Genomic DNA, 72,089 nt, shown 5'->3' on the forward strand with positions numbered 1-72,089 from the left:
TCAATGTTATGCTATACTAGTCAAACTTAAGGAAAATACTTCTGATGCTGTGATTATAGGTATCATCCCTCTTTATTTTAGACCTGCATATATATATATATTATTTGATTTTGGATCAAATTTTGCCTGTGTCTGTATATTTTGCTTTGGGTTTTGATTCTATTAGTGAGCCTTCTGCCATGCCTATTTGTGTATCTACCTCGGAAGGTGATTCTTGGTAGATCAGGCACACCGATCTTATATTGTGACTTTTGTCGAGCGTCAAACTTTGGTAGACTTGCTTATGTTAGATATGGTTAATTTTAATGTTATTTTAGGTATGAATTGGTTGGTTCCTTATATAGTTATCCTAGATTATTATGACTGCGATTTTAGCTTTGTCGGGTGTGTCAAGGATAGCTTAGAATAGTGCACTTCATTCGGTCCTAAGAGGATTATATCTTATGTTCAGGCTCATAAATTGGTTGAGAGGGGATATTTATCAAACTTGCCCCATATTTGTAACATCAGTGTTGTTTTGCCTCTTTCTTAGATTCTGTCTATGTTGTCCATGAGTATATTGATGTGTTCCCTTCAGACTTGCTTGGTATGCCTCCGAATTAAGATATTGATTTCGCTATTAATGTCGAGCTGGGCACCAAGCCCATTTCTATTCCTCCTTATAGGATGGCCCCAATAAAGTTAAAGGAATTGAAGGATTAGTTGCAGGAGTTATAGTACTTTGCCTTAGGGTGCGCCTATCTTGTTTGTGAAGAAAAATAATAGATCAATGTGGATGTGTATTGATTATTGATAGTTGAATAAGGTGACGGTTAGGAATAAGAGTCCTCTTCCTCATATTGAAGATTTATTTGATCAGCTTCAAGGTTTGCGATATTTTCAAAGATTGATTTGAGGTTTGATTATCACCCATTGAGGATTAGAGCTTCAGATATTTTGAAGATAGCTTTCCAAATTCGATATGGTCATTATGAGTTATTGGTTATATCCTTTGGATTGACCAATGCTTCTGTCGTGTTCATGAGTTGATGAACTAAGTGTTTCGACCGTATCTTGACTCTTTTGTTATTGTATTTATAGATGATATCTTGGTTTATTCCAAGGGTAAGGTTGAGTATGAGGAGCATTTGCGGATTGTGCTTCAAAGATTGAGAGATGATAAGTTGTATGTGAAGTTCTCTAAGTGTGAGTTTTGGTTGGAGTTTATTTTTTTCTTGGTCTCATGTAGTGACAAAGAAAGGTATTATGGTTGATCCAGCCAAGATTGTTGCGATTTATAATTGGGCTAGACCTACTTCGCCCATCGAGATTTAAAGTTTTATTGGATTGGCAAGTTATTATCAGTGTTTTGTTGAGGTTTTTTTTATCCATTGCAGTTCCATTGACCAAGTTGACCTAGAAGAATATTTCTTTTCAGTGGTCCGATGCTCGTGAGGCAAACTTTCAAAAGCTCAATGATTTATTAACTTAGCTCCTATCTTGACTTTGTGTAAGGTGGGCGTGGGTTTTATCGTATTTTGTGATACTTCAGGTGTTAGATTAGGTTTTGTGTTGATGCAGGAGGGCAAGGTGATTGCTTATGTATTTCGTCAGTTGAAGCCTCATGAGAGGAATTATCCTACGCATGATTTGGAGTTATGCGCAGTTGTGTTTGCCTTGAAGTTATGGAGGTACTACTTTAATGGAGTTAGTTGTGAGATCTTCTTAGATCATCATAGCCTTCAATACTTCTTTACCCAGCGAGATCTTAATATGAGGCATCGTCATTGGCTTGAGTTGCTTAAGGATTATAACTTAACTATTCTCTACCATTCGGGCAAGGCTAATGTGGTTGCAGATGCCTGGAGCCAAAAGTCGACTAGCATGGGTAGCTTGGCGCATCCTTTGACCCAGGAGAGGCCTTAGGTCTCAAAGGTTTAGTCTTTACCTAACTAGATGGTTAGACTTGATATTTTGATACCTAGCGGTATTTGGGCTTTTGTAGAGGTTAGATCTTCTTTGATGGAGCAGATTCGAGCTCATCAGTTTGATGATGTTGGATTAAGGTTGATTCGAGATAAGGTGTTGAGTGGGGAGGCTAAGAAAGCCTTATTGATTCAGAAGGAGTTTCGAGGATTAGAGGCCGAGTTATAGAAAATTGTATGGCTCATTGCCTATGTTATCAGTAGGTGGAGGCCGAGCATATAAGACATGGTGGATAGCTACAGAAGTTACCCATTCCTGAGTAGAAGTGGGAATAGATCACCATAGACTTTGTGACTGGTTTGCCTCGTACATCTAATGATTTTGACAGTGTTTGGGTCATCGTGGATCGATTAATCAAGTCAGCTTATTTTATTCTGGTTCGGGTCTTATTCAGTGCTGAAAGGTTAGCCCCTATCTTCATTCATGAGATTGTGCGTATACATGGTGCGTTGGTGTCCATTATTTCAGCTCGAGGTTCTGTGTTCACTTCTCATTTTTGGAAGACTTTTTAGGATGAGTTGGGTACTCAAGTTGATCTTAGCATAACGTTTCACCCCATACTGATTGTTAGTAAGAGCAGACTATCTAGGTTTTAGAGGATGCTCCGTGCATGCGTGATGGATTTTGGTGGCCAATGGGAACAGCTTTTGGCTTTAGCAAAGTTTACATATAATAATAGCTACTATTCCAGTATTGATATGTCTCCTTTTAAGGTACTGTACGGTAGGCGTTTTCGCTCACTAGTGGGTTTGTTTGATGTTTCAAAGGTGAGACATCAAGGTTCGAACTTGCTTCGTGAATCTTTAGATTGAGTCTGAGTCATTCAGAATAGACTTAGAGTGGCTCAGATTAGGCGAAAGTACTATGCTGATCGTAGACTTCGTTCCTTGAGATTTGGTGCTGGTGATCGTATTTTCCTTCTAGTTTCATCCATGAAGGGTGTGATGAGGTTTGGGAAGAGGGGCAAGCTTAGCCCCAAGTATATTGTTCTATTTGAGATTCTTTGTATTGTTGGTGATGTGGCATATGAGTTGGGTTTGCCCCCTGATCCATCAACTGTTCATTCAGTTTTTCATATTTCTATGCTTCACCGTTACATCTTGGATGAGTCTTATGTCATCCATTGAGAGTCAGTTTAGTTAGATGAACGGTTGTCCTTTATTTAAGAGTCGGTCTTCATTTTGGCTAGGGATGTTAGGCGGTGCGCGCTAGAGATCAGATCCCTGTGGTTAAGGTCTTGTGGCGACATCAACATGTGGATGAGGCTACTTGGGAGATTGAGTCTGTTATGAGTAATTCTTATCCTCAACTCTTCATTGATTTAGGTATTTCTTTGCCTTAGTTCGAGTACGAACTATATTTTTAGTGGTAGATGATGTAACGATCTAAAAATTTGATGAAATTTATGAAATTTATGATTTTGTGTGGTTTGATTATTTTACCCTCTCCATAGTTGCATCATGGTATTTTTGGGTTGTGGAAGTGATTGACATGATTTTTGATGCATTTTGGTATTATTTATGTGATATTATGGTTTTTGATGGCTTCGAGAGCCTTATTTTAGACTTACGGGGATATCTTTTAATCCGTGTGATGGATGGCTGAACTGACTATGCCAGCAACTTTGGAATATCGATTTTAGGCTAGGTAGACCTTTGGTTTGGGTCCCGGTGCACTTGAGCTCATTTTGACCTATTGATTAGAAAGTTGAGAAATTGAAAATATGGGTGTGGGACCCACATTTGATCGAAACAACTTCAGATGTAAAATCCAAATTCTCTACCAGATTTGAAATGTCAATTTTATTGTGGTAAGATGTTTGGTGTGATTTTAACGCTTTTAAATCTCATTTCGATCCTCGGTTTGGAAAATTATGATTTCGGATTTTGGGGGTCAACTTTTTGAAAATGATGATTTTTCGAAATCAACTTTGCCAACATATCCAGAACGTCTAATTTAGATGGTTGCATAGTTTATGTAAGACCCCGCAAAGTTTCCTCATAGTTTAAGCCTTAGAGTGTGTCTAATAAAGCGTAATTTTGGCTCTAAAAGATGTAGGAGTGACTCCTAAGTGAGTATCATGTTAACCATATAGAATTTCACTAATTTCGACTTTTTATCATGTGGGAAATTTGATAAGCTTTTCATCGATATAAGATTCGCCCAAATCCGATACCCGGGTAAGAAGTTATGACTAATTTAAGACCTAGTTGTAAAACTGTGTCATTTTAGTGCTTGGCGCATCGCGGAGAGGGTCGATTTGACATTGTCAAATTCTAGTGGAACTCCACGATATTGACGCATCATGCTGAGGTTGCAGGTCCCAACCAGTGGGAAAATGCGATGGCTTCGCATCGCGTTGACTCCCATATTGCCAATTGTCAATTTCCAGTGAGCCACCGCGATAAGTGGTGCGTCACGGTGACCCCTTAAATCGGGTTCCCAGTTCAATTTTTCCAGCTTCGTACAGATGTTAAAATGCTTTGGACTTTTTCCAAGCCTATAATACTGTGCAAACACCAAATCAAAGTCATTTGCAAGCATCCTATGAGGTTTTTCTCAAGTTTTCTCTCGGAAAAAACCCTAAGTATCCAAAACCTCTTCCAAGAATCTCAAGAATCCACCATGGATTTTCTAAATTGAGTCAAGATTCAAGGTTCCCAAGTAAAGGGACTCAAGAACCCTCATTCAAGAGTACAAATAGAGTTCCAAAAGTGAGAGTTCATCCAAAGCTTCTAATTCAAGGTATGTGGGGTTTTGAACAAGGGTAACCCTTTCACCCTTATGCCCAAAAAGCTTATTTACATCACGATTTTCCTAAAATCTATGAGGTTTTTACATGAATTTGAATTGAGGTTTTTCACCCATTATTATTGAATGCATTATCTTTATATTTCCCATGAATTAAGAGTCAAATGGCATGATTTCTACATGTTTTATTGAGAATTTACAGTTGGGTATAAACCCCATGATTTTACTCCTTGAGAAGCTAATATTTGCAATGCTGAGATACTGAAGCATATGGATATATTGAGATGTTGAGATAAATTGCTGAAATTCCCAGATTTCCACATGATTTATGAATTTATATGCTATATATTATGCTTTTGATGAGCTTTAACTTGAGATTGAATTATGGGTTAGTAAGCCCTATTTGATACTTGTGAAATTATGAACTCTTGTGCTATAAGCATCCATGATTTGAGTATTTTGAGATGATTGAGAAATTAATTGACCTAATGATCCGAAAGCTTTGAAATCCACTTCATCATATGAGATTATCGATTTGATTATTGGGTTCGTGGTGAACCATGAGATTATTCTAAAAGTGGATTTTTATAAGATGAGCGAAGATAATCTAAAGGGAGCAATACTTAGCACCGAGTTGGTAAATCACTACGGTTTCTTACCCCAAAACTATGTGCCACTGTAGGTTGGGCCTGAGGCCGAGTTTATGATGCTTATGATTGGGCTCGAGGCCGAGTTTTATTTAGTGGTCAGTAGACCTTGGTTATACTCCCTGGCAAGAGTATGACGCTCCTCCCCAATATGGGGTCTCCTCCTTAGGATGACAAAACGTTGGACTCCATGTAGCTCGCATGGTTTATGTCGGTTACGAGAACCTCCCTTGACCTTTTAAACTTTGAAATTTGATACTTATTTTCCCTTACTATGAGTTATTTTGCTAAATGGTAGAATTGGAAAGTTGTTCCCTAATTAAAGTGCTTCCTTGAGGTGGGTTATTTCCCTAAATGAATGTATCTTCCCTTGATATAGTTCTTTTCATAAAGCTTTGAGATAAGTTATTTCCTTGAGCTAGAATACTTTTCCATTTGAGATAGAATGATTTTCCTAAAGCTTGAAATGAGATATTTTCCTAAGGTGAATGAAATGCCTTCAAATATGTTTCCAAGTCATATGATTCTGAATTCCAAGTATATGAGCTCTAAATAATTATGAAATGTTGAGCATTTAAGAGGTTTTACTCTCCATGAGACATATGCATGAGTTGAAAATATTGTTCATTGTTCAAAGTCCCCTAGCCTTTGGGTATTGAGAATAAGAGAAGATTTCTAATTTTTTTTTTGGGTTAAAGAGCGATGACTCACGAGATTTGTGTTTCATGCCTCATTCTACATGATTTATGAGCTTTATATTTTATACTTGTTCAAGCCATGTGAGTCGTCTCATTTTGCATACATGTTTTGATTGAAGAAGATCGGTACTATTTTTATACATATGCATTCACCCCCGTATACTCAGTATATTCCAAAGTACTGATTCACATATATGTCTATGTGCTACATTGTCTTATAATGTAGGTTCAGGTGCTCAGTCCCAGCCTTATCCGTGATTCTTTGAGTACCTTGCCTATGTTTTCTGCAGTGGTGAGTCCTCATGATTCGAGGACCGATCTTCAGATATTTTCTGTATTTGAGAGACTATGTTTTATCTTCAGTTCATTTCGAGTAAGTTGGAGACCTGTCCCAGTGGCCCTCTAGTTTTTGATTCGTAGAGGTTTTGTCAGAATAGTATCATACTTGTGATGTATCAAGGGTTCGGTATTATGGTTTTGTTGAGGTTTCTCTGTATTGTGGTCATTTGGACCGAGTATCTTTCCCGTATTTCCTTTCACGTGATATGACTATGCGAGTGTTGAGTCTATTTCATCTTAAATTGAGTGTTATTGGTAAAACCAACTCTAAGGGTTAGCTTGGGGCTACTTGTAGACTTAAGCACAGTGTGACATCCCGGGAGACGATTTCGGTTCGTTATAGTTCATTTACATATATAGGACTCCAAACGATTTCTAGATACCCCGTCGAAGTCTGAGTTGGACTTTAAAAAAAAATTCATAGCTGGTGCAGTGTATAAAAATAGTTTTTTTAGCCCATTTTGTCCATTCTTTCACCTTGCCTCTTGAAAGTTAAACCCTAAAATAGTATAAAAACTTAAAAGTGAAGCTTGTGGGAGCTTGGGAAGCAAGATTAACACCTATTTCTTGATTTTATTATGGATTTAAGGTAAGAATTCACCATTTTCTGAGTAATTTCTTGATAAATTTTTCAAAACCCCAAAAATCTTAGGACTTGATTTTAAATCTCAATTTCACTTCTTTTTTGTTGGATAATATTTTTATCTTATTATTACTAGTTTTCATCAATTTAACCCTCAAAACAATCCCGATTCTTTATTTTAACTCAGATTTCAAAGATTTTACCCGATAAAGCTCAAAAATGATTTTCTCTTTGATTTGAACCTCGTTTTTTACTCGATTTAATTTGGATTTTCAGTTATAGGTTCCTAAACATATGGGGAATATGTTTTGGAAGTAAAGTTTTAATTTTGCTCTTCTTTTTCGGAAACCCATTCCGGGGGTCCGTTTTGACCCTAAACCAAAAGTAGTCAATATGGGTGTCATTGGTTGTATTTTTATGCTTAGATTTTATATTCGATATTTTTAGTGGAGTTTGAGACTTTTCTTGAAAAGTAAGGTCGTGTGTTCGAAGTGTAGCACATCGATTTTGACTTTTGAGGTAGGTTATGGCTTAACTCTTTCAGACTGGGTTAAGTAGTAAGTAATTTTACAAAATGCATATTAAGGGTGTGAACTAATCATGAAAAAAATGTCTATCTATGTGTTGTGCCTGTGTGAGGGCCTATATATGATGTAATTGTCAAAATTGAGATATTATATGATGTGTGTGACTGTGTGGTAACCTGTGTGATGTTGATAGCCCTGAATACATGTGAATAATTATATTGTATTGTTGAAATGCCTAATGTGTTACCATTGGTGTATTGTGAAATATTCATGCTTGTTGGTACATGAGACATGTGGAAATTCATGGATGAAATGAAAATAAAGAATAGATATTGGCTCACATGGTTGTGGAATTGTATCATTGTGATTGATTGTGGAAATATATCATGTGGTTGGTTGAGGAAATACTCATTGTGATTGTTAGTAAGTATTACATACTTATATCATACTCATTCATGACACATTGGTACCACTGTGGCAACATCTGAGAAACATTAGCAACACCTTTTATAAAACCCTCCCCGAGAGAAGTATCGGGGAGGAGATATTGTAACACCATATAAAATTCCTCCCGAGGGATATGCCGGGGAGGAGATATAAGATTTGTGGATTATATATGAGTTGATGAACCCCCCATGGGTCCTGCATTGGGAGGCTTCCCTCCGTAGGTATATACAGAGGTTGTGTGATGCCCTCCTGCATCATCATCATTATATACATTACACTTACTTTATCCTGTTGTATTGCCATATTGACTTGCCATCTATGTAATTGTCTTATTTGCTTTTAATTGTATTAGATGATCTTGTATATGCATGTTCCTCCTTGTTCTAGTTATATGTGATATAATGCATACTTGTGTTCTATCTTGGTGTGATGTTACATGACAATGCCTAAATGCACACACAAGTGTACGTGGTTTTATCAAGTAGTAAAGTGGCCTTCAAGAAGCCAAGTATCGATCCCACTGAGACTTGATTAAGCAACGATTCTATTTTAGTTCACAATTTAGATTAAGTTGGTGAAATATTAACCAAAAGAGAGTTTTGAAATTGTATGTAAAGTAAACAATTCGGAAAGTAAAGATCTTTAAACAATCAATGGGAGAAAAGCCTAGGTTAAAGCACTTTAACTATCATACTATTTCTTGAATTTCATTTATTAAATCGCTTATCTTGGTTGTAGATTTGTAGATTTAATTGAATGATTATGGTTTCCCAACCTCTAATCCTTTGCCTAAGTTGAACCTTACAACTACATCATTGAGCGGGGATGTAATGATCCAATTAGGTTACTTAAGCTATCATCCTACGTTTGAATCAAGTAAGGCTCCTAAGTACATCCCTGTCCTAGGTGCTAAGTTCAATTCTTTATTTTATAAAAGAATAAAACCCATACTTTGTTCATCTCCATGTTCTATCCCCTATTCCCTTTACCGAGATCAAAAGGTGGACAATTGATATATTCTAATGGTCGCAAATCCTTAAAATAGTTAAATCAAAGATGAACACACAACCAATAATGATAAGCAAATTAATGAACTTAATTCAAAACAAAAGTAATCATGTCTTTGGCTTTAACCCCGGAAAAGGGTGTTTATCCACGCATAGTCATAATCGTAATCACAAAATAGTAATTAACAACTAAAAACATGAATGAACTAAATAAAAATAATAAAAACCTAATGAAGAAGTTGTAGCAGCCCTTTGCTCTCCAAAATATGCTAAAAGATGTGTAAAAACGTGATACAACATGTATTTATAGTATAGGAGTAAGCCCATTCCGTGTTGGACAAGAAAACCTTCAGCTATTGAGCCTTGGACTGGGTAGGGCGTCGCCTCCAAATCGCCCTAAGCCTCTGGAATTTGTTGTTTAGAATTTTTCTAAAGCAAGGAAGCATCGAAATGAGCCCACGTCGCGGGATAATCTCGGTTAGGACTACCACAAGCTAGTTGGATACTATTTTGGCCCTCTTCTGAATCAGTGCTATTTTGAACGTGCCCATTGGCCACTCCTACAGTCTACACGTGCCCAATACATTCCAAGGACCCAAAAGTGCATCAATCTGCGTATTGTGCCTTCGTTGAGCAATTCTGAGCCTTTTTGAGTTGTTCCCACTTGATTTGAAGCTTGTATATCCTTCATATATAATCATAATCCATTCATAAAGCATCTTATATGATTAAACACAATAATTTAAAGCTCAAAACAACACAACATCCAACATGATGAACTAGAAACATGAGCTAAACATAGTCTAATTTCACTTGGATCTTTAACTCATTGTTTTGACCCTTGGCGTGATCCAATTGACCCTTGAGAATTATCAACAAGTTTTTTCATATATAATTAATTACACATAAAAATAATTTGAAACACTTTAAACACAATAGAATCCACCGGAATCAACTAGACAAGCACCTAGCTCAAGTTAGTAACACTAGTTTTTCGGGTTGAACTCTAAATGAATCTTTTAGGTACAAACTTGTTTGAAACTCACTTTAAACAGAATAAACACATGATTTAACCATTTTATACACATTTATCTAATTATAAACTCATATATCGCATGAATCATCCTCAAAACAAGGCTAAACGACTAGAATAGTGACGCTAGATTGCATAAATACACCCAACAAAAACACCCCACACTTAAAAACCTTGTTCTTCCTAGAATAAGTCTTCACTATAAGTAGCATGAGATGGATATTCTACACTTGTACTAAATTCAAGACACTTAAGCTAGCACTACAATGACTATACCGATTGCAAGTTTCTATACTAAGCATGTTACAAACACAATTGAAAGCTTATGAACAATACTCCAAAACATCCTAGCCTCAATAATTGACTCTCCTAGTTGGAAAAATCATGCTTATAATTCAATAAAGAACATCATACAAATTACCCACATTCATCAAACATGTGTCCCTCACAACAAGGAAGTTACCCATAATCACTCATAATTAAGCAATTTATAACATGATGGCTACAAGAATAAAATTATGCTCACTTTCACAAGGGATTCACAAGTTACAAACAATGATCCATAGGCTTGACCTTAGTGTAATGTTCCACTAGTAGTCGAATGTAAAGCTTAGGATCAATTAGGACTTTTCCGAGTTGTAATGTAGGCTAAGGGACGGGTAGGAACTATTTGTGAATAGTGGCTAACCTCTCTAAGCACTTTAATACACTACATTCTACATTTAGAACCGCTCTCCAACAACCAAAGTACAATTTTTGTCTACCCCATTCTTTTATTTTGCCCTATCTCTTTTAGGAATTTTCACAAACATATGGTGGGCATATTGTTTATTCCTTTAAGATTCAATTTTTTTCTTTTTGTAAAATCATGGGAATATTTCTAACACCATTTATATCACTCCCAACCATTACACATCAATTATACACCAATAACTATTACCTTTGGGCATCAATTTCACCTTTTTCTACTCCAATTTCTCAGACTCCTTACTATTTCAATTTTTTATTAAAGCCCTTAGGAGATTTATGGATCAAATTAAGGTCCATCAAAGAAGGGATTAGGCTGAATATGTGGCTACCAAATAAAGCTAAAGGCTCAATGGAGGTTAAATAGGATAATGCACAAAGGGTAGGAGAAATAGAATGTATAAAACAAGGCTATCAAAGAAATGCCTAAATCATCTCCTAAACCCACACTCTTTATTTCACTTTACTCACACACCGGGCAAGTTCTAGACATCACATGCAACAAGGAATATACCAAAATATCACACTCACATGACACATGCTCAACTCAATAGGATCATCATAGACTCCCAACCAAACAATAGCACAAATTAAAATTTAAGCCCAAAAAGTACAAGAGTCATAAACATGAGCCTAAGAGTTTCAAAAAATAGCAATTCATTCAATCAACATGCTTTTACAAACAAACCCACTTTCATCATGTAATTAAAAATATCACCAACAAGAATATCTCACTTATTTTTAACATAAATTTATTTTAAATTGAGCCAAAAATTAGGAATTTTCCTACCCCATACTTAAAAATCTACTTTGTCCCCAAAGTGAATTTTTAAAAGCAAGAGACAGAAATACTCCCTGAGGCCTCTAGGCTTAGCTAGTAGTATCTTTAAACATAAAGGAGATCCATGGGACCCCACACATAGTCTTTATCATGCTTCTTAGCTCAAGTTTATAGTACTCAGACTTCCCGTTAACCTGTGACTCAACCAAAAACAAAAACTACGTGAAATAAAAAAAACTAAAAACTAAAAAGAAAACATACCTAATAAACTTTGGTTGCCTCCCAATCAGCGCCTAATTTAGTGTCGCGGCACGACCCATATCAACTCAACCAAATTCCTTCACCCTTTTACTCCCTTTTGGGAGCTATTTTTTTATTCATTTCTGACCTCTTAAGTTTGCACTCTCAAGGTCAACATCTCTCTTCACTTTAACTTTCATCATGTTAGGGAACAGTGGATTCAACTTGGGCCACTTAATCAGGTAATCCGAAGAGGTCTGTGGTGGGTTAATCACCTCATGTTTTTCCCTTTCAATAACATTGATCAAACATAAATCTTTATATTAGAAATTTTCAATGGATGTTTTGTAAACATCAAATACCACCTCTTCATCATCTACCCTCATTTTGAGTGTGCCTTATCTAATATCAATTAAGGCCCCTTCAGTTACCAAGAATGGATGCCCCAAGATGATTGGTACCTATTTGTCTACAACAAAACCAAGAATGAAAAAATCAACATGAATCACAAATTTACCAACCTTTATGAGGACATTCTCAATTACTCCTTCCGGATATGTTATGGATCCGGCTGCGAGCTGCATAACCACAGGTGTAAATTTAGGCTCTCCCAAGCCCAATATTTTAAAAAATGATAGGGGCATCAAATTAATGCTCTCCCCTAAGTCACTCAGTTCTTGGACCTGTTTACTCTCAATTTGAATAGGGATAGAAAACTTCCACTGATATTTTAATTTCTTAGGGATTTTTTGTGTCATTACTACACTACACTCTTTAGTGAGTATTATTGCTCTAATATTTTGCAATTTCACCTTCTTTGCCACTATATCCCTCAAGTACTTTGCATGCTTAGGCATACTCTGCAAAACATCTAGCAAAGGTAAGTTAATATGAAGCTATTTAAATATATCAATGAACTTTTTGAACAGGGCATCCTCCTTCGCTTTTATGTGCTTCTGAGGGAAGGGTAATGGTAGTGTTTTATTCTCTTCTAATTCAACAATTTTTTATTTTAAGTACTCTGACTTTCTTGAATTATCAGCAACTCTTTTATTTACCTGTTGGGTCACCATATCAGCATCTACCTCCTTTGTTACCTTGGGAGGTTCTCCTTAAAGCTCCTTACTATTTCTTAAGGTAATTGCCATAACTTGCTTTGGATTTTCTGTATCTGTTGGCAACCCACCTTGTGGTCTAGTATTTATTATCTATGATAATTTCCTCACTTACAACTCTAAATTTCTTGCGGTCGATTGCTAATTCTGTAATTCTGCCTTTTGACTTTCAAATCCATAAATAATTATGCTTGACCAGCTAAGTGTTGTTTTATCATCTATTCTATGTTGCTCATTAACTGATTTGATTGGGCCTAAAGTTGTGGGCCGTTCCATGACTAATTTGGTGGCTGAGTTTGTCACTTTATGTTGTAGGCATTACCATAATTTATCTTTTAAGCATTACCTATATACATCATAGATTTCAGATCTGAAGTACACACGACCACTGCATGCCCACTATTTTTGCATACCTCACACCAACCTGCAGCTTGTTGGATAGCATTAAATATGGCTACAGGTTGTGTTGATTCCAATTTTATGCTGCTGAACTGAGTGTTAATCAAATTCTACAAAGCAGAAACCCGTGCTAATAATGTTGTGGATTGGCCACCTCCAACACACCCGTAATTCTTTTCATGAAACTTCTAGAATTTGAATGCCACTCTGGATTTCCTTGTGCTATGCGGTTCAGTAATGTGTACATCTCATCATAAGTTCACTCCAGTGCTTGACCACCTGTGGCTGAATCTAGAAAAATCTTTATATTATGATCAAGAGATTCTACAAAAGTATGAGAAGTACCTCATTAGACTTTTGGTGGTGTGGACACTCTTAAAAAAAGCCTTGAAGTGTTCCCAAGCATGATAGAGGTTTTCATCAGTCTTCTATTTGAAGCTCACTATTTTACTGCGAAGTATCACAGTCTTGTCTGATAGAAAGAATCTGATGAGGAACTTTCTAGCTAAGTCATCCCATAAAGTAGTTGAATTGGCTGGCTCCACATTCAATCACCTTTTAGCTTCCCTCAAAAGTGAATGGGGAAACATCGTCAACCTCACATAATCTGTAGTCACCCCATTCGGAGTGAATATATCAGTAAGCTTAATGAAGGTCTGCAAGTGAACTTGTGGATCCTCGTGTGAAAGCCCTGCAAACTATCCACTACTAATAAGAAGTTACACCATATTAGGTTTCAACTTGAAATTCCCTCCACCTGCCGATCTTTGAATTAGGGAAGTAAAGTTCATCGAAAATGGAACTGCCACTTCCCTAACTGTCCTTCAGACTACTTGTATTTTAGGTATTGGAGCAGTAGTCTCTTGGTCTTCTTGGATTTAAGGAATTCTGGGGAGAAGGATTGATTATCTCCTACGTTGGAGAAAGTCTTGCTCGGGTTCGAAGCTTGGTTCTACCAAATACCGATCCTTTGACAGCTTATTAACCTAAAAACTTATTTCCTACAATAACAAAACCAAGACCAAGCATAAAAACACCAAATAAATATAAAATTAAGACTCAAATAAACAATTACCAAAATACAAGTCCCCGGCAACGGCGCCAAAAACTTGACAGCGCCCAAGCGCACGCACAAGTGGACGTGGTCTTATCAAGTAGTAAAGTGACCTACAAGAAGCCAAGTATCGATCCCACCGAGACTTGATTAAGCAACGATTCTATTTGAGTTCGCAATTTAGATTAAGTTAGTACAATAGTAACCAAAAGAGAGTTTTGAAATTATAAGTAAAGTAAGCAATTTGGAAAGTAAAGATCTTTAAACAATCAATGGGAGAAAACCCAGGGTTAAAGCACTTTGAAAATCATACTATGTCTTGAATTTCATTCATTAACTCGCTTATCTTGGTTGTAGATTCGTAGGGTTAATTGCATGATTATGGTTTCTCAACCTCTAATCGTTTGCCTAAGCTGAACCTTACAAGTACATCATTGAGCATGGATGTAATGATCCAATTAGGTTATTTAAGCTACCATCCTATGTTTGAATTAAGTAAGACTCCTAAGTACATCCCTGTCCTAGGTGCTAAGTTCATTCTTTCTTTTATAAAAGAATAAAACCCATACTTTGTTCATCTCCATGTTCTATCCCCTATTCCCTTTCTTGAGATCAAAAGGTAGATAATTGATATATTCTAAAATTCGTAATGATTAAAATAGTTAAATTAAAGATGAACACACAACGAATAATGATAAGAAAAATTAATGAACTTAATTAAAACTAAAAGTAATCATGTCTTTAGATTTAACCCCGGAAAAGGGCGTTTAGCCACACATAATCATAATCGTAATCACAAAATAGTAATTAATGACTAAAAACATGAATGAACTAAATAAAAATAATAAAAACCTAATGAAGAAGTTGTAGCAGCCCTTTGCTCTACAAAATATGCTAAAAGATGTGTAAAAACGTGATACAACATGTATTTATAGTATAGGAGTAAGTCCATTCCGTGTTGGACAAGAAAACCTTCAACTATTGAGCCTCGTACTGGGTAGGACGTTGCCTACAAATCGCCCTAAGCCTTTAGAATTTGTTTTTCAGAATTTTTCTAAGGCAAGGGAGCACCGAAATGAGCCTGCGTCGCGGGCTAATCACAGTTAGGACCACCACGTACTAGTTGGGTACTATTTTGGGCCTTTTATGAATCCAGTGGTGTTTTGAATGCGTCCATTGACCACTCCTACAGTCCACAAACGCCCAATACATTCCAGGGGTCCAAAAGTGCGTCAATCTGTGTATTATGCCTTCGTTGAGCTATTCTGTGCCTTTTTGAGCTGTTCCCACTTAATTTGAATCTTTTATATCCTTCATATATTATCAAATACATTCACCAAGCATCCTATAGCATTAAATACTAAAAAATTAAATCTCAAAACAACACAACATCCAATACGACGAGCTAGAAACACGAGCTAAGCATAGGCTAATTTCACTTTGATCTTTAACTCATTGTTTTGACCCTTGGCGTGATCCAATTGATGATTGAGAATTATCAACAAGTTGTTTCACATATAATTACACATAAAAATCATTTGGAACACTTTAAATACAATAGAATCCACCGAAATCAACTTGACAAGCACCTAGCTCAAGCTAGTAACACTGGTTTTCCGGGTTGAACTATAAATGAATCTTTTCTGTACAAACTTGTTAGAAACTCACTTTGAACATAATAAACACATAATTTAACACTTTGATACACATTTATATCATTATCAACTCATATATCACATGAATCATCCTCAAAACAAGGCTAAAAGGCTAGAATATTGACACTAGAATGCATAAATACACCCAAAATCATTACAATATATGTGATATATTAGAACGTTAGTGAAAGCATTGTGGGCTACCACTGTGGGACATTTTTTGATTGCAAGTGACATGCCCTTAGTGCATATTTTGTATTCTTTATGTACTACTTTGCTTGGTCGGCCAATGATACCTACTGAGTACAAGTAGATTTCGGTGTTGGTCCGACCCCGAGTGTGCCTCCACTTGTTTGAATCGGGCAATTATTTGAGCTACTAAGGTAGCGGTTGGACATACATGCGTCCGGAGTTCACCTCTATCTTTCTGTATTAGTTATGTCTTTATTAGTATTCGGAGACAGATATTATTTCTTTGTAGTTATTTTTCGAATGTATTTAACTCCTGGATAGTATTAGTAGTTCTTACACCTTTGACATTAGGTTTTGGAATTTATGGTTGCATGTGTTGATTTTATTCTTCCTGTTTTAATTATATTTATTTGGTTCGACTTTATTTTAGAAGCCTTATCTTGGGGGTATTTTATCTTTTTCCCATGTGTATCAGTTTGGGTGAAAGGCTTACTTGTTAAGGTTCACCGCGACAAGTACCATCATGACCTATTGATTTTTGGGTCGTGACACCTCTGTTGCAATAGATTACTCCTCTGTTGCAATAGATAACTCATCTATTGTAACAGATAACTTGTCTGTTGCAACAATAACTCCTCTAATGCAAGAGATAACTAGTCTGTTGCAATAGATAACTCGTCTGTTGAAACAAATTACCCATCTATTATATTCATGTTATGGGTACTATAGAACCATAAACATGAATCCAACTATGAGTCTTCCGTTGCAACAAATGAGTGATCTGTTTAAACAGATGGCTCTTATGTTGGATTCATGAACAAGTTCTATCCATTGTTGAAAAAACATCAGTATTAGTGTACCCAGATGAGATATTCAACTAAAAATCATAATTTTACTTACCAAAGCCACATATGAAGTAATGCCAAAGTGATGTACGAAACAAAAACTGACCTAAAAATTGGTCAAGTAGCAGCAGTAGTGGTAAAAACAATGACAATGGTTGACAATAAGAAGATGAAGATGATAATGAAGTAGAAGATGATGATAATAAAACAGAAGATGATGAATAAAGTAGCAGCAACAATGAACAACAAAAATTGCAAAGAGAGAGAAAATAACAATGGATGAGAAGAGAGAGAAACACACATTTTTTCCTTAGTTTAACATTTGGATCAATGAGGAAATTTAAAAATTTGTGGGCGATTTTCAATCTTTCCCAACTTTCTTAATCCATAATAAAGCAATTGTCACTCCCACTCAATTATTTAAAGTTGAGTCACCTACACCTCATTTTCAAACTCTTTTGTCAGTTTTGACTAAATTGCTCGAGTAACTTAGTTGTCCTAGTGGGTTGTGGTTGTCAGGAGTGGGACTTAGAATTGACATTTAGGGGTCATTTGGTTAGGAAAGATTTATTTCAAAATAATTATTCTCGGGATTAGTTATCTCGGAATTAATTATCCCACCATGTATATGGGACAACTTATCCCATCACTATAGTGTAAATGATGGGATAAATAATCCCAAGACAAACTAATAATTCCAACCAAATATGGGATAAAATAATTTCACATTTTATCCCAAGATACCTCACACCAAACGACCACTTATAGATTTGAGATTCTTATTCAAGTCATTAAATTTAAAAGTAAATTATTCACTAGTGAGCTACACATTTTTTTAATTATATTATTTATTATTTATTGCATAGAAGAGTGAGTTGGAGGACGACCAAAGGTATATTTGTCATTTCATATTTAAATGGTACAATCATTAGTCAATAGTAATATCAACAAAGAACTCCATTAGCCATTTCTTTTCTTTTTCTAGCTTATGTATCTACATTTTCTAATTGGACCGATTATGTTGCTAACAACAGTTTTACTTCCAAGCCCTAACTTATTCAATCACATTATTTATGAAGTAGTATTTTAAATAAATTTAAATTTATAATCTGAATCTCCTTTCATGAAATATTAGATTATTTACATAGAACTAAAATTAATATTTTTGTGGTAAATGTTGAATTTTTTTCTTCATATATTTATTTTCTTATATTTTAAACTTTCTAAGTCCGTTAAAATTTTCACTACTCCAAGCTTGTAATATTGTAGTTTTTTGCTGAAAAAAATACTATCATGCATGAACATGGTGGGTTAAAATTGAAAGTTGTTATGATTTATGGGACGACCAAGGGCATTATAATCATTTCACAATACAAATTCATCATCCAAACTCATATTTTTTTGAGGAACCTATTTCCCATTCAATCTTTTTTCTCTTCTTTAAAATACACTACTTCTCCCTTCTCACTTTACTTATATAACCCAAAAGAAAATTCTCAAAATAGATATCTACAATTTAATGTTTATTATACTATTTCAAATTAATATCCTTTTAACAAATTTTGAATTTCAATTGTTGCATTTAGTTGGCAATTATTCAATCAAAAAAATTATAAAATTTTATTCCAATTTTTTTTTGGTAATAAAATGTTAAATTTTATTATTTTATTTATATTTATTATATATATATATATATATATATATATATATTATTTTATTATTATTATTTTTATTTTATTATATAGAATTGTGAGTTGGAGGGCAGCCAAGGGCAAAATTGTCCTTTTGCTTAGTCGTAAAAGCACTTCTCTTTCTTTTGCTCTTCTCCTCCAAAAAGAAAACATATTTCTAGGATTTTCCATTCTATGGTACTTCATTCAAAATTTTCATATATGTTTTTCTACAATATCTACCTAAATTTCATTCATTTCTCTTCATGACAATCAAGGGTAGAAAAGTCATTTCAGCAATTTTATAATTTAACAACATAATTCAACTTCAAGAAATTGTACAACATGCAAATATTATATTAAATTTTTGAAAAATCATTTAAGTTGTACTAAATTCTAATGGAAGAGTGGAAACCACACATTGGAACAACAAAACCATCTTGTATACGTGGAAAAATGTGGACTCAATTTTTATCTTCAAATGGTCATCAATGATCACTCTTCTCAGAGTATCTTTTTTAAAAAAGGTAATATTCAATACCATATACTTTTTCTTTCTTCTTTTAAATTAATCTGAGATTTAATCTAGTTACTTTTTGTAATTGCTTCACTTCAATTCATAACAAACACTTCTCTTTCTTGTGCTCTTCTCCTAAAAAAAAAATTCTAAAATCACCCATTCTATGGCACTTCCTTTAAAATTTTCATGTATGTTTTTCTTCAATATCTACACAAATTTCATCCAATTCTCTTCATGACAATCAAGGATAAAAATGTCGTTTCAACAATTTTATATTTTAGCAACATAATCCAACTCCAAGCAGTTGTACAACATGCAAAGATTATATTAAATTTTTAAATATCCATTCAAGTTGTACTAAATTCTAATGGACATGTGAGAACCACACACTTATTTAACAACAAAAACATCATGTGTACATGTAAAAATATGGACTCAATTTTTGTCTTCAAATGGTCATCAGTTATCACCCTTATCAGAGAAGCTTATTTTCAAAGGTAATATTCAATACCATACTTTTTTTTCTTTTAAATTAATCTGAGATTTAATCTAATTATTTTTTACAATTGCTTCACTTTAATTCATAACGTAACTAATGTGAGTATAAACTATTTATTATTTTAGAAATTAAATAAACTAATTATTTTCCAATTTTATTTTTTCTTTAATATAATAAAAATTGAATGAAATTGGTGTGGTAAAAACAAATAGTATATGTTAAATTGAAATTAAAATAATAAATATTTATTCACAGTATTCCGGCATAAATTTTCACTTTATTCAAAATATTTATTTGGCCATAAATATTTTGAAATACTTTTTCAATATTTTTGAATTTTGGAAAACACTTCTTTAACACCTCAAGAGGTGTTCCACTATTTTTTATTTCATTTTTTGTATTTTTTAATTTATCTTTTTGAAAAAATTTAAAATTTTTATTTTTATAAAATAACTCAATTTTCATAAAACTTTAATATTTTCAAATTTATTTTCATTTTTTATATTTTTTAACTTCAAAAATAGTCATTTCCAAAATACTATGGTCAAATGGGTCCTTAGAGTATTCCCTAAGTTTAAAATTCCTAGCTCTTCATCTAAATAGAGAATCAAGTATGTATTTTGTTTCATTTTAAACATTAGAAAATAATTTAAATGGTCGAATTAATGTAAGTTTGATTTAATTTTGAGTTACCGAATCAAATTTGATAAAAGAATAAAGTATCTTGAGTCCAATTAATATATATTGATAAGAAAATATCTTTAGATTATCAACGTGGATAGTGGTGCAATGTTGGAATTGTTCCACCCTTAATCAGAGGTCTCAGATTTGAGCCTTAGGAATGAAGAAAATTTTATTGGGAGTATCACCCTCTGCAGTGCGTGATCCAAATTAGTCGGAACTTCAATACGAGTACCAGAAATTGAGTGAAAAATCAAGAAAATATCTTTATATTTCTATATTGGTCAAATCAAAATTTAACTTACCATGATAAATTATTTTCTTTATTTTTTTATTTTAGGATATCAATAAATACTTAAAATTATGTCAGAAATAGTCTTTCTACCTCGGAGAGTGGAGGTAAGGTTATGCACATTCTACCATTCTCAAATCTATTTTGTGAAATTATGTATTGAATATGTTGTTGTATCAATTAAAACTTAACATTATTTTAATAATTGATAATATTGTGCAAGTAACAATTCATGTGCAAAGAATAATGAAGAGTACTAGAACTATGTTCTTAATAAACCTTCCAAAGGAAATAAAGGAGTTAGGAACACTGTAGGAAATTTATTAAATTTACGATGTGATTTTTGACTTCCTTGAATAAAATATATTTCACGTATAATTCAATTCAATCTAACAAATACAATTATATTTTAAATCATAATAAATTTAGTCATTATGCGATATTGAAATGCAAATTAAATTTTAATTCCTTAGTGCTTTAGAATAGTAAGAAATGAATGTTTTCATAATAGATACCAACAATATTTGAAAATATTTGTGAGTTAGGTAACTTTACATACAATATTTTACTTATGCTAAAATTTTAGTGGGTACTAGTAGAATATTGATCAAAATGCAATAGCAAATTTTTGTCAATAATTTTTAAATTTTTGTTTAATAGAGAGAATAATAGCGAAGACTTAGACTGTTTTGCATATAAAAAATAAATTCAAAGTTTGTAATCAGTTATATTGAGCCCGTTTACGGGCCTTAAAATTATATAGAACTATATATAGAGAGCTAGTTTGGTGGACAGCCAATGGCATTTCCGTAAATTTAGCTTCAACTAAGGGAAAAGTAGTAATTGTTAGTGGTTAAATAAATCTCTAGAAGTATCATTCTCCCTCAGTCTCTAATTCCTAACAAAAAAAAGATGCTTTCCTTCATCTATTTCTCATCATTTGGGTGTCACCACTCATACTAATTGGTTTTATATTATCTCAATTTTAGGTTTTTTTAACTCTCATATTTTCTGTAGTACCCTCCTTCTCTAAGAGTTTTATGTCCCTCATATGACTCATCCCTTGAGTTGTATACTTAGTATACGAGTCGTATGTTACACTCATACTCAAGACACTCTAAGATGAGTAGCATTTTGTTTAAAGTACGACTCAATCCCTAGAGTCGTAAGTTCATATACGAGTCGTAAGAAGCTAAGCCGTAAGTTAAGCACTGTATGCTCCCTAAGGTTTTGTCCGAGCTATGAGTGTTTCCAACTAATCGTATAGACAAGATATGAGTCGTACATAATGTAGTGTAAAATGGTTGATATTCTATAAAGGATATGACTCATTCCTTACGAGTCGTATGATAAAAATACGGGTCATAAGATTGGAATTGTACCCTAAATAGTGAAGGATACAAGAACCAAGTATCATGTTTTGATAGATTTATAAGTTACTTGGATATGTATTAAGTCCTCAAATAGCTCTTAGCTCATGAACAAGTCAAAACATCCCTTAGCGATTAAATTCTTGGAATTTACATAACTCTAGTCATCTTTAAATAATCATATATTTTGTTATACTAAGAATTTTTGAGCTCAAGACCCATCAAAAAATATATAATTAAATTATCTTTCCAATGATACTAATTTTGCCTTAATCAGACATCGGGGTGAAAATTTATGGCCAAATTACTGAAGCACTGCCAAGTTGTATCACACATTTCCAGCATACGGGTTGCCAAGTGTAACTCATACCCAAACCATACAATTCATATGGTTGACCCATAAAGACTATCAAAAATTATCTATAAAGTTTAGTTTAAGGGCTTTTTGTTCTTTTTCCTTCTTGTAACTCCCAATCCACAATATTTAACCCCCAAGGGGCATTACTTTGTCTCTATTTCCATTGATTAAACAACATAAATTCCTTATTCCGCTCTCAAGAATAAGATTAAGGTTTCTTCTCAAGATCATCTCCCAATTTTAAAGATACAAATTCAATAATATCAAGAATATCAAGATTACGGTTCCTTACCCAAAATTCAAGCCTCTCTTTCCAAGATCAAGAAACTCAAGCTTCCTTCCCCAAGAAATTTAAGTTTCAATTTTAAGATTTCTTCAAGAAGTCATTTTATTAAGTTATGTGGAGTTTTTGAACAAGGATATTATTTCATCCTTGTGCCCAAAACTTTTTTTAAAGTTAATATTACATGATTTGTAATTAGGGTTCATACCCAAATTATCCTGTTTTAAGTTTATGGATTTATAAAGTGATTGAAGTGTTGAAGTGCATATTTAATCTCATCTATCTATGCTTTGACTTGAAGATTTATATTATGAATTGAATTTCATTATCTTGACTTAATATTGTTGAAAGATTTCAAGATGATTATTGAGCATGAAGTTGTATTGTAAAATTCTAAGAATTTAAGTACATATATTTTAAGTCTCAAGTATGGGTATTGAGTTTGCAAGAAGATTATGCTCCTAAGCTCCATTGATAAGTTTCATATCATGATTTAAAGCTAATATTAATCTTTTGATCCTAAGATGAGATTGAAATCCACAATTGTTCATCTTGATTATGATTCAAAGAAAGAAAAACATAACTGATTTTCATTCTATAAACCCTTATGCTATTTTAAGGAGGATTTCTTAAAGTAAGAGCATATGCATATAGTGGGAGTAGTATTTAGCACCGAGATGGGACTGCGGATGACTTTATCCAAAATATCAAAAACTACGAGCCAACATAGGTTAAACTTATTCCCAGTATGGATGAAGTTAAGAAGTGATCACTAAGTTAAGGTTCTATTCCAATGGAAAGGATAGGACAACTCTCCTCAATATGGGTAAGGTGTTGGACTCCATGTTAGCTCTCATGGTTTATGTCGGTTAGAAGAATCTCCCACAAAAAGTAATAAAATTATAGATTTTCACAGGTTCCCATAAGTAAGAGTTAAAAGTAAAGCTTTTAGAACTAAGCGTTATGGCTCACAAAGTTAACTTTCATGCTTCATTACTCAAGTTTATGATTTTACATCCTTTGTTATATTCATGCTCAAGGTGAGTCATCTTTACTTAGCATACATTATTTTAAAACCAGTGTACATTCAGTTATTATTTTACTTATGCATTCACCCCCACATACTCAGTACATTCCAAAAATACTGACCCACATATATGTATGTGTGCTACATTGCCTCATAATGTAGGTATAAGTTGTAGCTTACACATCATAATTAGATAGTTTGCAGCTTCCAGTTAGCAGGTGAAGAGTTCTTGTTATTTGAGGACTTGAGTCAACTCTAGTTCTAGTGGAATTTATTTTTTATTTAGTCTTATTGATTAGGGATAGCTGGGGATCATGTCCCGGCTACCTAGAGTCAGTATTAGTAAAGGCTTCATAGACAGTCAGTAGAGTTGATGTATTTGAATTCAATTTTAAGTTGTATGACTAGAGTTGTAATCATTTTAATTAGTTTTTTTAGAACATATTCAGTAAAGTCATATCTTCCACTTATTTTTTTAAGATTTATGTATCTTATTCAGTTGCTCCCAAATCATGCCAGTACAAGGGTTAACTTAGGATAACTTGGGATCTTATGCACCGTGTGACATCCAAGGGGTAGTCTCAGAGCGTTACAAACATGGTATCAGATCCCAGAGTTCAAGTGTCCTAGGGTGTCTATGAAGCTGTGTGTAGTAAAGTCTTGTGAAATAGTACAGAAACATCTGTACTTTTCTTCGAGAGGCTGCAGGGAATTTAAGAAATATCTTTCTTCTTTATTCTCTTGATTGTGCTATAAAGTTGTTCTCTCAGAAACTTCTGTCGATTTATGTGTTACTCTAAAATTCTCCATCTATAACTTATTCTTGAGATATCATGATTAGTAAGATCTAATTCCTCCCAAGATGATACTCTCAGATTTATTATCAGTAACTTTAGAAGTCACACAAGGGGGCTTAAGAGGAGCTCGCTAGTGTGTTATAAGTTTCTTGAGTTGAAAGTTTATGTCCTCATCCATACGAGATGTTTAGTTGAGATAGAATGATATATGTATTTAGATTCCTCATTAACATTTCAATACAGATAGTGCTCATGAGAGGAGATAGTCTGAACCTAGGTTTTTAAATAGAGTTTGCATTCGAGGGATATTGCAACCTTCTTATAGTAGAAAGTATGGGTTATAAGCAGTAGAACCTTCTTATAGTAGAAAGTATAGGTTTGGAAGTGTAGTGACAAGAAAGGTGGGAATGGTGATGGATCAAAAGTATATAGATGAACTTATGCATGCTATCGAGTTTGTGTTAAGGTGATATGTCCTTGTGTGTCAACTTAGGGGTAGTAAATATAGTACTATTTTCCTTGTGGAAGATAGAGAAAGAGTTATTAGTTAAGGCGAATTGTGGTCTGCTTGAAGTAGGAAAGGAGATCTTATGAAAGTGGTCTAGAAGGCTTGAACAGTGTATGCAAGAGTTTAAGTTCATGTATTCGTAATTAAGTACGATGTTGTAAGGATGATGTAGAGGTGTGCCCAAGGTGATATGGAGTTGCATTATTTTTTTAAGGTTATTAAGTGTTGTGTGTGGTTAATAGTACCTTTGAGTTGCTAAGTAGAAGAAGGCTAGTTATGTAGTACATAGTGTTCTTAATAACTAAGTTAAGGAGTTATGGATGGATGGTGTGGTGTTGAGTCTTTTAGGCATGATTTTAATTCATATGTTTTACGAAAGATAAAAGTTTATAAATGTGATCTTGGTAGGCTATGATTATGTGTTTAGTGAGGCAGGTATGTTTGCGAAGGAGATTGTAAATCTATGACGATAATCATTGAAGCTAGAGAAAGTTAAGCATGGTATATATGAAAGGATTGTCCAAGAATGAAGTCAGTATGTTCAAATATAGTTTATTCGTATGATTTTAGCATTTATGTACATACTATTAGAATGAAGAAATTATGGCTCAGTCTTAAGGATAAGGGATAGACTCATAATCTTAAGGTGTTAGCTTTAATCAAAGGGGGAGATGATAGAGTGATGAACCAAAGTGATTTTGCAGAATTAGATTGCAATGCATGTCAATAGGAGTGAGAAGAGATAGTGACCCATTCTTATTCCAGCATATTTATTTCTTGAGATTTTAGTCATTAGGACCTTCTATCTATATGAGTTGGTTACCTAGAAGTTCATATGTGATTATTATGGTAGGTTTGAATATCATTTTGGTATATATGTGGATAAATATATTATGCTCTAGTAAATTCCTAGTAAGAGGTTGAGGTTAGTTGTTGAAGTGGTAAGGAGTATTATTCTTGAGATAAGAAACTATGAAAACCCATAGGATATGGAATATGTAGGTTAGATTAATATTATGGTGTTATCTATGCTACTTGGTGAGTTTGAGTAGGCTTGCACATGGTAAGAGTATGTAGTTCAACTTAAGCTTGAACTGGAGTGTTATATCAACCCATATAGGAATCATAAGTTGAATCAATGAGCATAGTATTTAATAGGATAAGTATAGTCGAAGGAATACTTGAGAAGTGTAGCTAAGTTACCAATTGTATTTTCAAAGGTAAATAGTTATGCTCAGACAAGACTCCCTCTCTTTAAGTTTGTTTAAGTATTCTTGAGTCGTATCTCATATGATGTGTGGGTGTAACCCTAATATAGATGTACGCTTGTATATAAGTTATTTGTTGATATGATTAATCTTTTTCCTAGTCCTAAGTGATGCCATATTCGAGGACAAATGTTTCCAAAGGGGAGATATTGTAGTATCCTCCATCTCTAAAAGTTCTTTGTCCCTCATACAACTCAAGGGATGAGTTGTATACTTAGTATATGAGTCATATATTGCACTAGTACTCAAGATAGTCTAAGATGAGTCGCATTTTGTTTAAGGTATGACTCAATCCCTAGTGTCGTAAGTTCAGATACGAGTCGTAAGAAGCTAAGTCGTAAGTTAAGCAATGTATACTCCCTAAGATTTTTTCCAAGCTATGAGTGGTTCCAACGAATTGTATGGATAATATATGAGTCAAACATAATTTAGTGTAAAATGGTTGATATTCTATTAAGAATACGACTCTTTCCTTATGAGTCATATAATGAATATACGAGTCATAAGATCAGACTTGTACCCTAACTAGTGAAGGATATAAGAATCAAGCCTCATGTTTTGATAGATTTATAAGTTACTTGGATGGGTATTAAGTCCTCAAATAGCTCCTAGCTCATGAAAAAGTCAAAACATCACTTAGCGATTAAATTCTTGGGATGTACATAACTTTAATCATATTAAAATGATCATAACTTTTGTTATACTAAAAATCTTTTACCTCAAGACCCATAAATAGATAGATAATTGAATTAGCTTTCTAATGATACCAATTTTGCCTTTAATCCGACATTGGGTTGAAAAGTTATGGCCAAATTACGGAAGCAATGCCAAGTTGCATCACACACTGTCCAGCATAGGGGTTGTCAAGTCTAACTCATACCCAAACCATATGAGTCATATGGTAGACCTGTAAAGACTACCAAGAATTGTCTATAGAGTTTAGTTTAAGGGCTTTGGGGTCTTTTCCCTTCTTGTAACTCCTAATCCATGATATTTAACCCCCAAGGGGCATTACTTTGCCTCTATTTACATCGATTAAACAACATAAATTCCTCATTACACTCTTAAGAAAAAGATTAGGGTTTCTTCCCAAGATCATCTCCCAATTTTCAAGATTCAATTTCAAGAATATCAATAATATCAAGATTAGGGTTCCTCACCCAAAATTCAAGCTTCTCTTTCCAAGATTAAGAAAGTCAAGCTTCCTTCCCCAAGAAATTCAAGTTCCAATTTCAAGATTTCTTCAAGAAGTCATCTAATTAAGGTATGTAGGGTTTATGAAAAAGGATATTATTTCATCCTTGTGCCCAAAACTTGTTTTAAAGTTAGATTACATGATTTGTAATTAGGGTTCATACCTAAATTATCTTGTTTTGAGTTTATGGATTTATAAAGTGATTGAAGTGTTAAAGTGTTGAAGTGCATATTTATTCTCATCTATCTATGATTTGACTTGAAGATTTATATTATGAATTGAATTTCATTATCTTGATTTGATATTGTTGAAAGATTTCAAGATGATTATTGGGCATGAAGTTGTATTGTGAAATTCTGTGAATTTAAGTACATATATTTTAAGTCCCAAGTATGAGTATTAAGTTTAAAAGAAGAGAATGCTCCTAAGCTTCATTGATAAGTTTTATATCATGATTTAAATAAAATATTGATCTTTTGATCCTAAGATAATATATGAAATCCATATTTGTTCATCCTGATTATGATTTAAAGAAAGAAAAGCATAACTGGTTTTTATTCTATTACCCTTATACTATTTTAAGGTGGTTTTTTTAAAGTAAGAGCATATGTATATAGTGGGAGTAGTATTTAGCACCGAGATGGGACTGCAGATGAGTGTATCCAAAATCATGAAAACTAGGAGCGAACATAGGTTAAACTTATTCCCAGTATGGATGAAGTTAAGAAGTGATCATTAAGTTAAGGTTCTATTTCGATGGAAATGATAGGACAGCTCTCCCCAACGTGGGTAAGATGTTGGACTCTATGTCAGCTCTTAATGTTTATGTCAGTTAGAAGAATCTCCCACAAGAAGTAATAAAAGGATAGATTTTCACAAGTTCCCATAAGTATGAGTTAAAAGTAAAGCCTTTAGAACTAAGTGTTATGGTTCAAAAAGTTTACTTTCATGCTTTATTACTCAAGTTTGTGGTTTTACATTCTTTGTTATATTCAAGCTTAAGGTGAGTCATCTTCACTAAGCGTACATTATTTTAGAATTTATGTGTACACTCAATTATTGTTTTACTTATGCATTCACCTCCATATAATCATTATATTTTAGAAGTACTGACCCACATATATGTATGTGTGCTACATTGTCTCATAATATAAGTACAAGTTGTAGCTTACAAATGATAATCAGACAGTTTGTAGCTTCCAGTTAGTAGGTGAAGAGTTCTTTTGATTTGAGGACTCGAGTCAACTCTAGTTCTAGTGGAAGTTCTTTTTTTATTCAGTCGTATTGATTAGGAATAGTTGGGGGTCATGTCCTCGCTACCTATAGTCAGTATTAGTATAGGCTTCATAGACAGTCAGTAGAGTTCATGTATTTAAATTTAGTTTTGAGTTGTATGACCAGAGTTATAATCATTTTAAATTGTTTTATTTAGAACATATTCAGTAAAGGCATATCTTCCACTTATTTCTTTTAGATTTATGTATCTTATTCAGTTGCTCCCGTGTTATGCCAGTACAAGGGTTCGCTTGGGTAACTTGGTCCTAAGAACCGTGTGACGTCCAGGGTAGTCTTGGGGCATTACATTTTCCCTAATCTTCTTCTAATACTTCAATTTAATGATTGATGGTTCCTTTCATCGTTCTTAATTTATTTCTGTTGTTATATTTTCTCACACCTTTAATTTTTGTCATCTCATCTATGTGTTTCATTTCAGGTATGTTCCCTAGAAACTTTCTTCTAATTCCTTTGTAATGATATTTTTCTGTCTTCTGTTACTAAAGTAAAATTTTGCATGGTTAGAGTTTGATTGTTTGAACTTGTGGACAGGATACTTGACTTGAAAATTGTACTTATAGGTTGTAACCCCATGGTTAACGTGAAAAATATTGGTGTTCGATTCTTATTACAAGGCTAGAGTACCGAAATACAATAACTTGATGTGGTTACTTTTAAGAAGGGTACTATCATTTTATAGCTTCTTCTTTAATGTTGTTCTTTAATATTATAAAAATATTAATATTCAAGTACAACAACTACAACTCAATCCCAAGCAGGGGATTTGGCTATATGAATCCTCACATTCCATGTCACTTGTATTGTAACATGTGGGAAAATTATCGCTTGCTAGAAATTTTTTTAACTAACTTTAGCAAAATGGTCGTCAAGACTCTTATATCTGACCTCTAACTTGCTTGGGTGGAGGCATAGTCATTGTTATAGCGGGTTAGAAAGCCATTTTTTATGTTGCTAGAATTTTTAAAATTCTTGTTGTTGCACCCATGTTAAACACGCAATCGGTGGCATTTTTGAAAAGTTTGAGCAATATAGCTTTCCCTAGGCCGAAAGTTCAACTTCCTTTTACCTATGTTAATGGTCTAATATCAAACAAGGTGCTTGGCAACAAGTTCAAAATTCAAATTATGCTCTTAATGTGTAACAATCGGGTATAATAAAGTGTGCACTAGATCATTTTATAGTTTGTTTTGACTCTTAAGATATAATTATCTTCATTGCTTTGTAGAATGGTATGTCCTAGATTTCCTTAAAAACTTAAACATCTTTAGTTTCCCATTTTGTATGTTAAAAAAAGTATTTTAGCGCCTTTTATCACAATTCTTAAATAAGTTGTCTGTTTGATATGTAAAATACATAGTTGCGGAAACTGAGATAACTTGCTTGATTAGTTCTGTTGTTTCATGTATCTAGATTTTCGTATTGCAATTTCTTTTATGTTACTATCTATTATTTTTTTCTATTACCGGATATTTTTCGTACTTCTGTTACTTCTTTTTCAAAATTGTTGTTCCTTGAGTCAAGGGTCAATCATAAATAACCTATCTACCTCTAAGATAGTGGCTGGATAAGGTCTGCATACACTCCATCATACTCAAACCCCTCTTTGAAGGATGACATTGGTTATGGTATTATTGTTTTGTTGTTGCAATTCCCTTTTTATTGTAGTTCTTAATTTATTGAGTTGGTATGGTATTATTGTTTTGTTGTTGAAATGAGTTTTACAAGTTGGTTCCCATTTAAAGCATATTCTTGTTGTTACAATTTGCAGAAGCAAATCGATGCGACGCAATATAGTTCAGATGAAGTAGTATTAAGCAGTCTTTAAAGAAATATTTCAGCAACTAACGTTAAAGGGTAAATTTCATTTTTCAGTATGAACTAAATTTTTTCTACATGATTTAATTTCTCTAAAAGTAGAGAGAAAATGAGAAAAACAATTGATGACTTATACTAGCAGTACTCTGTATGTACAAGTGCTTTGTTGTATAAAATTCATGAATGTATTTTGATGAGGTGAACCCCCTTGCTACCCTCTAGATCTGTCCTTGGTGTTCTATCACAATTTTGTAGTATATGATTGTAAGATAATCTAATTGCTTACTTGACTATTGAATTTTAATGAAATTGAGATTATGTTGGCAATGGAGTTGAATCAAGTGGCTTCTCAGTTATCATCACTTCCCTCTCACCTCTTCTGCTCCTTATATCTCTGTTACTTTGAGTTCTTCTTATGTTTTCCTTGATCTTTTGAAAAAAAATATATTATTGAATTGATACCGTATATGTATATGCTTTTGAAATTGGGGCCAAATTTCTTTAAAATCAGTGTGGTGGTGCTTTCACCTTATATATGAATCAATTATTCTGTGGATCATTTTTCCCCTTTTAAGGCTTCTTCTTTAGCCTTATTTTGTACATGAATAATTATTCTGTCGGACATAGATATACAAGTATAAAGATTTGATATTAAAATCTACAAGTTGAAATTTCAAGATCAAACATAAAGACATAACATCCTAATTTTGAATTGAAAACTAATATCCATGACAATGATATTTTGTATTGAAAAACTGAAATTTAGGATGTAGTGTTTTAACTTTTGAACTGAAAAATCCAAACTCATAATAGTAAAATGACAATGTTAAAGTTTTGATTAAAATTCTGATCTCAAATTACAATTAAAAGTTTTGAGGTGAAAAACAAAGCTTGGAGACACAAAATCTTGAAGTTTGAACTGAAAAACTGAACTTGTATGAAATTTTAAACTAAAAAAATGAACTTCAAGATATGGTATTATGAAATTTTCAGCATGAAAAACTGAACTTGAGAACAATATGACTTGAAGCTTGAAAAACAGAGAATAAACAAATGTAAATGTTGGGCCCGTGCTAGCACTGGCCATACCTATCTAGTATTATTGTATAGAAGAGTGAATTGGAGGACGACCAAGGGTATATTTGTCATTTCACATTTAAATGGCACAATCATTAGTCAATAGTCATATCAATAAAGAACTCCATTAGCCACTTTTTTCTAGATTATTTATTTATATTTTCTAAGTGGATCCTTTATGTGGCTAACAACATTTTTACTTACAAGTCACAACTTATTTAACAACATTATTTACGAAGTAATATTTTAAATAAATATAAATTTATAATCTGAATCTCCTTTCACGAAATATCAGACTATTTATATAGAACTAAAATTATTTTTTATTTTTTTGTGGTAAATGTTGAATTTTTTCTTCATATATTTATTTTGTTATATTTTAAACCTTCTAAGTGAAAATTCTAACACCATCAAATTTTTCAATACTTCAAGTTTTTAATATTCTAGTTTTTGTCCAGAAAATACTATCACGCATGAACTTGGTAATTTTACAAAAGATATTATTAAATTAGCCTATAAATATCTTACGAGAAACGAAAAAGAACTACATACATAATATTCATATAAGGCTTCGAATGCACATATTTTTTATTCACTTATGAATCATAGGTGTAATCACAATTAATAAAAAGAAAGAACATTAGGATATCTTGGGTTTCTTATTTCTATTTTTCTTATTTGATTGATTCTCTTACCGTTGTTAATGACATTTCTATTAACAAAACTTTGATAGTGTATTGGGCCTTTCTAATTTGATACATGAAATGTTTCTCTTGGCAGAAGTGCAAAGAATAAGTTGTCTTTGAACTTTGGTCTACAACTATTGTAGTCGTTTCTTTTATTCTGTAAAAGTGCAACATATCTTTGTGGACAAACCCGGATTTATGTTTCCTAAGGTTCTATGTACTTGTTATCCCAGACCTCACTTTGTGGGACTATGATGGGTATGTTGTTGTTGTTTCTTCCGTAAAAAAAATTATTCAAAATTCTTTGTATGTGCCAGATGATGGAACTTATGCCATGAAGAAAGTTCTTATACAGAACAACGAACAGTTGGAGTTGGTTTAAGAAGAGATTCATGTTTTATCTCTATTTACACATCCCAATTTGCTGCGTCTCCTTGATCATGTTATCATTACAGTCAAGGTAATTTCTGCAGGCACCAAGGGCTTCCCACCCCTACCCCATCAACTTTACATTCTGCTCTCTTTTGTCAGTAATACATTAATGAAATGTCCATGTCTGGGCTTTGTGTGAAGCAAAATAGAAGGCTTTGCACAATTACGTTGTGAAAAATGACATGAAAACTCCTGTATCATTCATGATAGGTTATCTATTTCTATTCCATAAACTCTTAGGTATACTCTAAGGAGATGAATCCTTTCTTTAAAAATATTGCAGATTGTTCAGTCTAAAAATGATGGCAGAATTCTAAACATAACACATCTTGAATAATCATGTTGGACGTCAGACAAAATTATAATACTTTTCTTCTTGAGATACCAAACTCTTCTTTTTCCTTCTTTTTTGTGGCTTTTTAGGGGGTAGGTGTATTTAAGGAGAGTGACTAACAATCACAGGAAGTGATGAGGTGTTGCACTTCCAACACCCTCTGCTTATTAAATATGGAGTTTGAGCATGTCTCAATTGCCATTTATGAGAAGGCCTGTTATAATTATGTTATGTTGTATTGCACACTATATGCCTGCAAATTTTTGTCTTTATTGTACCTTTTTCTTTGCCACATGTTCGATTTTTATTTCATTTTATCTAAATATCTTACTCTGTTGGATAAGTTGGTCCAGATCAGTCCTGGAAGCATAAAGCTTACTTGTTGTTTCCGCAACATTTGGATGAGACGTTACTAGATAACGCCACGGCTATGAATGCTAAGAAGGAGTTCTTTTCCACTTCGGACGTTCTTAAAATATTTTGGCAGGTGAATTAAGGATCAATATCTTTGTAAATGTGTATTTTAATCAATTTTTTAGAAAATACAAGGGGAGGACATAATTGACTCTAGAGCCTAGAGATGTATTTTAAGAATCAATGTCATGCAGCTTTATTTATCAATTTGAATTGTAATACGAATAATGGTGTATTTCTTCATTTTTATGATGGGAGTTTTCATTTTTGTAAACCTTTTATGAGTTCATAATAATATGGTGTGATGATTGTTTCAATCTTTGGATGATTGATGTTTCGTCTTTTGACGGAACATTTTAGGCCTTTTTCTTAGGATAATTATGTGTTTTCAAGTAGCCACTGTTGTATTTAACATGGTATTTTAGAGTTTTCAGGATAAGGACTGAGTGTGAAGGGTAACTTGGACAATCTGAGCAAAACTGAAGTAAAATTAGCAAAGACGACATGGACGATAGACCGTCGACCTTGCGACGATCCGTCAGATTAAACCATTGACCAAAAGTAGAAGGAATAGAATCTGGACATCATGTGACGGTCCAGACGATAGACCATCAGCCTTGCGATGAGCTGTTGGTCTAAACCGTCACCATGATACAAAACACATCATCACTGGAAGTCCTATAACGGTTCAGGCGACGGACCGTCGACCTTGCGATGGGTCGTCGCACTACCCGTCGCCCAGAAGCAGAACATGTAGTCACTGGACACCCAGCGTAGTACAGGCGATGGACCGTTGGACATGCGATGAACCGTCGCTTGAATCGTCAACCAAAATGCGGAGAATCTGAGTTTGAATTTTTAAACCCCCCAGTCTGGAATCATATTAATACCAAGTATTAGGATTTATTTCGTATCTTTTGTCTTCAGTTTCATACTTTCTCCTCTAGTGAGAGCTTTGTACTACTTTTTATTGGGATTTGAATCTAGAATTGAGAGTTGATTATTAGTTTTCATATTCTCCATCAAAGATTGAAAAGAACAATATTGTGATTTTTGTAAGTACTCTTCTGAAGTTATTTATGAACAATCAATATAACTTTGATTTCTTATATGGAGATGAGTAGCTAAACTCCCGTAACTAAGGTTATGGGAGCCTTGATATAGAGAACTATTTTGGGGTTATGAATGGGTTTGATTTCTAACATCTATCGAAATTGCATGAATCTTTATTCATCATAATGCCATATATTGATTTCAAACTTGAGAAGTGAGCCCATGAACTCCACTTGTCTGACAAGAAAGTGGATGTTGGGAAAAGAAGTAATTCACATGAACTCCATAGGTTTACCCTTTAGGTTAACGGGTTGATTCCTTAATAGGATCAACCCTCATGAGAGTGTTATTGAATAATTCATGAATCCTTTAAGTTCAAGAGAATTAAAGGGTGAAATACTCATTAGGTTGAGAAACGCATGGGAAATCCTTAGAATTCAATAATTCTTGCAATTGGAAACACAAACTCACAACCCTAATTGTTTGAACATCTTGGTGAGCATAACTCTAGTTAATTTATTCTCATCGAAATTACATCTACATTCATTCTCAGTAGCGGGACTTTTGTGTAAAAAAAATACAAAAGAACACCGTTAACATTTCCATACCCCTTTGTTTCAGAACCTTAGATCAACAGTCTAATAACAATCATAATACTTAGTGAACATTGTATTCCTTGTGGGATTCGACACCCAACCCAGTTGGGTTTTATATTTGACAGCGACCACTTACTCTCTCATAAGAGAGGTGTAATTTAGGCATATCAAATTTTGGCATCGTTGCTGGGGATTACGATTGTCGATTAAGTTTGTATTTGTTCATTGACCTTTGGTCAAGTTTCCTAAATTTTACTTTTGTTTATTTTTTTTGTTTATTGTTTTTGTTTGTGCAGGAGAGTTGTTGTGTATGCCAAGTACAAGGAGATTGGGTGAACCATTATTATCAATACATTTAGAACCGTAACTTATTGGCAGAATGACAGAACCCCAAGATGCTGAGAGACTAGCTGCGTTGGCTAGAGCTCAACTAAATTAGCAGAATGATGGTCAGCAGGCACGTCATTCTAATACTAATGATGATGATTTGGGAGATGATGAATTGTTATATCCTGCTAATCGAAGGTGTGCAGAGAATGTAGCTGCACCAGTGAACAGAAATATGAATAAAAACCGTCCTTTCAGGGTGAGACCTGATCGTCAAGCTATTCAATTTGATCTTAATGATGATGAAGATGGAATGGATGGATATGGTTCCACTGGAGCTATTATTCCTCTACCTCTAAAACTAGGAGCAAAGTTCAATACTACCAGTATAATAATTCAGCTGCTTTATTTAAAAGGGTTGTTTGGTGGACTCCCAGGAGATAATCCCAATAAGCATTTAGTGAATTTTGTTACTATTTACAAGTCCTTTGATAACACGGGAGTGGGACAGAATGCCATCCACATAGGTTTATTTCTATTGTATCTGTCTGGGGAGGCAACATTATGGCTTAATGAGCTGATGCCCAATTCTATAACCAACAGGAGGCAATTGAAAGAGGCTTTCCTAGAAAGGTTCTTTCCGCCTTCCAGAAGGGTACAGTTGAGGGATGAGATCAGTAACTTTAGGCATCTTCCAACCGAAGCCCATCATGAGACATGGGAAAGGTTCAAAAAAAAGCTGACGCAGTGTCTGAACCATAATATGACAAAGATTCATTTGATGGAGACTCTTTATCGGGCTTTGAACTCTATTACGAAGCTAGTTATTGATAATGCTGCAGGGGGGTCATTTATGGATCTCACTTTTCAGGAGGCCTCGGAGATGCTTGATCGGATGACCAAATAAAGCAGAGCTTGGCATACCAGGGATTATGTAGTAGCAATCCTTGTTATGTCTATTGGCATGACTGTGGAGCAACATAAGAAAAAAGAAGAACGTGATTAAGACAAGGCACACTTAAAGATGTCGATGGATCTGTTGACCAAGAATTTATTATCTGTAAAGACTCAAAAAGTGAACGTTGTTTCAGCCAAAGGTAAAGATGATTCTGATTCAGAAGAATAGGCTAACTATTTGAATAATCAGGGGGTTTCCGAGGTAATAGCCAAGGAAATCAAGGTCAGAACTACTACGACAAGGCTGGTTACAAGGATAGAAAGTAAGGAAATTAGAAAGGTAAGAATGATAGGAGTGGGCTATATGTACCGCCTGAAAGTAGAGATAGTGCAGATGTCCATGGAGGACATGATGGAGAAATTATTAAAGAGAGTTGAAGCAACCAACTCTGGAGTGACTACCATGAAGAGTGATTTATCTTTTATGAGTCAATTGGTAAACTCACACTCCACCTCTATAAAGCAATTGAAGTAATAAATGAGTCAGCTTTTAGCAGTATTGAATTAAAGGAAGAGTGGAACACTACTGAGTGATACAATACAGAACCCTCAGAATGATGGGTCGTGCATGGCTATTACCATACAGACTGGTAAGGTTTTATCAGGACCTTCTTTGGCCAAAGTTGTGAATGAAGATATTGATCTTGAAGAAGGTAATCCAATGGAGACTAAAAAGCTGGATGGTATTGATACCTCTTATAACCATCAGCAGGTTGATAAGTTAGAAAAAGAGAAAGAGAAGGGAAAAAAGTAGTGGTGAAGACTCTCCCAAAACCACCACCTCCCTTCCCTCAGAGATTGAAGAAGAAGGTTGATTACATAAAGTTTAGTAAATTCATGGCAATGTTGAAGCAGTTGACAGTAAATGTACCTTTGGTAGAGGCACTTGAGCAAATGCCAGGATATGCTAAATTTATGAAAGAACTTATGATGAAGAAAAGAGTGGTGAGCTATGAACCGATGGATAATCTCCATCATTGTAGTGTTATTTCTACAAGGTCCTTGGTGCAGAAGAAGGCAGACCCAGGAGCATTTACTATTCCTTGTACGATTGGGTCTCTGGAATTCGCTAAGGCCTTATGTGATCTGGGAGCGAGCATTAATCTGATGCCGCTAGTTGTTTATAAAAAGTTGGGTTTGGGAGATCCCATACCCACCAACGTGCAACTTGTGATGGTGGATAGGTCGGTAAAAGGACCTGTTGGTATTTTGTATGATGTGCTGGGGAAGGTGGATGGCTTTATATTTCCTACGAATTTCATAATTCTAGATTGCGAGGTGTACTTCGAGGTGCCCATAATCTTGAGTTGACTTTTTCTCGTAAACAAAAGTGTGTTGATTGATTTGCAAGCTAATGAGCTCTTATTAAAGATAAATGATGAAGTGGTGCACTTTGATGTGTGCCAATTAATGAAGCAGCATAAAGAAATAAGTGTGTTCTCAATTGTTGATGTATATTATGAGGATGAGCAAGAGGTGCCAATAGAGGAGAAGTTTCCTATCGAGCCTTTAGCTGTAGTGCGAAGAGATTGTTTGTGCTTTGACAGGAATGGGATCATAATCTTATGCTCCTAAGAAGCTAGATCTTGATCTTAAGAATCGACCAACACTACCGACGAAGCCATCCATTAAAGAGCCACCGGTGTTGGAATTGAAAGATCTGCCAGGGCATTTAAGGTACTTGTTTCTGGGAAATGGAAGCACGTTACCCATGATTATTGTAGATGATTTGGATGAGCAACAGGTGGAAGAACTTATTTCGGTGCTTCAGAGGTACAAAAGAGCAATAGGCTGGACTATTGTTAATATTATTGGCATTTCTCCTGGCATCTGCACTCATAAGATACAACTTGAGGAAAACTATACTCCAACCATCGAGCATCACCACCGACTTAATCCACCAATGTAATAGGTGGTTAAGAAGGAAATTATTAAGTGGCTGGACGCAGGAGTGGTTTATCCTAGTTTCAACAGTAAATGGGTAAGCCTAGTTCAATGTGTACCCCAAAAAGGGGGCATGACTGTTGTTTCAAATGAAAAGAACGCGTTGATTCTTCTCAGTCCTATGACTGGTTGGAGAGTTAGAATGGATTACCGCAAACTAAACTCATGGACTTTAAAGGACCACTTCCCAATGCCCTTTATGGATTAAATGTTTGATCGGTTGGCAGGAAAGGGGTGGTATTATTTCTTGGATGGATATTCTGTCTACAATCAGATCTGTATTGCTACTGAAGATCAAGAGAAGACAACATTCACATACCCGTATGACACTTTTTCATTGAAGCAGATGTCGTTTGGGTTATGTAATGCACCCGCTACTTTTCAAAGGTGTATATGTCTATTTTCTCAGATATGGTTGAGGACACCTTGGAGGTGTTCATGGATGATTTTTCTGTGGTTGGAGATTCATTTGAGCTGTGTTTGGCGAATTTGAGTAGGTCTTTACAGAGGTGTGTGGAATTCAATCTTGTGCTTAATTGGGAGAAATGCCACTTCATGGTGAAGGAGGGCATTGTTCTTGGGCACAAAATTTCCGCAAAATGGATAGAGGTTGATCGACCCAAAGTAGAAATTATTGAGAATCTACCACCTCCCATCTCGGTGAAAGGGGTGCGCAGTTCCTTGGACATGCTGGCTTTTACCGGAGGCTTATAAAAGACTTCTCTAAAATTGTAAATCCACTTTGCAAACTTTTGCAGAAGGAAACTACGTTCTTCTTTGATGCTGAATGTTGTAGACATTAAAATTTTGTGAACTCCACAAAAAGAGTTCAATTTTGGTCAGAGTTCTTGGGGGATACTTTACCCTAAATCTAGCTTGATGGCTACTCAACCTAAACCCTAAATTATTCCTATATAAAGGGGGAAAATATCCCTCTAAAAAGGCATCTCCAAGATCCCAAAGATCCTATAAATTCATGAGATATTCATAAATCTCGAATATCTCAGAGTGATCAAAACCTCTCTTCTTTATAATCAAATACGTCAAGAAGATCTACAAAACCTCCTTTCATGGAGATCAAATCCAAATACTCTTACGTTCGAGAAATACGTCACTAATGGCCCTCAAATTATGGAGAAATCCATATCAAATCCTATGTTTGAGAAATACGCCACTAATGGCCCTCGAATTACGGAGAAATCCATATCAAATTTTATGTTCAAGAAATACGCTCCCTTCCTCCCTCGAATTATGTAGAAAATCAAGAGAGAAGAATCAAGGGAGGAACAGATTTGTACTCACATCATTTATCAATAAAATTGTTGTTTCTTTATCTTTTTATTTGTGGCTGAAGTTTATTTTCATGAATAAAAATTTGTTGGAAACAAATATATTAAGGCATTTGAATGCCTTAAGAGGAAGCTGGTTGAGGCCCCTATCATTGTTGCACCGGACTGGTCAAACCATTTGAGATAATGTGTGATGCAAGCGGTGTTGCCCTTGGAGCTATACTGCGATAAAAGAAGGACAAATTATTTCTTCCAATTTATTATGCCAGCCAAACACTAAATGGAGCTTAGAAAAACTACACCGTTACAGAGTAGGAAATTTTAGCAATGGTGTATGCTTTTGAGAAGTTTCGAGCATATTTGATAGGTACCATGGTAGTGGTACACACTTACCACGCTGACTTGAGGTACCTTATAGAAAAGAAGGATTCTAAACCAAGATTGATTCGGTGGGTATTGGTACTTCAGGAATTTACTTCAAGGTCAAGGATCGTAAGGGATGTGAGAATCAGGTGGCTGACCATTTATCCTAACCCAAAGGTGAGAAAGCAATTAAAGATGAAATAGAGATCAATGATGCATTTCTGGATGAAGAGATCTTGGCTACTGTTATGGAGAAAATACCTTGGTACACTGATTTTGCAAACTATGTGGTGAGCGAGTTGATTTTGGAAAATCTTTCTTTTCATCAAAGAAAGAAATTTCTTATGATGTGACACATTACTTCTGGGATGATCCGTATCTGTTTCTATGTTGTACTGGTATTATTATATGGAGATGTATGCCAAAAATAGATGTATTGAGTATATTGGAAGCATGTCATGCTTCCCCATTTGGAGGTCACCATGCAGGTGATCGAACCGCTAGAAAGGTGTTGCAGAGTAGATATTATTGGCCAACTTTATTCAAGGATACTCATGAGTTCGTGCTAAGTTGTGACCAATATCAGAGGCAGGGTTCAATCTCCAAGCGGCATGAAATGTCTTTGACAAAGATGTTGGAAGTAGAATTGTTTAACGTCTGGGGCATCGATTTTATGGGCCCTTTTGTAAGCTCGTATGGGATGAAGTACATTCTAGTTGCTATTAATTATGTATCAAAATGGGTTGAAGCCGTAGCCTTGGCTAATAATGAAAGAAATAAAGTTGTTGCATTTCTCAAAAAGAACATCTTCTCTCGCTTTGGAGTACCACGCACTATTATAAGTGATGGAGGATCTCACTTTTGTAACAAAGTATTTCAAGCTGCCTTGGTGAAATATAGGGTGAAATAGTATAGAGTAGCAACTCCATATCACCCATAAACTAGTAGGAAAATAGAGGTTTTAAATTGGGAGATTAATGCCATCTTAGCCAAAACGGTGAATGCTAGTAGGCAAGATTGGTCTCAAAAACTCGATGACGCCTTGTGGGCATATCGAACTACTTTTAAGACACCCATCGGCATGTCACCATATCAGTTAGTCTATGGAAAAGCATGTCACTTACCGATAGAGCTGGAGCACAAGGCTTTATGGGCACTCAAAAGGTTAAATCTGAATTGGAAGTAGGCAGTGGAGCAAAGACTGGTGCAACTGAATGAGATAGATGAATTCCATATTGGACCTTATGAAAGGGCAGAACTATACAAGGAGAAGATAAAGAAGTATCATGATTAGAGGATTGAAAAATGAGATTTCCAGAAAGATGACTTGGTACTTCTATTCAACTCCAGACTGAAACTATTTCCAGGTAAACTTCAGTCTAAGTGGTCAGGCCTGTTTAAAGTTAGTCAAGTTTACTCATCTAGACTAGTTGAACTTGAAAATGAAGATGGAAGTGTTTTCAAAGTCAACGGGCAATGAGTTAAACTTTATATCGGTCCAAAAGACTCGATAAAAAGTATTGCTACTCTCTATCTTGATGAAGTCTGAGTAATCCAGATAACTAAGTCGTGCCGCAACGATAAATCAGGTGCTAGTGAGAGGCAACCCACATTGTATTGATGTGTATCATTAATTTAGGTTATTTTGCTGGTTGTTTTGTTGATTTGTGCAAGCTGAAGGGTGTGTGGAAGTGTGCAGGTTTAACAGAGAAGGGAAAACAGAAGCAGAAAAAGTTTTAGATGACCAACGGACCATCGCGGGCTAGACATACCATCGTGGTAATCGTCGTGACAATGTCCAGAAACTAGGAAACTAGAAAAGGAGTGACGATTTAACTGAGGAACCATCGCATATTAGATGAACCGTCGAACAAACTATTGCTGATGAGTCACAAGGTATGTTCACTTGATTAGGATGACGTCTCGACCAACGAACTGTCAAACGAACCATCGTATTTAACCCTATTTCATCAGTTCAGGTCAGATCGATTTAAATAGCAAAAATTTTCATTCTTATCTGACCCAAATGGTTTTAAATAGATAATTTGAAGCGATTGAGTAACCCCCATATTATTCAACGCACCTGAAACTTTTCGTTCTTTCTGAAAACCTTCCACTTCCCTTTTCCCTCTTCTATTTAAACTTTATTTCCTCATTGTTCTTTAACTCACCAACAACATAAGTTCTCTACTAAAGTAAATTGCCATACTATGTCCTGTGTTTTGAGTGCAAGTCAAGGATAGAATCAAGTACAACAACACTAAGGTATGAAATCTTCTTTACTCCTTATATTACTCAACTTTAAGAATCAAGAGCTCATGAGAAGGTTCTAATGGTAAAGAAGTTTTCTTTGATCTTGAAATTTTCATGTGTGGGGATGAACTGAGTTGAAATTTGACAAAGATCCTGGGTGAAGTCTGAGTAGCCCATGGATCAAGAAAAGCAAAATGAGTGGTAGATTAATGTTGAAAATGCCATAAAAACTTGTACTTAAACTGAAAGCGTGCAAGGTTTGAAATGAAGCCTGAAAGAGAAAAATGGCAGGCGACAATCAATGCAATGGTTCGTCAGATACTTGACGACCCATCGCCTGAACCATCGCCACTTTCTTAGAATCAGTGTAACTAGAATGACCCCGATAGTTTGGGTCGATGGACCGTCGTCCTAGCCGTTGCTGGTCCATAATTGTTCCTGCTTTCTGGTTTAAGTCTGTGAACTGATAACGTATCACTTGTAGGTATCATGGATCCTAAATTACCATAAGACAGAGGTTGGGATAGAGGCTAAGCATCCAGGTCTGACGCATCAGTCCATAACACTCGGCAAAGTCATCAAGTGGTTTGTTCATCCCCCTCATCTGAAGAGGAGGTTGAATACAGTAGCAGCAGTAGCTCCAGTTCAATTCTAATTGAGATAGGGGTTGAAACTTCTAACCCCATTCAAGAGGAGGCTTCCCAACAGGAGGACTCTAACTTAATCCAATGCAAGGATCCCCATGTACGGGAAACCATAAGATGGCAATTGATGGGTTCTTGAGATATCTTCCACAAAGATTTGGAACCAACGGATAGGTTTACAATCAAAAGATCAATTTTTGAGGAGTATCAGATCATAACTCAACCCTGTATGTGTATCCCAAACTCGAGTGGTGTTTCAATGAGTATGAGTTGGCTTGGGTGAGTAAGCCACTTGGATCCTACCAACCTAACTTGGTTCGTGAGTTTTTTGCCAACTATTTGGCATTACTGAAAAATGATTGTCCCATGGGTGCATCAGTTGCCGACATAAACAAGCTGGAGATAGTTCTTGTCCATGGAGTTGATATTGACATTTTAGAGCAGACTTTGAACAGTTTCTTATTTAGGACAGATTACCAGATACCAAGGGCAATTCCTTAGTTGGAGCATTGATTATTCACACGGGCTACATAAAGGCCCTGGTTTGATATGAGAGTCAGCAAACCTCCAGCTCAGCAAACTCAGTCAGCACCAGTTCCTGAACCGTTAGAGGGTCTTACAGGTATGCCATTGCCACTTACTACGTACGTGTCTCCTACTACGTCTGCAGGTTCAGATTCGATGTCTACAAGTGGGATTCCAGACCCTGTGTATATCCTACCCCAATATTCTAAGTACAGGCTGAACCATAAAATCTTTGCAAAAACTGTACGGGTTGTCAAAAAGGTTGAAAAGCAAATGGCTATATCGGGGAAATATTTCAAACCTTTTGTTGAGTGGATTTTAGAAGAAGCATTGCACCCTTTCAGAAATATCCAGTTGCAAATGGACAGCATGGAGGGGTGAATCAACAAGAATCTTGATACGATGTATATCCCAGATTTTGCTAAAGTGATAAAGAAGGTTAGACAGCTTCGGGCAGATGTAGACAAGATAAATCAGCAGCCACAGCAGACCATTTTTTATCCATTCTAGATTTCTAGTGATGAGAATGAGGGCCTGGTTGACTTATTTGGGCGCCTAATCAAGGATAAGGGTAACAAAGTAGCCAAACTAGATGAAAATGCTGAGAAAGCTGCAAAGGAAAATGCCAAGAGAAAGAGGCTAGAAGCCATGTCACCTGAGCAGAGACTTGAGTATAATATGAGAAAGGCAAGAAGGAGGTCAAGGAGAGATAAGAACAGAAGAAGAAAAAGAGTAGAAGATGAAGCAGCTTGAGTGTCTACCAGTTCTGCCCCAGCTAGAAGGCAACCTGTAGATCCAGCTGGAGATGTGGTACCTCCAATTCTGGAGGGAGAGATTGTAAGTACTCGCACCATCATGGGAGTCAACATAGCACTGGGTGAGAACACAACAGCCTCACCATACTTCACTGACACCTCAGATTGAATAAGAGGCACGACAAGTATTTTTCCCTCCTTTGTACTTAAAATTTTATGTATTTGAGGACAAAGCATTATTTTTTTGTGGAGGTGGGATATGCTTTTACCATAGGGCAGTTGTGCTGCCGATATTATCGGCATGTCTAAGTTGTTGCATTTTCATTTTTGCTATTTTCATTTTCATGTTCTATTGGTAATATGGTTGCATGAAATAAAAGTTCCATTCTCGTTAACACCTTATTGTATATATATGGATGATAACTGATGGTAAAAAAATTATGTTTTTCATTTTTCGTATGTTTAATTCATCGTGCCAAGTGGCAAAGTGTTGTGCAACCATGTGTGACTTTGTTAATGGAATTAGAATTTAGTAATAAAGCAAAACATAGCTATGTGATCTGGATCCTGAGAATTAGTAGGATAGAAATTAACTCAGTGCCTGTGTGGGTGAGTATTTGTGTAGTTTTGACATAAATGTTACACCTAGAACTTACCCGGTTCATCAGATGTTATCATATGTTTTGACTCAATAAGAGCGGATAGTAGGCCATCTTGTGTTTTTAGTCCACTTAGCCAAATGATTGACCCACCAAAAACATTGTATCCCCTTTGTCAACCCTTTTGAGTTGTGGTAGTGTTTTTCTATCCCAATAAGTTTGATTCACTCTCTAGAAGGTGTTAAGTATTTAGCTTTGGCCCTGGTTCAATTATGTACATTATGCACTTTAACTTAGGCAAATCGCCTAAGTTGAGGGTGGCTACTGCTGGATTGTTAGCAGCCTAGGAGGTTGAGTTGAAAGTAATTTGAGGGGTAGCATCCGACCCTGGTTTAGTTAGCAATCTAAATAGATATTGTGCACCTCAAACTACATTAGCATAAGTTGAGGGTGGTTGATGCTATGTTCTTATAAAAAAAAGTTATGACAAGAGCGTCGATGAATAACTGCAAATGAATGATCCTTGATTCTGGTAAGTAGCTACCAACAAGGGTAAAGAGAGTAAAATTCTTTTACTTCAAGTCACTTACCCAAATGAATAACCTTTATCGAGCCTAAAACCTCATTATAACCCATATCAAGACCTACTTGACCTTGGCGAGTCAATCATAAGAGAGCATTAGATGATAAGGGCAAGCTTATAGATGTGCACTGTGTTGGTAACTTTTTTTCTGAGAGTGAGAGCTTAGTTTTGTTTACGATTTAATTGTGTGATGTGAGGTGGACTTCTTTGGCTGTGAGGGTATGGTGAGTTATATCTTTTCTATTTATTTCTTTGGGGTATTATATCTGTAGCTGTGAATATGCTGGTTAACAGTTAGTGCCAGCAGCAGATCCATGTGTGTTGAAATAACATAACCAAATCGGTAGTGGAATGATTGTATGATTGTGTTGGTTTTACTGTGAAATGTCCATCATGATGTTGTTCATATATGTATCCTGGTGTTGAGTTGCTTAAGGACAAGCAATTTCCTTAAGTTGAGGGGGTTGATGTTTCGTCTTTTGACGGAACATTTTAGGCCTTTTTCTTAGGATAATTATGTGTTTTCAAGCAGTAACTGTTGTATTTAACATGGTATTTTAGAATTTTTAGGATAAGGATTGAGTGTGAAGGGTAACTTGGACAATCTGAGCAAAATAAAAGTAAAATGAGCAGTGGCGGCTTGGGCGATGGACCATCGACCTTGCGACGATCTGTCAGTTTAAACTGTCGACCAAAAGTAAAATGCATAGACTCTAGACATCATGTAACGGTCCAGGCGACGGATCGTCGGTCCTGCGATGGGTTGTCGATCTAAACTGTCGCCATGATATAGAACACATCATCATTGGAAGTCCTGCTATGGACTGTCGACATTGCGATGATCCATCGCACTACCCATCGCCCAGAAGCAGAACATGGAGTTAGTGGACACCCAGCGATGGTATAAGTGACGGTTCGTCGGACATGCGATGAACTGTCGTTTGAAATGTCGACCAAAATATGGAGAATCTAAGTTTGAATTTTTAAAAACCCCAGTCTGGAATCATATAAATACCAAGTATTAGGGTTTATTCTGTATCTTATGTCTTCAGTTTCATACTTTCTCCTCTAGTGAGAGCTTTGTACTACTTTTCATTGGGATTTGAATCTAGAGAGTGAGAGTTGATTATTAGTTTTCATATTCTCCTTCAAAGATTGAGAAGAACAATATTGCAACTTTTGTAAGTACTCTTCTGATGTTATTTATGAACAATCAATATAACTTTGATTTCTTATATGGAGATGAGTAGCTAAACTCCCGTAACTAGGGTTATGGGAGCCTTGATGTAGAGAACTATTTTGGGGCTGTGAATGGGTTTGATTTCTAACATCTATCGAAATTGCATGAATCTTTCTTCATCATAATGACATCTCTTGATTTCAAACTTGAGAAGTGAGCCCATGAACTCCACTTGTCTGACAAGAAAGTGGATGTTGGGAAAAGAAGTAATTCACATGAACTCCATAGGTTTACCCTTTAGGTTAACGGGTTGATTCCTTAACAGGATCAACCCTCATGAGAGTGTTATTGAATAATTCATGAATCCTTTAAGTTCAAGAGAATTAAAGGGTGAAATACTCATTAGGTTGAGAAACGCATGGGAAATCCTTAGAATTCAATAATTCTTGCAATTGGATACATAAGTTAGAATTCAAACACAAACTCACAACCCTAATTGTGTGAACATCTTGGTGAGCATTCATTCTCATCGAAATTACATCTACATTCACTCTCAGTAGCTGGATTTTTGTGTAACACAAATACAAAAGAACATCGTTAACATTTCCACACCCCTTTATTTCTAAAACTTAGATCAACAGTCTAATAACAATCACAATACTTAGTGAACACTGTATTCCCTGTGGGATTCAACACCCAACCCAGTTGGGTTCTATATTTGACAGCTACCGCTTACTCTCTCATAAGAGAGGTGTAATTTGGACATATCAATGATCCCCTTCCTTCTATGTAGATTTGAGAAATTGGCTAAGGAGCTTCAAAAAGCTTCTCCTCTTGGGATTATGGACAAAGCACTTGAGAAATTTGGGGATTACATTGCTATTGCTTTCAGGTATAATTTTTTTCTCCTCATAATTATTATTTAGTTTGTATTGTGTTGATGATGGCTTCTATGATGTACAAAAAAATATTTGAAAACATCCAGATGCTACTGGGAAGTGTAAGATATTTAGAACTATGATGTTGAATAACAAAATGAGAAGTTTCATGATTTGGGGGCAAAAATATATTTGGTCATCGTAACCATTAAATTCATATTCTTATATGTATAAATTGAGCAGTTCTCTATTGACATCACATTGAGTGTTTGGATGCTTATAAGCTATAATACTAATGAATTTAGTATTTGAAGAAGTAGGGAAGTACTTATGTTTTTTCGTACATGTAAATTACACGATAAAGAAAATCATGTTATGTATGTAAAAGTGGATTGTTGTGAACCTTGTTGATGTTGTTATGGACTTAACCATACATTGCTCCTTGATCCAATGCTAATGGAACTTGTTTCGCTTTGCGGCATTTGTTAGGTTTTGGTTTTTCATACATCCAAGATAGATTTTACCACTTACAAACAACAACATCAACATACCCAATATAATCCCACAAGGTGGAAGTGAAGGAGGTGCAAATGACAGTGGTGCGGCATAAAAATGTCAGTTCCCATTGGCGCGCAAACTATTAGATGTCCAAGGTGCCAATCTGTTATACAACTCCAACCTGCAAGAACCTATGGCTTTGCTAATTTCCCCCCTGCCAATAACAATATGAGCCTAGGATTTCCAGTAAGTCTGTATTTAAGTGATTAAAGATATATAGATGGAACCATTACTTCACGGAGAAGTCAATTAAATGGTGTATATGTTTTCATCAACATTGTGTCGATTCTTTTCCATTACCACATCAGTTTGTAGTAGTATTTTGCACAATCTGGCTTGGCAGTCTTATAACCAATATACGTGCCAAAAGTCTTTCTTTATTATATTTGTCGTCAATGAAACATCGTCATATTAATTAAAACAAAAGGATAGTTTTTCGAACATGAAATTAAGCCTTTTTAAACAACATCCAACTAAATTAAAGAATGTAACTTTCAGGAGTTTCAACGTATGATGGCCTCGAGAGCTGCATATTGAACAGTCATTCCTGTGACAATGAAAGTACCACTAGCAGAGGTGTTACAGATTCCTTATATGATGATGACTCAAGCAGCACATCCAGCAAAAATGCTTTTGCATCATTCTTTTTTAATGGAAATTTCTCTTCAAGCCCTCAACATTTTTATGTGAAAGAAAAAAATGTTATACAACACAACTTTCAGATGTCAAAACCATAAAAAAAAAGATTTGCAAAGTTATTGCTCGGGGAAGATGTGACCAGAAGAAGCAAGGGGATTTCTACTGCATTATCATTTCTAATGCCATTACAAATATTGCAGGTACTCAGTTGTTACTTCTTTATCAATAGGTTACATTGCACTAACTCAGCGTCTTCTTAATTCTTTTGTTATAGTTTTCACTTTAATGCATTCATGATCTAATTTTCGTTATGTCTAATACTACTACTCGATTTAAAGTATCTATATACGGAGAGTTATAGAAATTGGAGCCACTTACAGATGAAGAAAAAAGGAAATAGAGAACAGAAATGGATTGGTTTCTCTCACCTACCAATCATATGATTGAGTTTGTTCCTTCAAAAAAAAGTGGTTCTAATGGCCATAGATCGGAGGTAATAAGTCAATTTGATTTATTTGTGATATAATATGACAAATAAACATAAATAGAGCGACATGTTTTGTGAGAATTCATATAGCCGATTCCAACTTATATGGGGATCGAGGCATAGTTGTTGTTGTATGAAATGACATTGTAAGTTTCCACTTCTCATTAGAGTAGATAATAAAGCCAAAAGCTCGTGCATACATCCATATGAATCTTCCAGCACATCAAAAATTGGATTCCATGCTTTTTGTAGGTGGTCTCCCTTAAATCCTAATAATTTTGACTACTTAGTTTCTACATTGACTTAGTCCACTTTCTCATAATTTTATTTCTTAACTCAAAATAAAATGCTGGATTGAATGGTTAATACTGAGTTTTATTATACAGAAGTGAGTAGTCGAGCAGAAGGAACGAACACAAAGTGGAGTCTTCATTCACCCAAGGTACCAGTAGTCGGGCTATCTGACATAGAAAGAAAGAAATTGTTGAATCATAGAAAATTGGTGAATCAAATACTTAAGGCAACAAAAGCTATAAACAAAAATGTCTTGTCTAAAATGGTTGTGCCAACAGTTATCAAGGATGCACTTTCTAAGGCAAGAGAATTCTTACTAAAGTTATTTGCTTTTGATTTTAAGTTCTATGTACTTATATTGTATAACATATTCACAATCATGTTACTTATAATGTAAATTCCCATAAATCTCTTGATAAACATCTATCACCGAATATGGTAACTGACATAATATTACAAATTAAGCTAACTTTACACCATCGATGTACATAACTCATATCCTTTGTGTTATGGAGTATTTAATTTGTTGAAGTTGCTTGATTTAATCTATTCATTCCTACAGTCTGGTAGGACAAGCCTCAGGGATGACCTGTATAGAATCCTGACTGTAGAATCAACCTCCGCTGAGGAAATATTTAGTTCATTGAACTTGACATCTGAAAATAATGCACTTGAAGTTGTTAACAGGATATATGGCGCCATTCTTGCATGGAAAGAAATAATAAGTGATCAAAGTTTATTGATTTGATCCGTTCATTCTGCAGGACAAGCCTCGGGGATGACCTGTATAGAATCCTCACAGCAGAATCAACTTCGCTGAGGAAATGTTCAGTTCGTTGTATTTGATATCTAAAAACAACGCTTTTGAAGTTGTTAACAGGTTAGATGGTGTCATTGTTACATGGAAAGTGTAACACCCTAATTTTATGAATCGGAATTCTACACCGTGCTCATGATCTCGAAGGACCTCAAGCTAACCCATGACTGATATCTATACATGTACAATACATAATATAATATAAAAATACAAAAACATGTACTGAATGGCCATAAGGTTCAAATCTGAATAAACAGCTGATAAGACAGTATCTGAAAATGGTATAACAATACCAAAATAAATCTGAAATAACTGTCTAACATGCTATAGTCTGGAAAGACTCTAAACCATCTAAATAAGGAGTTGATGGGAAATGTCCCCAACTAACGCCAACTACTAAAATAAACTGAAATAGAAATGAAATCATCATGTCCTCGAAGGATGAGGACTCATGTCTAACTCTGACTCCTGATACTGGAATCTACTACTGATCTGGAGCTCATGCCTCTGAACCTATGGTGTAACATAAGAGAAAGCACCATAGCGCAAATGCATCAGTACGTCTGAATGTACTGAGTATATGAGGAAGGTAGGATAAATACAAAGGGTTATATGCATGAACAATACTGACTGATGAACATAAGAATACATACATGCATACGTAACTGTAACTAAACTCATGAAGATACTGACTACTATGTCTGAATACTGCCAACATGAGTGTACTGATACTAAGATACTAAATAGATGAATGACTATTTTTGACAGTTTAAATTATGAAGAACTGGTCTGATTAACTGTGTCTAACAGTCCTGAAACTAAGTACTGATAGCATGAGTTTATTGATATCTAATATGACTGACAGATGAGTTTTGATAGCTTATATAGCTGATAAAATGAGTTCTAATAACTAATATATCTGATAACATGAGTGACTATATCTGATAGCCCTGATAGTGATTACTAATAATATGAGTAACTATATCTGACAGCTATGAATATGAGGAACTGATATGCTTGAACGTATCTGACAGTCATGAAAATGAATACTGATAATATAAGTTCTAAGAACTGGTAATAATGATAACATGAATGATTGTATCTGACAGTCCTGAATCTGATGGAACTATCTGAGTCCCGTACTGTATCTGAGTTGACTGAATCTGACAGTCCTGGTATCTAACCGACATGCCCTAATCAAGCGAATATAACTAAGTTGGGGTCCCGACTGGAAGGGTATCAATACCGCATCACTGGTAAGGACAAGCTGTGAGTGACCCTTATCTGGCAGGTACTCAAATGAGAATGGTGGGAACCCTAAACTGAAAGGTTAAGCCAATGCATCAACCCTAACCTAACAGGTTAAAATGTCTCAACCTACGCTGGCTACGTAGTTCTAGAATACAAGGATGACTGCTAAGAATTACACCCTGAACTGGCAGTGAGTTCCCATCCTTGGGTTCACTCGGTGCTAACTTCTACTCCCTTCTGAAGAAAACTGAACTAAATAACTAAGCTGAACTAAATAACTAAATTGAACTTATTAGCTAAACTGATACTAATTAATTAGAATGATACTAGTGGTATTGTTTAGCGGAGCTAAACTAAGCTTACTGCATTCCAATAACTGATGGAATATACTAAGTTCTAAGGACTGGTTGAGAGTACTGAAGTTACTGAGATTAACTGTGAATACTGCGGTTGCTGAGGTTACTGAGCACTGAGATTACTGAGATTATTGGACTACTGAGATTACTGAGTTTTCCTGAGTCAGATGACTGACTGAATTCTATAGATCATGGATTAACTAAGAGTATCATGATAACATGACATGGCTCTAGGCACATAGCTATATTTTTTGGGTACAAGTACCCCCAAGACTCGATGGAAAAAAATTGATACAACTTGACTTTCTTAAGTATATGACTATCAATAACAATCCATAATACATGAGTGAGGGATTTCATGAAGTACATGGTCATCATAATATCTAACATAAATAGGAATGCTTATAATCAAGTCATGAATCTTATATTCTAATCATGGGCATTCCGACAACATATACCATTCATAACAATGGCATGGAAACCATTTAAGCATAAGGGAATGGCAAACATGTAACATTTAGTTCATATTGTAATAATTTTGGGATAAATCATGTGATACTTCAAAATCATGATCTTGTTCATAGCAGGGAAGGCATATAGACACACTATGAATCCATTCCCCAATCATCATGTACATTACATTAATACATATATTGCACAACAATGACAAGTGAGCTCTTTGAACATAATAGACTAGCATGAATTTATCATGTAGTTCACCCCTAAGCTATAATACATAATTTTTATCATTCTATGAATTTTATCAAACACTTTACATTCACTCTTTAAGTCATAGGTGTATTCACAAATTTACACCACCTTAATCTACCTAAATTTATGGGTTCCAACTACATGATCACAATCTTTATGAAAGTTCATCAAATTCCCACTCTATAGCACAGACCACAAACAACAACATGAATACAACCATATCACCACAAAACATTCATGATTTAGTTATAAAAGATTGATTCTTGAACTCCACTAACGAAAAGAATCTGTGGATGAACACTATGCATACCTTATTTCTTAATTACATAAAGATTGATGGAGAGAATTGCTTGAACTTGAATCTTGTATGAAAACTCTAGCTTGTGTTCTTGAGAGGATTTTGAGAGAAATAATATGTTTTAGGGAAATAAGGGCTTAATTCCATGTTTAGGCATTATATAGTGATGGGAAAAGGACCACTTTGCCCCAAAAATGGACTGTTTAAGTCACCTGGACTACAACATGTGTGGTGCACACTTTATCACACACATTAGGGTGTGCGTCGCACACCTTGTTACACATATTAGGTTATGCGTCGTACACCTTATGACGTATATTAGGTTGTGCGTCGCACACCTTATGGCATACTTTAGGTTGTGTGTCCCACACCTTACTTTAGGCGACGTACTTCACTTTGCAAAGTCATAACTTCTTGCTCGGGTGTTGGATTTAGGCAAAATTGGTATCGTTGGAAAGATAATTTAAAGAGATTTCATTTGATATATATTAGGCCCTCTAATTCAATATATAAAAGGAGTTATTACCAATTGAAGTTGACCCAAGTTTTGATGCTCTCTAAAACTTGAACGATAGGAAAGCTTTCAACTTGTACTTTTGTTAGGGAACCTCTATGATCTAAATTCATCCTCAGATAGATTCCCACACTACATAATTTATTAACACACTAAATTTACATAGGATTCGAGGCTTTTGAAACATTTATGCATAGGAATGATGGATTTTAATTCTAGTCCAAAATATGGGATATTATAATATCTCCTCCTTGAGAACATTCATCCTCGAATGAGACTACCTGAGATGAGAGAAAAGACAACTGACATGAATATAGATCATGAATGACTGATCATGATTTTATGGCTGACATGATTGATAAGATGAATATATCATACTAAACATGTATATCTGATGCATGCGTAACTGATTCATAAGTTCATAAGAGAGAGTACTGATAAGCTGATCACGCATATATGATGTGCGAATATATGACTGAACTGGATCATAATCATCCAAATGAATATGCAATGGTAAAGATACCAATTTTGAACTGGGAACTGAACTTAGAGTTGAATACCAAGTTTGTACTGAAATTTGAACATGAGAATGAGTAAGCTCAAAGAAGACTGCTACTATGAACTGAAAATACCGATGAGTCTAATATTGATTACTCAATATTCATGAGTGGAAACATAAGAACATAACTAATTCTGGAACATGATACATGAACTGAACTGAGTCTGTAATGCGTGACATGGACAGAATAACATATCATGACTACACTGAGCCATTGAGTACATGGCTTATTGCTGAGTTTTGAAGCTAGAGGTTTGGCTCATAATTAAAACTTCCTCTAAGATATATTCATCAAATAAAATGACAAGTTTAAATCAAGAAAGATTAGGGGCTATAGTGTATCTCCCCTTTGGGACACTATGTCCCTTGAAGGATGTTGGACTGACCTTGCTGAGATATTGAGGAAGTTGAGGTGATGCTCAAGGCAGCTAGGTATGAAATTTTGACTATTATCTAAGATCTGAAATAGAAGCGTGATGCACGAATGCATAGAAATATTGACTTATCTGATTAACTGAGTAACTAGTAACTAAATATTGGGTATACAAGACTGAATTATACTTAATCTGAGTAGCTGGGCTGAGGCCATAAAGTATTATGCATATGAGAAGGTACTGACTGAGTAACGTGAGGTAAATGATCATGGATTTCATGAAAGCTATATTGTTTAAAAATGTAGGACCAAGCGTACTACATAATTTGGAAACATTCCATAGACTGAGGTATTGGAATACCTATAACTAAGTAGCTGATAACTGTATGCTATGGTCAAGCAAGTCTAAAACTGAACTAAATTTCTGAGCTGAATACAGATCTGAAGCTGACACTATAACTTAAGACTGTTACTGGGATCCATACTGGAACTAAATACTGGGTCCCGATAACTGAATACTGAAACTGAGGTTTTGACTGATACTAAAGTGCTTAATTCTGAGACTGAACACAAATTACTGAGTGTTGAGTATTGAAATTGTAACTGAGATGGCAACTGAGTTATGATAGTCGCATAATGAAGGCTGACATAAGTCAAGGATCTGAATATACATTCACACTCTAAATTTTTTTCCAGTTTCTAAGTACTGCCTCTTCCTATCCCTTTACTTACATACTAACAGGATATTCAAACCTATCTTCATATCTACACCTTCGTATAAAACATGCATGTAATAATCTTCTCTTAACATGAAACATTAACTCTCTCCCATCTAAGAAATTTCTCAACACTACACTATTCTCATAAAGAGAGCTCATGATAAATCAGGAGAACCTGAAACATGAATGGATACTGACTGAACTTGACACATGACTGAAACCTGAGGAATAGAATATCAATAACATGGATTTACGAAAATGATATGAACTAAGTATATACATGATATAGTCTAAATTTATCTGATCAGTGGGGGCGTAGCATGAGTCATGAAAATTGAGTATACTGGGGAGCATGATACGTGTACATGAGTCATGAGCTGCATGACCTGAGTCTGGAATTTCTGCGTTCATGGAACATGATTTGTAACACTGAGTAATCTAGAACTGAACTTCCTATACTGGGAACTGAAAGCACACACAATTTTATGGAATACGTGTGAACATAAGCTATATCCATGGAATCTAAGACATGAAGCATGCATTGGCACTATGCTGACTGAAGTATGAAGCTTTACGCTGAGATAAGGATGGGTTGGGAATTGCCTTCCCTAACTTCTTTTTTGTACATACTAGCACTACTGCTGGAATCTGAGAGCCTGACTTGGTTACTTAATCTATCATCTCTCTTTTAGCTTTAAGCCATCATGATAAGTCTGTGAACACTAAACTAATCTCTAAACTACATTGAAATCATCATCACATACTTACACTCTGATCAACACATGCTCGCCTTACTAAACACATCATCTGCCTCTGTTCCCTTACATACTACTAATATCACATTCACACCTTCATGCTTAATTTCAAGTCAATAAACTTAAATTTCTAACTCATACTATTCAAGCCTACTGATTCATTATAACACAACTATCCCCATGAATACATACTCTATTCAATCTGGATATCGTATCCCAACTTGTCTACTACTAAACTCTTAGGTTTAAGCTTCTAAATGTGGGTCACATGCTATCATCAGATTTTGAGAAGGGATCTGATGGCATATCAAAATCTAGGTTTGAGAACGAGTTCTCATGATCATGAATGAGATTCGTACAACTTTGGAACATAACTTAACTAATGGGATACTGTCTGAAAAAGACCTATCTTTAGGACTTAAGCTTCACTGTTTCTGTTAGCTTGAAAGCAAGGTGGAATTAACATGAGTGAAACATGATGAGAATTTACATAAGTTTCTTAGAGAACCTTGCTATAGCATAATCTGAGACCTGAAAGAAGGGAAACTATTCCTAAAACATCTCATAGCCTCCTGCACATAAGTGTGGTGCACAACACACGTATGTACAAAACTCTACTGATACGAATTTCAGACTGCCTAGGACTCTATTAAACCTTAGGCTCTGATACCAAGTTTTTAACACCCTGATTTTCTGAATTGGAATGCTATATGGTGCTCATGACCCCGAAGGACCACAAGCTAACCCATGACTGATATCTATACCTATACACTGTATAATATAACATAAAAGTACAGAAATATATATTGAATGGCCATAAGGTTCAAATCTGAATAAACATCTGATAAGACAATGTCTGAAGATAGTATAACAATACCAAAACAAATCTAAAATAACTGTCTAACATGGTATATTCTAGAAAGCCTCTAAATTATTTGAATAAGAAGTTGATGGGACATGTCCCCAACTAACTCCAACTACTAAAATAAACTAAAATAGAAATAAAATCATCATATCCTCGAAGGATGAGGACTTACTTCTAACTCTGATTGCTGATACTAGAATCTACTACTGATCTGGAGCTTGTGCCTCTGAACCTATGGTGTAACATAAGAGAAAGCACCATAGCACAAATGTGTCAGTACGTCTGAATGTACTGAGTATAAGAGTGAGGTAGGCTAAATGCAAAGGGTTATATGCATGAACAATACTGACTGATATAAATGTGAGAATACATACATGCATACGTAACTGTAACTAAACTCATGGAGATACTAACTACTGAGTCTGAATACTGACAACATGAGTGTACTGATACTAAGAGATTGAATAGATGAATGACTATTTCTGACAGTTTGAATTATGAAGAATTGGTCTAATTGACTGTGCCTAACAGTCCTAAAACTAAGTACTGATAGCATGAGTTTACTGATATCTAATAAGATTGACAGATGAGTTCTGATAGCTTATATAGATGATAAAATGAGTTTTAATAACTAATATATCTGATAACATGAGTGACTATATCTGATAGCCCTGATAGTGATTACTAATAACATGAGTATCTATATCTAACAGCCATGAATATGAGGAACTGATATGCTTGACCATATCTGACAGTCATGAAAATAAATATTGATATATAAGTTTTGAGAACTGGTAATAATGATAACATGAGTGACTGTATCAAACATTCCTAAATCTGATGGAACTATCTGAGTCCCGTACTGTATCTGAGTTGAATGTATCTGACAGTCCTAATATACTGAAATCTGAAGAACTATCTGGGTTCTTTTACTGATACTGAGACTAAAACTGTGGGAGGTAGTCATCTAACCGACATGCCCCAATTAAGCGAATATAGCTAAGTTGGGGTCCAATTTCTACCCCGACTGGAAGGGTGGCAATACCGTGCCACTGGTAACTCAAATGAGAATGGTGGGAACCCTAAACTGACAGGTTAATCCACCTCATCAACCCTAATCTAATAGGTTAAGATGTCTCAACCTATGCTGGCTATGTAGTTCTGGAACATAAGGATGACTGCTAAGAATCACACCCTGAACTGGCAGGTGAATTTCCATCCTTGGATTCACTCAGTGCTAACTTGTACTCCCATATGAAGGACACTAAACAGAATAACTAAGCTGAACTGAATAACTAAATTGAACTTATTTGTTGAACTAATACTAATTAACTGGACTGATACTAGTGGTATTATTTAGCGGAGTAAAACTAAGTTTACTGGATTCCGATGACTGATGGAATATACTGAGTTATGAGGACTGGTTGAGAGTATTGAAGTTACTGAGATTAATTGTGAATACTGAGGTTGTTGAGGTTACTGAGCACTAAGATTACTAAGATTACTGGACTACTGAGATTACTGAGATTACTGAGTTTTCCTGAGTCACATGACTGACTGAATTCTATAGATCATAGATTAACTAAGAGTATCATGATAACATGACATGGCTCTAGGCACACAACTACTTTTTTTAGGTACAAGTACCCTTAAGACTCGATGGAAGAAAACTGATACAACTTGACTTTCTTGAGTACATGACCATCAATAACAATCCATAATACATGAGTGAGGGATTTCATGAAGTACATTGTCATCATAATGTCTAACATGAATAGGAATGCTTATAATCAAGTCATGAATCTCATATTCTAATATCATGGGCATTCCGACAACATATACTATACATAACAATGGCATGGAAACCATTTAAGCATAAAGGAATGGCAAACATGTAACATTTAGTTTATATTGTAATAATTTGGGGATAACTCATGTGATACTTCAAAATCATGATCTTGTTCATAGCATGGAAGGCATATAGACACACTATGAATCCATTCCCCAATCATCATGTACATTCCATTAACACATATATTACACAACAATGACAAGTGAGCTCTTTGAACATAATATACTAGCATGAATTTATCATATAGTTCACCCCTAAGTTATAATACATGATTTTTACCATTCTAGGCATTTTATCAAACACCTTACATGCACTCTTTAAGTCATAGGTGTATTCACAAATTTACACCACCTTAATCCGCCCAAATTCATGGGTTCCAACTACATGATCACAATCTTCATGAAAGTTCATCAAATTTCCACTCTATAGCACAAACCAAAAACAACAACATGAATACAACCATATCACCACAAAACATTCATGATTTAGTTATTAAAGATTGATTCTTAAACTCCACAGATAAAAAGAATCCATGGATAAACACTACACATACCTTATTTCTTAATTACATGAAGATTGATGGAGAGAATTGCTTGAACTTGAATCTTCTATGAAAACCCTAGCTTGTGTTCTTGAGAGGATTTTTAGAGAAAGAATATATTTTGGTGAAATAAGGGCTTAATTCTGTGTTTAGGCATTATATAGGGGTGGGAAAAGGACCATTTTCCCCAAAAATGGACTATTTAAGTCACCTAGACTACAACATGTGCGACGCACACTTTATCACACACATTAGCGTGTGCGTCGCACATCTTATCGCATACCTTATGGCATACATTAGGTTGTGTGTCGCACCCTTTATGGCATACTTTAGGTTGTGCGTCACACACCTTACGTTAGGTGGCGTACTTCACTTTGTAAAGTCATAACTTCTTGCTCGGGTGTCGAATTTGGGCGAAATTGGTATCATTGGAAATCTAATTGAAAGATATTTCATTTGATATATATTAGGCCCTCTAATTCAATATATACAAGGAGTTATGATCGATTGAAGTTGAACCAAGTTTTGATGCTCACTAAAACTTGAACGATAGGAAAGCTTTCAACTTGTACTTGAGTTAGGGAACCTCTATGATCTAAATTAATGCTCAAATAGATTTACACACTACATAATTAATTAACACACTAAATTTACATAGGATTCGAGGCTTTTGAAACATCTACGCATAGGAATGACGGATTTTCATTCTAGTCGAAAATGTGGGGTATTACAGAAAGAAAGAATAAGTGATCAAACAAAAATAAAATTCTCACTTCCAAGATCGTGGTCCTTCAAAAAAAAATTTAGTAATTAAGCTAGACTGATTGAAGGACTTGTTGAGCCAAGCAGAAGCTCTTGTGCAATAGTTGAAAGTTAAATGAAACTTCACATTAAGTAATAGTAAAAGTAGTATGTCAAATGTCTTCAAGCAGGGATGGATACTTTATGTGGAAAGACCATCAAATCAGCTCATTCAAAGGAATTAGAGGAGGAATAGCTATCTCTATCAGTGCCGGTGACGACCATCAAAATTTTGGAGATACAATGGTTAGTAGCATTTCTTCATTTGAGATGTTTCTTAGTTCTTTCATTTGGGTTTATTATCAAAATTTTGAAGTAGTATTAGTTTGAGTTTTTTAGCAAATGGATGAGAATTTGTTCTCCTTCATCAACTCTGCTTTTCCTCTGTTCTTGCTTTATTATAGCTATTTAGTTTTTGGCTTTCTTAGATTAGCAGAAATAGTTAGGAATTCTAATTTTAACTTACATGGTTATTGTATATACCTCTACCATGTGTTTCTTTGAACATTTCATGTTTGCTTAGACTTTGAATTAACACATGCTGAAATTTATTTACATTTGACAATGTGTTGTTATAAAATGCAGCTGTATATGTAATCTAATATGTCTCAAAGTTGTCGTTAATTTATTTATATTATGTTTTGTAAGTTGGTTATATTAAACACTGCAAGTAGTAATCAGGATGAAGTTCACCAAGTAACAGCCTTTTGGTAATTTGTACAAATGCTTTTTTGCTGACTTGGATTGCATAAGTACGTCATCCATACATGATCTGGTCCTTCCTATTCCCTTTTTTTATGCCTTATTTTCATGTTTTTTTATAAGCGTATTTAAGTTTTGTTTATGGATTTGTAACTTAGTGCTGCTTGTTATCTGAGAGACTTTATTTTTCATCTCCTCTTTTGTTAGACACTATCTTACTACTCTTACTCCTGTAATTTACTAAAGTTTTAATTTTATGAAGGACTGGATTACACAGCTTCTGGATGAAGGTTTTGCCAACTCACCAAAGGTTGAATCTATGTTCCTTTTGATTTCAGGAATCAAATGGGAGTTCACTCTTGGGAAATGTCTTTTAATTCGGAGAAAATGCTATAATGCTAAAGTTAGAAAGAGCCCATCCTCTAAGATTTTAAGTTAACAATAACTACCGTTTTAATGTCCTATATTTTCTATATAAGTTTACAAATTCGAATATATTTGCAGTGACTAAGTAGGACTTACTTTTTCAAAAAGCGATTAAAGCTACTGGAAGCAGAATAAAAACTTCATTTGTTTCTTCAGTTGATTTGACTTTCGTAGAACTAATAGAGGTATAATTTTTATTTTCGCCTAATGTTTTGATTGTCATTTTTCATGTGTTGATTTTTACAATTATTGAGTAGTTTTCTGGTTTGATTTTATTAGTATAATAGTTCAAGACTTGGGCTGTATTTACTGTTTGTGAGCTATCAGCTGATTTTCCAACTGTTGAGAAATGACTGTGTGTCACTTCTTGAAATTATTAATGTCATTCCATAATACCCTTTCCACACCCCCACTTTGTGGGAATACATTGGGTATGTTGTTGTTATGCCATTTCCTTAAGAATCTCTTCTGTCTTTTAGTTTTTATTTATGGGATAAGGTTCTTTTGACCTCTGTGACATAATGTTACCATAATTTCCTTGTCAACTAACTCAACCACTGTGTTAGAGAAGAAGATTTTGATGACTTTGATTAAATCCTGAATAAAGGTATTCATTGCTAGGTCCGCTACTACTGTCAATTCAAGTTCAGATTTAGTGCAGAAAACATATGATTTTAAAACAATAGGGAATTTTAACTAATATTTGAGATTAGTTCGTAATTATGATTGAATTATGGAGGATCAATATAGTTAGGAGAGATTGTTCTGCCTCAATATAATTTCTATATTGTTTGCAAATTGAGCACCTGCCATCAATGTTAATATCGATATGCTTTAAATAGGAGAAGACATAACAGAAGTAAAGAAGTCATGTCAAAATAAAAGAATCCAAAATACCCTCGGCTCAAGTGTCAAAAAACAAATATGTAAAGCAAATACCGTATCGAAGTGTAATACCCCGATCGTTCCTTAAGCCTAAATCTGTCTTTTGAGTAGATAGAGGTGTCTTCCAAAGTTATTGATGTTTATATTATGTTTTATTTCTGTAATTTCTACTTTTTTTTATGTAGATCATTGAATAAGCTTTCCATCGATACCAATTTCATCGAAATCCGACATCGAACGAGAAAGTTATGACCGTTTTACTAAGCGATGTCGGAATCGCCCAGGCCTGATGGTAGACCTGAAGGACCGCCAAATCCTTAGTGGACCTTCAATTGTCCCATCAATTCAAGGTAGTAACCCCTTTTTCTGTCCATTGTGCGACGGCCAAAATGGTGGGCCGCTAAAAAATTTGACGGATCATCAAGAGGACCGTCAAATTGAGGCAGAATGTCCCGTTTCTGGCCCCCGAGTGATGGAAGATCTGGTGGACCTCCAGTTTACTGATGGATCGTCACTTTGATCATCACTTCAAGGCAAAATTTCCTAGTTTTGGCACTCGAGTGACGGACGATCTGGTGGACCGTCAATTCCTTTGACGGACCGTCAGTTCGACCGTCACAGACCCGATCAACAATTTTTTAACTCATTTTTCAGGAGCATTTTGTTTATTTCCTCCCATTTTGGTCTTATATATATATTTACAAGCAGAGAAGAGAATTTTATTTTTTCTCCTTTCTCTTCCATAACCCTCTAGAAACTAGGGTTTCTTCCAAAATCCTAAATCAAATCTTCTCCAAGAAATTCAAGAATTTTATAAAGATTTTACCAAGTTGTTCAAGAATTAAGTTCTCCAAGTCAAAGTCATCCAGAAACTTAGCTCAAAAGTGTAAAGAAGAGTTTCCAATCAAGCTTGTTCATCTTAAAAATCATAATCCAAGGTATATGGGGTTTGAACAAGAACACTTCTTTCGTTCTTGTGCCCAAAGATTTAATTTCTATTGAATTTCATGATTTTTGCAAAGAGGGTTTATATCCAAACTACTTTATCATTTATTTATAAGAATCGAGCTATTCAAGATTGATATACATGACTATTTCGTTGTTTTATTTCTTAAATTGAGAATTTATGCGATGAATTGTACATTGCTACTATGAATTGATGATTTCTAAGTGATAAATGATAAGAGTCATGATTTTAAGATTTTCCATGAGAAGTTGATTATTGAATATATATATTGATATTGATATTGAGAGTCAAGAATGAGTCCTATGATGTTTTCTTGAAACTTTTGATATTTGAAATGATTTGATAAGCAAGCGTACTTGGTGTTGAGAAAGATTGTTTTGATTTTGAGTCGAGTTAGGAATCCACAGTTGTATATGATTTACAGATGAGATATATTTATGTTTGGTCTTTATGATAGACCAATGAGTTGATATTGATTGATCAAGGTGGATTTTCTAATGCGTTCTGAGCTGAGTCTGGGAGGAGTATTTAGCACCGAACGGGAAATGTGGTATTTTCCCAAAACTATGTGCCACCATAGGATTGATATTGATAATTGTGGGCCAGAGGCCGAGTATGAGCTTGTGATCATGAAGTTGATATTGTACTCCCTGGCAAGAGTACGACGCTCCCGCCAATGTGGGGTTCTCTCCTTAGGAGGGCAAAACGTTGGACTCCATGCGGCTCACATGGTTTATATCAGTTATAAGAAACTCCCAAGTCCATAATAGTCTAAGTTTCTTGAGTTACCGAGTCACTCTAAGTCATGAGTCAAAGAGTTTGAGTTGAGTCCAATGATTTATGAGATTTATGAAGAATGTGTTATTATTGATGATTTATGGAAATTATGTTTTAGGAAATTCAAGCGAAGAGAGTCATTATTGTCAACATGCATGATTTTATTTTACATTTATGATATTATTTAAAAATGTTGCATACACCCCCACATGCTCAGTACATTCCCAAGTACTGATTCCCATACTCTTCTGTGTTCTATATTTCCTCTTGATGTAGCTTCGGGTGCTCAGTCTCAGCAGGGACAGTGATCTTTGAGTACCTTTATATACATTTCTGCAGTTGGTGAGTCCTCATGGTTCGAGGACCCATGTCCCTGATTTTGCCTTGTTAGTAGATGGTCGTTTCTTTTCAGTTCAGTACAAGTCAGTTGGGGATCTGTCCCAGTGGTTCCTCAGTCTTATGTAGTAGAGGCTTTTGTCAGACTAGAGTACCAATATGTACAGAAATTTTAGTATTTTGATTGTACAGGCCAGTACTTCGTCATATTCCAGTATGTTCATGACAGGATTGTTCTTCCTTATTTTAGCTTGATTATTATCATAGTGAGTTCTAAAAGTGATGACAGGTTGGGAGGGTTAGCTTGGGGCCACGTATGGCCTTAAGCACCGTCTGACGTCTCGGGATAGGTTCTTGGGGCATTACACGAAGAAGCTATGCTAAAATTAGAATTCCAAAAATTATGATTCAACTTTTAGGAATTGTTGAAAATTGCTTAGGGAGAAACGTGAGTAATGGTGTAGCCATTACCTTAAATAGTAGATTACGGGCACTAAACCAGAGAGTGTAGCCAAGACCCACCACTTTCGGTAATTTAGGAAACTGAAAAAAGTACACAACGCAATGTCGATAAATGTTACTACTGAAAGATATAAGCACAATATGTTGTCACCAAGTGATATCAAATCCTTTGCACATTCCAAAAATACAAGTTGCAGGCTATTATAGAATTATCATGCAGAAACAAAAACATAGTAAACCAAATAAAAGGCGGCATCAAACATAAATTTTACAGAAAGAAAAGTCGTAGCAATTTGAAATGACCACGCGGTCAGGACACACGAGAATTCTTGGCTTTGCTTCAGCAGCCACCATTAGGTTCTGCAAGTCTTGATTGGCATCTCATTATATTTTCAAAGTGAATTTGGCACAGTCCCAGTTAAGTGATTTCCTCTCATGACCCTGATGTAGGAAAAAAGGGCATACCATAGAAAGAGTTTGTTGCAAGAATGGTCTTAGTCTTATGTTGCTTATAGACTCTCCAAAAATATTTTCGTACCCGTGTTGGATCTTTCGAAAATACATTTGTTGCCACTTTTGATGGGTCTGAGCAACATTCGTTGGTATCTTGGGAAAATGGGGGAATAAAGAAATAACGAAAAAACAAGTACTCACAAATTTTTAGGATTGTAGAGCTGACCCCAAGCTGGTGGAATAGGACCATTGAGACTATTGTTTGCAAGATTCAAGTTTTGTAGATTTGACAGGCTGCTAAGGTAATCAGGTAAGGTACCAGATAGATTATTGTTCTGCAAACCCTGCATAGACTGTTAGCAATTTAGCAATAATCGACAAAACTTACCTACGCCCACTGAGGCACTGAGGATTAGTATTAGAAGCAAAAAATTGACATGTTGTAAGGGTCTGATGAGATGTCCTTTTGCTCTATATTGCTCGAATTCTCCAAAAGTATTGTTGACCCAAAGCTCTATGTTGTTAACTTTTGATTAGTGGTTGTCCACTGTTCTTACTTTATTTTATTTGTGCAGGCACTTTTTGGGAGCTGAGTTAACTTCAAAGGTGAAAAGATGGAGAAGATTCACTTTCCATATAATTCATCTTGGAGTTCTGATTATCATCTAATGTGTTGCATCCTTTCGTGAAAGTTCAAGAGATTGATCACAGCAACAAGAATGTATCTCTTATTGTAGAATTTATAAATATTATCTATATCAATGTAAATAGGCAACAATCACTATGATATGTGAATGCGAGCATCGAGTAGTGTTTTATTTTCATAATTGTATAAAACATACATTTAGGATCATTTCTATCAACTGATCGAATCAAACGGGATAGTCCCTTACTGTTACATCTTTATTTTATACTTTCCCTATTTCAGTCTTCTGCTGCTAAATTTTAAAAAGACGTTCACGCTTCTCATTAAAAATGAACCTTTAATCACACTAACCTGTCATTGCCATTTAAATATATAATTATTCAATTTCAAATTTGCCCTCTAAGCACTTAAAATTAGAATGTGCATGAGCTGTTGAATTAAAAAGTAAATTTTTTTTATCATTTATCAGTTTTTTACTACTATACACGTTGGGCCCGTGCAACGCATGGGCATATCTATCTAGTTTTATATAGAAGAGTGAAGAGTGGGACGACGAAGGGTAAAATTGTATTTTCACAGCTATGGAAAGTTGCACAAGGTGAAATACAAATTGTATTATGTACATAGCATTATCTTATTTCCTAACCAATTGCCACTAAACACGTGTGGTACATATTGTAGCCAATTTTATTTTTTGGTGGATCCACTCTCTTTATATCATTAGCTGAGTACATTTTTCTATATAGACGTATTCCAATTCATTTTCTATAATAAATTAAAAATTCTCAACTATTAAAAAACTTTCTTTCATGCTGTTATGTTTTCACATTTTTTTGGAAGTTCTATTTCAGTCATTACCTGTTACTTCCTTCAATTCAACTTGTTTGGTGTACTTCTTTTTTAATTTATTTCAGAAAATAAAAACATTTCTTTTCTTTTTTTCGCTATTTCTGTTTTTAACTTTTCAAATAGTATATTCAAAACCACAAGATTAAAGTATATTTTGGAACATTTGAAATAATTTTAACTTAGGTTCACAAAATTTTAAAAATCTTTTTACTTTCTTAAACATTATACCAAATTAAAATAAATCAAACAAATTAAAATGGATGAAATTTTAATAGAATGATGTATTTCTATTAAAATTATTGTAAATCTCAAATTGTGCTTTTGAATATGTTTATGTATTTTCAAAATTCAAACCTTCTTAAATTATATTTTAGCCAAAGATTAGTATCATAAACTTCTACTAACAAACATATAAAACTCATTAATTTTACTTAATATGGATTTATTCAAAACAATAACAATTCAAATTTAAAAACTTTATACACTTAAAAAAAAATTTAAGACTATGATTTAATTAATTTAAGTGGTAAGCTTGTTTATATTTTATCGGGATGGTATATTATACACTTGACTGATTCTTAACTTTAATATAAATAATATAGATATTATTAGTATAAATAGTCATATAAAACTATTTACTTATAAATCTTTACAACAAATTCACAATCTTAAAAATAAAACATATTACTTGCTGCATAACTAATGACGGCTTAATACTGTAAATTTTTTACACTAATAATATACGGTCAGACCTCTCTATAACGTTATTACGTGATAACGACATTTCACGATAGTGGCCTAATTTTCTCTTTAATTGATTTTACATGTTATATTTTACTTCTCTAACGGAATTTACCTATAACAACAATGACGTTTATTATAGTGATACACTCTTTATAAAATTATCTCTGTATAATAGCATACTCAAAAATCATGTAATAATATCTTGTAAGAAACATATTATGTACGAATAAAATATCAAAATATTTATGATAATCATCATTAATGTCATGTAGACAGTAAATTTCAAGTACGAATATCTATTTTAAAGGAAAAAATTGTATTTAAATAGTGTACATCAGTTATTTCGTAACTTCACGAGAAAAGAATATTAACACTTGCCTTTTTTTATATTCATACTCTTTCTAAATTTGCATGCTTTTGTTTGTAACAGTTAGATGAGATGTGAACGTCAAATGCCAATATATATATATAAAAACACCTCTCTATATCAGTCATTTTTTAATTATAATGGGTGATATTTTTTATCATTTTCGATCGTAGTTATTTGAAAAACTAATTAAATATTTTTAAAATAATGTTGGGCCCGTAAACGGACCCTTCATTATCTAGTTATATAGAAGGGTGAGTTGGAGGACTACCAAGGGCAATATAGTCATTTCACGCTAATACCCAACAAAATTCTAGAAGCCTCATCTCTTTGCTCTCTTTCACCATTTCTAGATATTTAAAGATTTTTGTTTAAGTTTATTAACATTATAAGTAGAATAATTTTTATGAACTTATTACAAAATCTAATGTTATCTTTTATGATATTATTTAAGTATTACATGTATTAAGTATATATGTATATTTAAGTTTTACTTATTTCTTATTCTTAATTGTCTACATAGATAAACGAGTTTTGTCGTTAATTATTATTTCTAAATTATAATTTAATTACAATATAAATGGATGATCTTTTAGGAATTTATTATAAAATATACCTCTATTTTTTATTAATTATTTTTATTTATATCAAAATATATCTATAAAACTATCACTCTATGATTTTTACTTGTATAAATAAATATTAAAATTTTATAATTATTAATAAAAAAAATTTAAAAAAATTGTTCAATCATTTCATTATTATACGTCAATAATGTATGCACTTAAGTTACAATTTCTCACTTTAATTTTTTTTTCCTAATTAATAGTGCTTATTTTTTTCTGCAGAGATTTGTTATATAATTGTTTTTTAAAAAATCATAATTTAAAGAAGTAAAAAAGAAAAATATTTGTTATGTAAGGGAAAATAGACATTTTAAAAAGTTAGGATAAAAGAAAATGTTTACTATTCGAATTAAAAAAATGTTAATTTTAAAGTAAATTTAAGAATGTAAATAATTTTTGAGTAACTTGCACAAATTTTATAACTGTAGGGGCTAATTACTTTCTCTCTTACAACTTAACAATATTACATAAAATTTTATAAAAAGGTAGGCAGATATTAGAGAGTCGAATATATTGTGATTTCTGATACATGACCAACTAATATTGAAAATTTGAATTAATCAAATCCTTTAATATAAGGCGAAAATCAAGTGATATGTCTATGTTTGATTAATTTCATTTTATTACTATTTAGAATAAGTTCATTAATTTCATTAATATAAGACAGAAACATAATATATATATATATATATATATATATATATATATATATATATATATATATATATATATATATTGGATATGTAATTTTATTTATTTTATTTTATTTTTATTATTATTATTATTTAAATATTAAATTCATTAATTTGATGTATCTATTATCAATTACATATATATATATATATATATCATGAACACATCCTAACCTTTTAGATACATGAAAATTGATGGACTTTAAAATCAGATGGATACAAATACATTTATACGTATCGTGAACACATACTAACTTATTTTTATTATATTTTTATATATAGAGAAAGATGAGTTAAGTGACGATCAAGGGTAAAAATATCATTTCGGCAATTTCTTAATTTATATTTATGACCATTCTTAAAACTATTTTGTGAAATTATATATTGGATATGTTGTTGTATCAATTAAAACTTAATATTATTTTAATAATTAATAATATTGTACAAGTAACAATTTATGTGCAAAAAATAATGAAGAAAGAAGTACAAGAACCATGTACTTAAAAGATCTTCCAAAGGAAATAAAAGAATTAGGAACACTGTTGAAAATTTATTAAATATACTATGTTATTTTTTACTTCCTTGAATAAAGTATATTTCACGTATAATTCAATTCAATCTAACAAATAAAATTATATTTTAAATCGTAATAAATTTATATCTGTATGCGATATAGAAAAGCAAAAAAAATTTAGATCCTTAGTGCTTTAGAATATTAAGAAATGAATGTCATCATAATAGATACCAACAATACTTGAAATTGTGAGTTAGGTAACTTTATTATATTTATGCTAAAATTTTAATTGGTACCAGTAGAATATTGATAAAAATACAATATCATATTTTTATATTAAATTTACAAAGGTATACTCTTCTATATAAAGTTTAATTATTTTAAAGATGATTTGAAATATTGCAAAGTTTTTTCATATATCTTAAATTTGATGTCTAATCAAAATGATATAAATTGAAATAACGGGAGACATAATTTGTAGAAGGATGTACAAATACTCACGTATATTTCATAAGAGATAAAAAAAAAGTAAAATTAATTTTGGCCACCCATTTAATTGCATAAAGTAACTATTACTACATTATAATAAAATAATAAGAAATACGCATAAATATTGAATAGGTGTTTATCTATCAAACACAATAAGTGATTTTTCTATAATTTCAAAACATCATACGATACATCTCACTACAAAATTTACAATACATATAATTTATGAAAAAATGATTATTTACTAATCACCTGTTAAAATTATTTTAAACAAATTATTTAAAAATGTAATATTAATTACCTCAATAATGTTAACTTTTGTTAATTCTTTTGATTCTTTTTATTTGATGTAGTAAATGTAGATAAATCACTTTAAAAGAAATTTCTTGTTTAATATATCAAATTGTCTCCTATTTTTGACGTATATAAGATAAGACATAAAGGCAATCTTTTAATGTTATGAATCATTAAAATGTTCATCGAGTAGGTCTTTAGTTTCGCCTGTTAAACACCCATAAAATGAATTTAAATGTATCCAAAATCAATTTATGTATGATTAGTATCCTTTATTGCTTCATATTATTCTATAAAAAAAAATATAAGTAAATAAATATTTATAATTTAATCTATTCTCTTGTATAATTTTTAAATAAAGTAGAAAAAGAAAAACACTAAAATTAGTTGTTTAATCTAAGAGAATGTGTTAGACCTGATGTTAAAATAAGCATTAGAGTATATGATATTTTAATGTTAATTATGGAAACTTAAAGAAGTGGTAAGCTATTATTTGATTTTATAAAAATAAGAAGTTATATTTTATTATATAGTGTGATTTCTACTTACATTTTCTATTGTATTTATTCAAAAATATTAATGATTATTTAAAAAAATAATTTAATAACTATGAATATATTTAAAATTATAATATTGGGCCCATATACAGGCCCTTCATTAACTAGTTTTTTTATTTCTACTCTACTATATAGAAAGGAGAGTTGAGGACGACCATGGGCAAACTTGTAATTATACTCATTTAGAGCAAAAGGTCTTTAACTTCAAAATATCTCTTTCTTCACTCTTGTTTTCAATCTTCTTGATATAAAATAAAAATACCTTATAAACGTGCTATTTGTACACATTATATTTTTACCTAGGTTATTATGCTATGTGATCTTCTCTATTAGTTAACTTTCTTATTTGTCCCTTGAAATATCAAGACATTAGTGTTTTCCAAATTGATCCCTACTATTCCAAGAATATAAATATTCTTAATTTTTCATGTGAACAAATTTCTACTTTGGACATAGATATTATTCCTCTTTATTTTATGCAATATCGATTTTACCTTTGATAATTTCAACTCTCCATCTCTGTGATATATTTTTATATTAAATATAATATTTTAATTTTTTTTTGTTCTAGGTATTTATAGATTATTGTTTTACTTTATTAACATTATAAGTAAAATATATAATTTTATGAACTTATTACAAAATCTAATGCTATCTTTTATGATATTACTTAAATATTACATGTAGTAAGTATATATGTATGTTTTGATTTTACTTATCTCTTATTCTTAATTGTCTATATAGATAAACGAGTTTTGTCATTGATTGTTATTTCTAAATTATAATTTAATGACAATATAAATGGATGATCTTATAGGAATTTATTATAAAATATACCTCTATTTTTTATTAATTATTTTTATCACTTATATTAAAATATATCTATAAAACTATCACTCAATTATTTTTAATTGTATATATAGATATTTAAATTTTATTATTATTAATAAAAAAATTAATTTTGTTCACTCATTTCATTATTAAACTTTAATAATGTATGTACTTAAGTTACTATTTTTCACTTTCTTTTTTGTCTAACTAATAATGCTTATTTTTTTGTAGAGATTTGTTATATAATTTTTTTTAAAATCATGAGTTGAATGACAACCACGAGTAAAAATATCATTTCAATAATTTTGTAATTTAACAATGTAATCTAGCTTTAAGGAGTTAGTACAACAAGCAAAGATTATATTAAATTGAGAAAATGGTCTATTACCCCTCCAACATTTAGTCAAAACCTCAACTACACACTCAACCTTTACTGGAGTCCCATTACCCCCTAAATATATTTTTTTACGTTATTTGCTACCTCCCCAATTGCTGACATGGCAATATAAAACAAATAAGAAGCTATGTGTGTATACATGCGCTGGGGCCCACTCCTACTGTTTCTGTGTTATATACGTGTTATATATTC

At 33.8% G+C, this 72,089-nt stretch overlaps 1 non-coding gene and 1 pseudogene across 1 annotated transcript; both read left to right on the forward strand.

Annotated features, from left to right (window-relative positions):
• The first annotated feature begins 13,630 nt into the window (after positions 1-13,630).
• LOC124888274 lies at positions 13,631-13,740 on the forward strand. The gene has a single exon (XR_007046404.1). It is a non-coding gene; the product is annotated as a small nucleolar RNA R71 (small nucleolar RNA).
• A 30,160-nt stretch (positions 13,741-43,900) lies between these two features.
• LOC107844331 lies at positions 43,901-50,219 on the forward strand (annotated as a pseudogene).
• Positions 50,220-72,089: the final 21,870 nt, after the last annotated feature.

The sequence above is a fragment of the Capsicum annuum genome, chromosome 10, assembly GCF_002878395.1.
Source record: "Capsicum annuum cultivar UCD-10X-F1 chromosome 10, UCD10Xv1.1, whole genome shotgun sequence".
Classification (NCBI taxonomy): Eukaryota; Viridiplantae; Streptophyta; class Magnoliopsida; order Solanales; family Solanaceae; genus Capsicum; species Capsicum annuum.